Raw genomic sequence first — 72,089 nt, 5'->3', positions numbered from 1 at the left:
ATACGGCCTTGCATGATATTCTTATCGATAAACTAGGCAAATACAATTTAGATGGGGCTACTATAAGGTGGGTGTATAACTGGCTGGATAACCGTACTCAGAGAGTTGTTATTAATGGTTCCCAATCCTGCTGGAAAGGCATAACAAGTGGGGTTCTGCAGGGGTCTGTTTTGGGACCAGCTCTGTTCAATATCTTCATTAATGACTTAGATATTGGCATAGAAAGTACACTTATTAAATTTGCAGATGATACCAAACTGGGAGGGATTGCAACTGCTTTGGAGGACAGGGTCATAATTCAAAATGATCTGGACAAATTGGAGAAATGGTCTGAGGTAAACAGGATGACGTTTAACAAAGACAAATGCAAAGTGCTCCACTTAGGAAGGAACAATCAGTTTCACACATACAGAATGGGAAGAGACTGTCTAGGAAGGAGTACGACAGAAAGGGATCTAGCAGTTATAGTGGACCACAAGCTAAATATGAGTCAACAGTGTTTTGCTGTTGCAAAAAAAGCAAACATGATACTGGGATGTATTAACAGGTGTGTTGTGAGCAAGACACGAGAAGTCATTCTTCCGCTCTACTCTGCTCTGGTTAGGCCTCAGCTGGAGTATTGTGTCCAGTTCTGGACACCGCATGTCAAAAAAGATGTGGAGAAATTGGAGTGGGTCCAGAGAAGAGCAACTAGAATGATTAAAGGTCTTGAGAACATGACCTATGAAGGAAGGCTGAAAGAATTGGGTTTGTTTAGTTAAGACTGAGAGGGGACATGATAGCAGTTTTCAGATATCTAAAGGGGTGTCATAAGGAGGAGGGAGAAAACTTGGTTCACCTTAGCCTCTAAGGATAGAACAAGAAGCAATGGGCTTAAACTGCAGCAAGGGAGGTCTAGGTTGGGCATTAGGAAAAAGTTCCTAACTGTCAGGGTGGTTAAACACTGGAATAAACTGCCTAGGGAGGTTGTGGAATCTCCATCTCTGGAGATATTTAAGAGTAGGTTAGATAAATGTCTATCAGGGATGGTCTAGACAGTATTTGGTCCTGCCATGTGGGCAGGGGACTGGACTCAATGACCTCTTGAGGTCCCTTCCAGTCCTAGAATCTATGAATCTATGAATCCATTCACACCCAGCAACATGCTTGCATTTCACAAGTAACCAGATCCAAACCAGGCAGCACTGTCCTATGGACCGACCAGAGACTGCTGTGGTGATAACGATTAGTTAGAATTTCCTATTTGGAGGTGGCTGCGCATTCAGTGCTGGAGGCCAGGAGCAGTTCTTTGTCATATCTTGCAGTGAGACAGCCTGCAGTTCACTAAGATAATTGCATTTAAATGATCAGTCATTGGAGAAGAGGAAACTGAGAGTAAGACAGGACCTGAAAACATACAAATAAGCCTTGTGGGTTTGTGCTGTGTGAAGACAATGCTGTCTTTCACTAGACCTATGCCTCAACAGGGGAGCACTTACTTGTCTCAATATTCCAGCAAGTGCTCCCATTGGGGTGGTAGGTCAGTGATGGTCCATTTGGATGGTTTGAATTTGACTTCTCACAAAAAGGAAAAGTTCTTAGAGACCAAAGATACTCCTGGAGAATGAAGGAACATGACAGGTGGAATCCCATTAAAGAGCCAACTCCAGAAAGAACGTCCAAACACAGTACCACTTACTTATTTGGGTATTCAGAAAGTGCGGCTGTGTTTGACTGCTGTTCCTGGGAATGTCTGGGGAAATGGTGGCTGCCGGCCAGCCCCTCCCTGAGAAATCTTCTAAGGGAAAAAGAGGATTAATGTGTGAAAAAAACAAAAAATCCCAAGCAGACTTTTCTGCCTTGAAACCCAGCAATGTGCTTGTTCTCTCAAGAGACCAGATCCAAAGGAGGCAATGCTATCCTACAGAACGACCAAAGCGTGCAGTGGTTTGATATGGTTGGTCGGAATTTCCCCAGTGATGGTTGCTATTCAGTCAACAGTGGAGTAGAGGTGCACTTCTTTACCCTGTCTTTGAGTAGGACTACTTGTAGTTCACACTGATCATTGAATTTAAACAGTCAATGGAAAAAAGGAAAAGAGCAAGAAAACCCTCAAGAGAGAGGAAATATATGAATGAGCATCATCGTTTTGTGCTGTGCAGAGAAAACACTGGATTTTGTTTCCCTTTCCATTGTGACTCTGTGGGTTCCTCTTCTGACCATGGGGAAATGTTCTCAAAAATCAGCGATTCTTGATGGTTTGTAGCATTGGACCGAAAGCATCCCCTACAGACGCCATTGCAGGAACTATGCCCAGACAGAGCGGCACTTTCTTATTTAGCTCTTCAGAGAGTACCAGCTGTGTTTGGATATTGGTCCAGGGAATTTTTGGGGGGGCGAGGGGAGGAGAGGGGGAAATGGTGACTGTCAGCCAGCCATGTCCAGGTAAAGAGAGGAAACATGAGAGTCACTTTTTTGTGCCTTGAAAAGAAAAAGTTGAATTTTTTTTTCACTTAACTTATGCCTCAACAGGGGAGCACTTTCTCTTGTAAATATTCCAGCCAGTGCTCCTGTTGGGGTGCAAGGTCAGCGAAGCTCCATTGCGATTTTGTGGGTTCCTCTTCCAACCATTGGGAAAAGTTTTCAGAAATCGGGGACTCGCTTGGAGGTTTGAAGCATCCAATGGACAGGATCCCCTACGGACTCCAGTGCAGAAACAACGCCCAGACAGAGCAGCACTTTCTTATTTATGTCTTCAGAGAGTGCCAGCTGTGTTTGGAGATTGTTCCTGGGAATTTGGGGGGGGGAAATGGTGGCTGCCAGCCAGCCACGTCCAGGTCAGTGTTCTTGTAGAAGAAAGCATTAGCCTGTGCAAACCAAAAGGAGGAGTGCTCCAGGGGCACCCAGCAACATGTTTGCATTTCACAAGTAACCAGATCCAAACCAGGCAGCACTGTCCTATGGCATGACTAGCGAATGGTGTGGTTAAGACAGGATGGGTTAGAATTTCCTGTTTGGAGGTTGCTCCACATTCAGTGCTGGAGGCCAGGAGCAGTTCTGTCATAGCTCACAGTGAGACAGCCTGCAGCTCACTAACATAATTCAGTCATTGGAGAAGAGGAAACTGAGAGTAAGACGGAGCCTGAAAACATACAAATAAGCCTTGTGGGTTTGCGCTGTGGAGACAATGCTGTAGTTTTTCACTAGACCTAGGCCTCAACAGAGGAGCACTTACCTTTCTCAATATTCCAGCAAGTGCTCCCATTGGGGTGGTAGGTCAGTGATGGTTCATTTGGATGGTTTGAATTTGACTTCTCACAAAAAGGAAAAGTTCTCAGAGACCAAAGATACTCCTGGAGAGTGAAGGAACGCGACCGGTGGAATCCCATAAAGAGCCAACTCCATAAAGAACGTCCAAACACAGTACCACTTACTTATTTGGATATTCAGAAAGTGCGGCTGTGTTTGGCTGCTGTTCCTGGGAATGTCTGGGGAAATGGTGGGAGCCAGCCAGCCCCTCCCTGAGAAATCTTCCTCTCGGGAAAAAAAGGATTAATGTGTGCAAAATAACAAAAAAACAACCAAGCAGAGTTCTGCCTTGAAACCCAGCAATGTCCCTGTTCTCTCAAGAAACCAGATCTAAAGGAGGCAGCAATATCCTAGAGCAGTGCTTCTCAAAGTCGGGCCGTCGCTTGTTCAGGGAAAGCCCCTGCCGGGCCGGGCCGGTTTGTTTACCTGCCGCATCTGCAGGTTCGGCCAATCGTGGCTCCCACCGGCCACGGTTCGCTGCTCCAGGCCAATGGGGGCTGCGGGAAGCGGCCCGGGACAAGGGATATGCTGGCTGCCCTTCCCGCAGCCCCCATTGGCCTGGAGCAGCAAACCACAGCCAGTGGGAGCCGCGATCGGCTGAACCTGCAGATGCAGCAGGTAAACAAACCAGCCTGGACCACCAGGGGCTTTCCCTGAACAAGCGGTGGACCGGCTTTGAGAAGGACTGTCCTAGAGAACGACCAAAGAGTGCAGTGGTTTGATATGGTTGGTTGGAATTTCCCCAGTGATGGTTGCTATTCAGTCAGTACTGGAGCAGAGGTGCACTTCTTTACCCTGTCTTTGGGCAGGACTACTTGTACTTCACACTGATCATTGAATTTAAACAGTCAATGGAAAAAGGGAAAACAGCGAGAAAACCCTCAAGAGAGAGGAAATATATGAATGAGCCTCATCCTTTTGCGCTGTACAGAGAAAACACTGGATTTTTTTCACTTAACTTATGCCTCAACAGGGGAGCACTTACCCATGTCAATATTCCAGCCAGTGCTCCTGTTGAGGTGCTAAGTGAGCGAAGCTCCTTTGTGACTCTGTGGGTTCCTCTTCTGACCATGGGGAAATGTTCTCAGAAATCAGTGACTCTCGATGGCTTGTAGCATTGGACCAATAGGATCCTGTACCGACTCCATTGCAGGAACTATCCCCAGACAGAGCAGCACTTTCTTATTTAGCTCTTCAGAGAGTGCCAGCTCTGTTTGGATATTGGTCCTGGGAATTTGGGGGTGGAAATAGTGGCTGCCATCGACCCATATCCAGCTGAACATTACTCTGGGAAACAAAAACATTAACCAATGCATAACAAAGGGTGTGGGGGGGTTGCCGTGGACACCCAGCAATTTGCTTGTTCTCTCTAGAAAACAGACCCAAAGCAGGCAGCACTACTCTACAGAATGGCCAGACTTAAGTGGTGAAGACAGGATTGGTTATAATTTCCTATTTGGGGGTTGCTCTGCATTCAGCGCTGTAGGCCAGATGTAGTTTTGTGTCATATGTTAGAATGAGACAGCCTGCAGTGCACAAAGTTATTTGCATTTAAACGATCACTGATTCGAAAAGAGGAACCCAAGAGTGTACGTGTTGTGGATTTGGGGTTTGTAGGGACAATGGATTTTTTTCACTGGACCTAGCCCTCAACAGGGGAGCATTTCCCTTTCTCAATATTCCAGCATATGTTCCCATTGTGGGGATAAGTTAGTGATGGTCCATTTGGATGGTTGGGATTTGACTAGTCACCAATAGGAAAATTCTCTAACATGAGAGTCTCTTTCAGGTTTGAGGCAGAGACAACCCACGCCTGCCTATAATGGGGGGCTGAGTGATGGCAGCCAGCTTCAGCAGTGTCCCCAAATGCCCCCACAAATACATGCTACCTCTGCTTTGAGGAAGGAAAGTGGTGGAATCCAAGAAGGGGTCAACTCCATGAAGAACTTCCAAACATATTGGCACTTTCTTATTTAGGTATTGAAAAAGCCCCACCTGTGTTTGGCTGCTGTTCCTGGGAATGTCTTGGGAAATGGTGGCAGCCAATCAGCCTCTGCCTGGGAAACCTTTCTCTAGGGATAAACAGCATTAGTCTGTGGGGGGAAAAAAACCCTAAAAAAAAACCAACAAACTGGAGTTCTGCATTGAAACCCAGCAATGTGCTTGTTTGCTAAAGAAACAGATCCAAACCAGGAGGCAGTATCCTACAGGACAACCGGAGAATGCAGTGCTTTAGGTGTGATTGGTTAGAATTTGCCCAGTGGAGGTTGCCAATCATTCAACGCTAGAGTGTGGTTGCAATTCATTATCCTGCCTTAGGATAAGACGACCTGCAGTTCACACTGATCATTGGATTTAAACAGTCAATGGAAAAAAGGAAAACAGCGAGAAAACCCTCGAGAGAGGAAATATATGAATGAGCCTCATCGTTTTGTGCTGTGCAGAGAAAACACTGGATTTTTTTCACTTAACTTATGCCTCAACAGGGGAGCACTTACCCATGTCAATATTCCAGCCAGTGCTCCCGTTGGGGTGTTAAGTCAGTGAAGCTCCATTGTGACTCTGTGGGTTCCTCTTCTGACCATTGGGAAATGTTCTCAGAAACCAGTGACTCTCGATGGCTTGCAGCATTGGACCGATAGGATCCTGTACAGACTCCATTGCAGGAACTATCCCCAGACAGAGCAGCACTTTCTTATTTAGCTTTTCAGAGAGTGCCAGCTCTGTTTGGATATTGGTCCTGGGAATTTGGGGGGTGGGTGGGGAATGGTGACTGCCAGCCAGCCACGTCCAGGTGAACATTACTCTGGGAAACAAAAGAATTTCCTATTTGGAGGTTGCTCCGCAGTCAGTGCAGTTCTGTGTGTAGACATGCTCAAGAACTGGGGTGAGAGCTCTCCCAGCGCTCTATGTAAACCACCTCCAAGAGTGGTGTTGCTCCCAGTGCTCGGAGGCTGTCTACAGTGACATTTTACAGCACTGACACTAGCTGCACTCGGGGTGGGGAGGGGTGAGTTTTCACACCCCTGGTCAAGAAAGTTTCAGCGCAGTAGCTTGCCAGAGTGAGACAGCCTGCAGCTCACAATGATTATTGCATTTAAACAATCAGTGATTGAGAAGAGGAAACCCAAGAGCAAGACAGAGGCTGAAATCATACTAAGAAGCCTTGTGGATTTGTGGTGTGTGGAGACAATGATGGATTTTTTCACTAGACCTATGCCTCAACAGGGGAGCACTTACTTGTCTCAATATTCCAGCAAGTGCTCCCATTGGGGTGGTAGGTCAGTGATGGTCCATTTGGTTGGTTTGGACATTTAGGAAAAGTTCTGAGAGTCCAGAGATTCCCCTGGAAGTTGGGGTGGAATTCCAGGACTCAACTCCAGGAAGAACATCCAAACACATTGGCACTTTCTTATTTAGGTATTCAGAAAGCCCCACTTGTGTTTGGCTATAGTTCCTGGGAATGTCTCAGGAAATGGTGGGAGCCAGCCAGCCTCTACCTGTGAAACCTTTCTCTAGGGATAAACAGCATTAGTCTGTGCCAAAAACCAAACCCCAAACCCACAACCGAGAGTTCTGCATTGAAACCCAGCAATGTGCTTGTTCTCTCAAGAAACAGATCCAAACCAGGAAGCACTATCCTACAGAACGACTGGAGAGTGCAGTGGTTTGATATGGTTGGTGGGAATTTCCCCAGTGATGGTTGCTATTCAGTCAGTACTGGAGCAGAGGTGCACTTCTTTACCCTGTCTTTGGGCAGGACTACTTGTAGTTCACACTGATCATTGAATTTAAACAGTCAATGGAAAAAAGGAAAACCGTGAGAAAACCCTCAAGAGAGAGGAAATATATGAATGAGCCTCATCGTTTTGTGCTGTGCAGAGAAAACACTGGATTTTTTTCACTTAACTTATGCCTCAACAGGGAGCACTTGCCCATGTCAATATTCCAGCCAGTGCTCCCATTGGGGTGCTAAGTCAGTGAAGCTCCATTGTGACTCTGTGGGTTCCTCTTCTGACCATGGGGAAATGTTCTCAGAAATCAGTGACTCTCGATGGCTTGTAGCATTGGACCGATAGGATCCTGTACAGACTCCATTGCAGGAACTATCCCCAGACAGAGCAGCACTTTCTTATTTAGCTCTTCAGAGAGTGCCAGCTCTGTTGGATATTGGTCCTGGGAATTTGGGGGTGGAAATGGTGGCTGCCATCGACCCATATCCAGGTGAACATTACTCTGGGAAACAAAAACATTAACCAATGCAAAACAAAGGGTGGGGGGGGTTTGCCGTGGACACCCAGCAAATTGCTTGTTCTCTCTAGAAAACAGACCCAAAGCAGGCAGCACTGTTCTACAGAACAGCCAGACTTAAGTGGTGAAGACAGGATTGGTTATAATTTCCTATATGGGGGTTGCACTGCATTCAGCGCTGTAGGCCAGGTGTGGTTCTGTGTCATATGTTAGAATGAGACAGCCTGCGGTGCACAAATTTATTTGCATTTAAATGATCAGTGATCGGAGAAGAGGAACCCAAGAGTGTTTGTGTTGTGGATTTGGAGTTTGTAGGGACAATGATGGATTTTTTCACTGGACCTAGGCCTCAACTTCCCTTTCTCAATATTCCAGCGTATGCTCCCATTGTGTGGGGTAAGTTAGTGATGGTCCCTTTGGTTGGTTTGGACATTTAGGAAAAGTTCTGAGAGTCCAGAGATTCCCCTGGAAGTTGGGGTGAAATTCCAGGACTCAACTCCAGGAAGAACATCCAACCACATTGGCACTTTCTTATTAGGTATTCAGAAAGTGCAGCTGTGTTTGGCTATTGTTCCTGGGAATGTCTCAGGAAATGGTGGGAGCCAGCCAGCCTCTGCCTGTGAAACCTTTCTCTAGGGATAAACAGCATTAGTCTGTGCCAAAAACCAAACCAAACCAAACCCCAAACCAGCAAACAAGAGTTCTGCATTGAAACCCAGCAATGTGCTTGTTCTCTCAAGAAACCAGATCCAAACCAGGCAGCACTATCCTACAGAACGACCGGAGAGTGCAGTGGTTTAGATATGATTGGTTGGAATTTCCCCTATAGAGGATGCTAATCATTCAACTCAGGAGCCCAGAACAGTTCTTTATCCCGTGTTAGGGTAATACTCCCTGCTGTTCACAGTGGTCACAAGCATACAGTCAATGGGGAAGGAAAAATAGAAATAGAAAACACTCAAGAGAGAGGAACCTATGAATGAAAGTCACTGTTTTGTTGTGTGTGGAGAAAACAATGTATTTTTTCACTTAACCTATACCTCAACAGGGGGCACTTACCCTTTTCAATATTCCAGCAAGTGCTCCTGTTGGGGCAGTAGGTCAGTGATGGCCCATCTGGATGCTTTGTATTTGACTTCTCATAAATGGGAAAGGTTCTCTGAAACCAGAGAGCCTCCTGGGATGGAGTGGGGGGGAGTGAGAGAGCAAGAAAGAGAGGGAGAATGAAAATATCTTTTATTTTCAAAGGAAACACACAAAGAAAATGTTCTACACACAAATATAAAGTTAATGCCCTTCCAGTCAGGCTTAAACATACTTCTTTGGGGAAAGGTCACCTCCTGTCTTGGCTTTTTTACCCAACATAGGAAAGCAATTTGCCAGGAGAATTTTGAGTAGGAGCACTGTGAACTCAATCAATGTGCTTTGGGGCTGGTCTCTATCAACCAGATCCGAACTAGGCAGCACCTTCTTGTTCAAAACTACTGGTAAACAGATGGAGCAAAACAGATAGAGAAACAGATAGGGACAGCATGAAAGGAGGACAGGTAGAAGGCTGGATGGAGAGAAAGCCAAAGACAGAGAAAGAGATGAATGAGATGTAAGAAGAGAGATGCTGAGATCAAAGATGGGGAACAGAAGAAATAGAATTACCAGTCACAAAAAAAAAACAACAACCATGGTTCATCTAGTCTAATGTCCTGCTTACAGTGGCCAACATCAGGTAACTAGATCTGTCCTGTGGCTTCCTTTTTCCAGGAGAAGCACCTGTGTTTTTACCCAAACGATGCTGCTAAGGTTCAAAAAATCAAGAGTCAGGTCTGCAAAGCAGAGCAGGACTTACCCATCAGTGTGTGAGTCTCATTCTCCCCAGATCCAGGCTGGCTGGGAGATCTCCAGGCAAAGCATCGTCTTGTCAGGGGCTCTGGCAAAGCTGGGCCTCAGAGGCAGCACAGTCTCTCCCAGGGCTTGTGGTGTCTCCTGGCCTTGAGCCTTTCCAGCCTCTCTTATATACTGGAGCCCCAGTTCAGTGTCTCCCTCCCAAGTCCCTCCCCGCCCTTTAATCATCAGAGGGAGTCGCCCCGTGGTATTCATGGACTTGCAGGGAACAATAGCCAGGCACATCAAAGGAGCATCAGGGCTGAGCTGGTGATTAAATCAGCTGATGTTGCAAACGTCCAAGAAACCCCCCTCTTTGCACGGACACAAGTCTCACCACAGGGAGCATTATGGGTTGGGGCTGGCAAATGGTTTGCAAAGGCAGCAGAAAGAGAAGCCATGTGGACAGGAATGTGGGGTCCTGTTCTGGGCTCTGGGCACACACTTCTGGACTTTTTGACATAAACCAGACTCCAACAGGGGCTATTCCAGCTCACTGGGTTTTTAGCCTCCCCCCGCCCCCCAGCCTGGCCATTAAGTTGTAGACTCATATCCAGGCCCCAATACCATTCAACTACATTCCATCACTGCTGGTTGAGAGTCCAAAAAGCGTGATGGTGGAAGGCCATACACACCTCTGTGTGGGATTTTAGTGTCTATTCATGCAAGTGAGTCCTTAATTCCGTGTGGGAGTGTATATATTTTTGCACTATAGCATCATGTGTACCTGAGCACATTTTTTGTCTGCCTGTTGGACTGGGGTGGTTTTTTGCTTCGTTTGTTTGTCTGTTTGTGCATGCGTGTGTGTATGTGCGCTTGTGTTCATGTGTGTGTGTGTGGGTGCTCTACACTTCTGTGCAAGAGTAACTGAGTTACCTTTGATTTAAGTCTATATGATATTAGTCTCATCCGCTGGGATGTTGCTGATACAGGACTAGTGGCTTGGTTGCAAAGTCAGCAGAGAGAGAAGCCGTGTGGTTAGGAATTTGGGGTCCTGTTCTGTGCTCTGTCACTGTGTACATTGCTGTATGTTTACACATCTACCAGCCTTCAACACAAGGCCGCTCTGCTCTGTGTCTGCAATAATGTTCTCCGCCAGAAAACAGCGGCAAGAAGAGACTGACACCTCTAATATCCCAAACACTTCACGAGGGTGTCAGCCCTCCACCAGCTCCCCCATTCCATCCCTGCTGTTTAGACTGAACCCCACACTTGAAAAGGATGCATTCTGCAGGCTGAGGACTTGTCTGCACTACAAAATTTTGCTGGTACAGCTACCCAGACAAACACTCCTAATGCAGACACAGCTTGTATTGATGTAGCTAATCTGCTGGCCCAGTTTACACCAGTTATTCAAGAGATATCAGCTACAGCATCCAATTCACACTCCTGAGAGACACAGTTAGGCTGACCTGAACCCCAGCGTAGGCCACATTTAGGTGTAATGAAGAATTCTTCCATCAACCTATCTTTTCGCCTTTCCGGGAGGTGTGTTTAGTACAGTGATGGAAGAACCGTTCCATAACTGTAATAATGTCTTCACTACACCACTTCAGAATCTGCCACTGGCTGTGTGTTTGAGTCACTGTTAGCGTGTGCGTGAGAGACTGTGTTTGTCTGGGTCTGAAGGCATGTTTGTAGGCGTTTCGCTACATGTCGTGTATAGGAGAATGCGTTGCTGTGTGCTCATGTGTATGTGAGTGTCTGTTCCACACACGTAGTTCTGTTTTAGTTAGGTGACTATTTCTTAAGGAACAGAGTCCACACAGAGCAGCAATGTTGTGATGGGGTCTCTGGGGTGCAGCCTGGGCTGTGGGGCCGCTGAGCCCTCCGAACGCACCAATCTGAGCTACCTCTCGATCTGTGATGCTGATGCCAAGCTACAAACCTCTGACAGCCTCTGCACGTACACAGACATCCAGAGGCAGGGACCCACCCAACTGAGTCACACGAAAGATTTCCCAGCCACTCATGAACCATCTATAGGGAGCCAATTCCCCCCGGCTCCCCAGCTTTGCACCCCAGACCTGTATTGTCAGAAACCTGGCCAATGTTAGCTCGTTACCCAGCTTGGCACTCCGACTAAAGGGTAGTGGACATGGAACAGCCCTCGTTAACCTGAGCAGAGATTTCCCGAGCACTTCAACCAAAACACACGGCTTCAGGTAAAACAGAAAACAGATTTATTAACTACAGAATTAGCGATTTTAAGTGATTTAAGTGGTAGGCATAAAAGTCAGAGACAGTTACCTTAAAAAAATGAAAAGTAAACACACATTCTAAAGTTTAATTTTTAGTTTCAGAGGAGTTGAAGCAAACAGCTTTTCTCACTCCAACTGATGGCACAAGCAGGTGACAGTTCCTCAATACATAGGCGGAAACTACCTTCCAGTCTGGGACCACCCTTCCCCAAGTTCAAAGTCTTTTCCCTCCAGTGTTGGGGCGGGGGGAAGAGGCCAAGTGATGATGCCACTGTCTCTCTCATACTTTCTTCCAGCTGTTGAAAAGATCCTTGCTGTGACATGGGTTAATTGCCCCACATTTCATACGTGCCTCCACCCAGAAGTCTCTAGGATAGTGGATTGTGTGTAGACAAGCTATTTATGCCCGCCTGGCCATTGATGGCTACTCCTATGTTGTAACTGAAAGGCTGGCTATGGGTGTCCCTAACCTCACAACATATCTCAGTGACACATATAGCAGTACTTCATAACTTCACATACAATGGTAGTACACACAAACAGTACAACAGGTTATTATTGTTCAGCAGTTCAAGATTTTCAAATCATACCTCACAAGGCATACATTATACAAAACATGTCAAAATAATCTCACAGTGGTGAATATGGCAGTTCCAGGGTGCTACTTTGAGGTACAGAGTGTCACACCTGTATTAAGAAGAACAGGAGTACTTGTGGCACCTTAGAGACTAACAAATTTATTAGAGCATAAGCTTTCGTGGACTACAGCCCACTTCTTCGGATGCATATGACACCTGTATTAGTCAGATACTCAGACAGTCCTTGTTAGGGTCTGGTAGTGTGTGGTTTGTGGAGTTTATATGTAAATGTTTATATACACATGTGCTGTTGTTTGGGTATAGTTCTTGGGAATCTCTGGGTTTGCACCGGCAGCCTGACATCATCTTCTGATCTGCTATTGTGCAAAATCTGTGTATAGACCTGTCCTAGTCTGTATCACTCCCTTTAGGTCTTTCTTTATTCAGCACAGGAAGTAGCCATATGTTCTTCATTGCCTGGCATAGCCAGCCAGGTCAAAGGGGTATGAACCTGAACTGCTAGTTAACCTGCAATGGGGTGCTAACTCCCTCTCAACCAGCTCATTCAATCACTGGAGATTAGACTCCAATCCATGTTAGAATTAGATGCAAATTCAATTTAGAGCCTGCAATGGGGAAGAGTCCAAAATGTGATGGCACAAGGAGAAACCCATCTCAATAGCACACTGTTGAGCCACCGGATTTTCTATGTACGTAGGCTTTTCATCATCGTATCCACTCATTATACTCCACACCTGAACATAGTAATCATATGAACAACATACCCTCATATCTTGATGTCTGTACTTTGACCTATTAACCTTTTACCCCCATCTGGGGATATTGCAGATTATGTATTCCTTATGCCATCCAATCCTAAACCAAACTTCGCACCCCTTGATAATCAGTATGTTATTCCCTGATAACCAGAAACTTCTACACTTAAACTCTGTACCGTTCACTTTTTTTAAACATCATCTTAATAAGATTTCATATTGATGTGTGAAGATAAAAGCCAAATACAAGACACTTTCCGTTTTCATTGACTTAGTTTTCTAAAATAAAAGATGTTACTTAAAAGAAATACAGACAAATGCAAAAAATAACAGACCCTGTTTTTATAGACATGTTTATTCATGACAGAAACATAACTTCAATATCATCTAGAGTGTGGATTTCAAACGACAGTTCAGCAATGAAAGGTGCATATATGTGTGCGTTTAAAAAGCAATAAATGTGTATAATCTTTGCAGAAAGCTGAGAGGGGATCTGATTCTTCTCTTAAATACATCAAAGGGATAAACAGCAGGCTGAGAGAAGAGCCTGAGACCATGTCTACGCTACATAAGAACATAAGAACGGCCATACTGGGTCAGCCCAAAGGTCCATCTAGCCAGTATCCTGTCTACCGACAGTGGCCAATACCAGGTGCCTGAGAGGGAATGAACAGAATGGGTAATCATCAAGTGATCCATCCCCTGTTACCCATTCCCAGCTTCTGGCAAACAGAGGCTAGGGACACCATCCCTGCCCGTCCTGGCTAATAGCCATTTCTGGACCTATCCTCTATCAATTTATTAAGTTCTTGTTTGAAACCTGTTATAGTCTCGGCCTTCACAACATCCTCTGGCAAAGAGTTCCACAAGTTGACTGTGAGTGATGTGAAGAAATACTTCCTGTTGTTTGTTTTAAACCTGCTGCATACAAAATTACATTGACTTAACTTCCTTCCACATACAACCACTGCAGTAATTTCAACGCTTGTGTGTGTCGTCACTTTGCTCCTTGTCAGCTGTGTCCATCCTCACCAGAAGCTCATCTTTTGCTCTGTCACTGTGGGGCATTGTGGGAAGGCTCCTGAAAGCCAGTAACAGTCGACATAAGCAATGCAGTGTCTACACTAACACTATGTGTCAACCTCACTACATCAACCTTGACTCTACACCATTCACAGAGGTGGAGTATTAAATTGGTGTAGCTTGACAGTTATGTTGCTGGGAGCCAAATTTAAGTGTAGAGAATTCCATAGCTTGGTCATTATAAGCTGCCTTGCTTTGACCTAACTGTGCAGTCTAAGGAGTGTAAGGGCCTGTCTACAAAGGAAAATTGGTCAGCAGAATTAAAACAGTAATGATTATGCTGGTGTAATGCCCCACATGGACACACAATTCCTGAATAAAAGGGACTTCATTCTGGAATAATTACTTCTGCTTCTCTTTTGTTCCAGAATAGAGGGTCCACAGGGGCTGTTATGCCATAGTAGTTATATAGGGAGTAGTTCTGGACTAGGGCCCCATTGAGCCATATTATATGACTACTATAGCTATGCCAGTCATTTTCCTTATGTAGCAAACAGGCCAGTGTTTCTACATGGGGGAGTGCATGAGTCTGTGTGTGTGTTTACCTGTGTATTTGTGTATGAGCACATGGGTGTGCGTGGCTGTTTGGATATATTTCTTAGGGATCTCTGGTGTGAGGATGGCAGCCTGAATTCAGCTTCCTATCTTGTACAGGTAGAAAATCTGTGAGCAAACCAGGCCTAATCAGTATCTCTTTTCTAACTCCCTCTCCCCCCCCCCCCCGGGGACTTTAATCACCAGAGGCAGTTGCCAAATGCTCTTCATTGCTTGGAGGAGAACAATAGCTCTGTCTCTCTTCAGCCTTACCAAAGAAGTGTGAAACTGAACTGCTGATTAGTTCACTTCAATGGGGTGTTAACTCCCACTCAGTCAGCTTCTTCAATCACTGGGGGATGGATTCAAATCCATGTTAAAACCGGATGCAATTTAGAGAGTGGGATGGGGAAAAGGGTTAACACTCCAAAATGAGATGCCACAAATATAAACCCATCACAATAACACAATTTTGAAGCAAAGACTTTCCTGTCTAGAGAAGGTTTCAGGTAGAAACGTTCTTGCATGTATGATTTTCAAGGTGAAAGCCAAACACGAAATAAATCTACAGTTTTCACTGACTTATTTTATTTAAAAAATGATAAATGGTACTATTTTTACTTAAAAAGAAATACCTACAACATCCTACATGACAGTTCCTGTATTTATAGACAGATTGCTTGTTTGTGACATAAACATAACTTGAAAATGGTTATCTCCTCTGGAGATTTCCATTACTTGCATCTGAAGAAGTGAGGTTCTTACCCATGAAAGCTTATGCTCCCAATACTTCTGTTAGTCTCAAAGGTGCCACAGGACCCTCTGTTGCTTTTTACAGATTCAGACTAACACGGCTATCCCTGTGATAGTTGAAAATGGTTGTGATTTTAAATATAAGTTCAGCAATGAAAGAATCCAAATATAGGGGTGTGTGTGTTTAAAAAGTAATAACAATGTTTTAAAATCTTCCTGTTAACATCTCACCATTATCCTTACAGAAATATTAACCAGTTATTAAACCTGGGAGAAATATGACCTGATTATTAATTCTCATATGTTGTGTACATATTAATATCTCTCTATTTTTCCGATTGAAAACTGTGGCACAGAGACAGATAGTAACTTGCTCAAGTCACACAAAGAATCCATGGCACGGCTTTAATTATAACCTGGGAGTTGTGATCCCAAGTCCTATCTTCCATAACCCACACTCCCCCCAGAACCTGGAATAAAACACAGGATTTCTAACTCCCAGCCCTTCCACTCCAACTCAGAAACACTAGTCCCCACCCAGAGCCAGGGATAGAACTCAGGAGTCCTGGATCCCAGCACCCATCCATCTAACCAGTAATGCTTATTCCCTCCCAGAACCTGTGATAGAACCCATTAAGTGCTAGCTCCTAGACTCCTCTTCTCTAACCCACAAGACCACCTAGAGATAAGCAGAGAACCCAGGAGTCCTGGTTCTCAGACACCTCAATATAAGCACTGGATCTCACTACCCTCCCAGAGCTGGAATAGAACCCAGGAGTCATAATGCCTACTCCTATTTTCAGTCTCCTGGTACCACCCCAATTTCACAGCTCCAGGAACAGAATCCAAACTGAGCTGTGTTTTCTTGTTTAGCCACTCAGCAAGTGCACGTTTCTGAGTCAGTGTGTGGTTCATGGTGTTTAGCGTGTGGCCACGTTTATTTGCCTTTCTGCTCTTATGCATGATTGTGTGTCTTTTAGATCTGGCCCATGTAGGCCTCACTTGGTCTGAGTGGGGCCAGCAGTAACGAGCAAGGCAAGAGATAAGCTGTGTAAAAAGAAGTTCAAGCAATAATTAGGTGGGCAGCTATGGCAAAGTTCATGTGGAAGGAGACTTAGCAGACAGGGCGCAAACTAACAAAATACAAGGAGGGAACTAACCAAATATGTTCTGTACATGTGGCACATCAACAGACCATGATACAAACAGGACCTGGTTCTAAAATAATCTGACCTCTCATAAAGTGCATGAAATGACGTAGATTGGAAGACTCATGCACAGGGCTACATTTGTATATAAAATAACCAATATTATTTGAATTTGTGCTATACTCCTCACCCATCCGCTATACATGAGTCTGATCATATCTGTGTAAGTGTTAGTATACACCAGTAAAGAAACCTGAGTGATGAGTCTGAATTAGAGATAAGTTCTTGGGATCCACGAGGCTAAGGGCTGGAGAGAAAATCCAGCAGCCTATGCACAAAGGTCCACCTATTTAATTAAAGGTGAGATTTTAAACTAGTTTAGATCCCACACGAAAAGCTCTGGGCCCAGTTCTGTTATATATCTTCATCAATGATTGAGATAATGGCATAGAGAGTACACTTATAAAGTTTTCAGATGACACCAAACTGGGAGGGGTCCCAAGATCTTTGGAGAATAGGATTCAAATACAAATGATCTGGACAAACTGGAGAAATCATAAAAACAATGAGGAGTCCAGTGGCACCTTAAAGACTAACTCATTTATTTGGGCATAAGCTTTCCATGGTGCATCTGACGAAGGGGGCTTTTTGCCCATGAAAGCTTATGCCCAGATAAATTTGTTAGTTTTTAATGTGTCACCGGACTCCTTGTTGTTTAAGTGAATACAGACTAACATGGCTAGCCCTCTGATACTTGTCACGGAGAAATCATCTGAAGTAAATAGGATGAAATTCAATAAGGACAAATGCAAAATACTCTACTTTGGAAGGAACAATCAGTTGGACATGTACAAAATAGGAAATTACTGCCTAAGAATGAGTACTGCAGAAAAGGATCTGGGGGTCATAGTGGATCACAAGCTAAATATGAGCAAATACAGCAGAACTGTTGCAAAAAAAGCAAACATCATTCTGGGATGTATTAGCAGGACTGTTTTAAGCAAGACACGAGGCGTAATTATTCCGCTCTAGTCCGCGCTGATTAGGCCTCAACTGAAGTATTGTGTCAAATTCTTTTTCAGGAAAGATGTAGAGAAATTGGAGAAAGTCCAGAGAAGAGCAACAAAAAAGATTAAAGGTCTAGAAAACATGACCTGTGCGGGAAGATTGAAATAATTGGGTTTGTTTAGTCTCGAGAAGAGAAGACTGAGAGGGGACATGATAACAGTTTTCAAGTACCTAAAAGGTTGTTACAAGGAGGAGGGACAAAAACAATTTCTCCTTAATCTCTGATGACAGGACAAGAAGCAATGGGTTTAAATTACAGAAACGGCAGTTTAGACTGGATATTAGGGAAAATTTCCAGTCAGGGTGGTTAAGCACTGGAATAAATTGCCTAGCGAGGTTGTAGAATCTCCATCATTGGAGATTTTTAAGAGCAAGTTAAACAGACACTTCTCAGGGATAGTCTAGATCAGGGGTTCTCAAAGTGGGGATTATGACCCCTCAGGGGGCCATGAGGTTATTACATGAGTAGTCATGAGCTGTCAGCCTCCACCCCAAACCCCGCTTCACCTCCAGCATTTAATAGTGTTAAATATAAAAAAAGGTGTTTTTATTTTATAAGGGGGAGTCACACACATACACTTGTTGTATGAAAGGGGTCACCACTATAAATGTTTGAGGACCACTGGTCTAGATAATACTTAGTCCCATCTTCAGTGCAGGGAACTGGACTCAAGGTCCACTCCAGTCCCACAATTCTATAATTCTAGGGCTTGGCTACACTCGAAACTCCAAAGCGCTGCCGCGCGAGCACTCCCGTGGCAGTGCTTTGAAGTGCAAGTGTGGTCGCGGCACCAGCGCTGGGAGAGAGCTCTCCCAGTGCTGCAGGTATTCCACCTCCTTGAGGGGATTAGTTTACAGCGCTGGGAGCACTGTTTACACTCAGGGGGGTATTTTTTCACACCCCTGAGCGAGAAAGTTGCAGCAATGTAAAGCACCAGTGTAGCCAAGGCCAAAGTTTCACAGGGTGAATTTTGCTCCTGGAAAATCTGGGGGAGGGATAGCTCAGTGGTTTGAGCATTGGCCTGCTAAACCCAGGTTTGTGAGTTCAATCCTTGAGGGGGCCACTTGGGGATCTGAAGCAAAATCAGTACTTGGTCCTGCTAGTGAAGGGAGGGGGCTGGACTCAATGACCTTTCAAGGTCCCTTCCAGTTCTAGGAGATGGGATATCTCCATTTAAAAAAAAAAAAACCACTATGCAAAGAGGGCAGCCCTTTCTTATTTAGACACACGACAGTATATGTTTTATGTGTTTGTTTCAGAGTGTTTAGGTGTTTTTGGTTGGATATTGAATGTGAGTGCCTCTCTGTGTATTGTGTGTTTGGATATGAGAGCCTGTGTATTCTTTGGACATTAATTGTGTGAGCCTGTGTTTGCGGGCTGTATGTTTCTTTGATTGATCATATAAGCATGTTTTTGTTACTCTGTGGTTTTACATGTTGGAGTCCATGATTCCGTGTGTGTTTGATTGCGTATTTGTGTTCGAGGGCACAGTTGTGTGTGACTGTTTAGATATAATTTCTGGGGATCGCTGGGGTGAGGATAGCAGCCTGAATTCAGCTTCCTATCTGTACAGGTAGAAAATCTGTGAATTGTCTAACCTTTTCTGTTCTAAATTCCCTTGGGTCTTTATTCACCAGAGGCAGTTGCCAAATATTCTTCATTGCCTGGAGGGGAACAATAGCTCTGTCTCTGTCCAGCCTTATCACAGGAGTGTGAAACTGAACTTCTGATTAGTTCACATCAATGGGGTGTTAACTCCCACTCAGTCAGCTTCTTCAATCACTGAGGGATGGATTCAAATCCATTTTAGAACTGGATGCAATTTAGAGAGTGGGATGGGGAAAGGGGTTAACACTCCAAAATGAGATGCCACAAATACAAACCCATCACAATAACACAATTTTGAAGCAAAGACTTTCCTGTCTAGAGAAGGTTTCAGGTAGAAATGTTCTTGCTTATATGCTTTTCAAGGTGAAAGCCAAACACCAAATAAATCCAGTTTTCACTGACTTATTTTATTTAAAAAATGATAAATGGTACTATTTTTACTTAAAAAGTATTACAGAGAACATCCTACATGACAGGTCCTATTTTTACAGAGAGATTGCTTATTTGGGACATAAAAATAACTTGAAAATGGTTTTAAGTATCAGAGGGGTAGCCGTGATAGTCTGGATCTGTAAAAAGCAACAGAGAGTCCTGTAGCACCTTTAAGACTAACAGCTGTATTGGAGCATAAGCTTTCGTGGGTGAATGCCCACTTCGTCGGATGCACGAAAGCTTATGCTCCAATACATCTGATAGTCTTAAAGGTGCCACAGGACTCTCTGTTGCTTTTTGAAAATGGTTGTGATTTTAAATACAAATTCAGCATTGAAACAATCCAAATATAGGTGTGTGGGTATGTTTAAAAAGTAATAACAATGTTTTAAAATCTTCCTGTTGACATCTCGCCACTATCCCTACAGAAATATGAATGAGTTATCAAACCTGGCAGAAATATGACCTGATTATTAATTCTCATATGTTATGTACATTTTAACATCTCTCTTTTTTTCTGATGGAAATCTGTGGCACAGAGACAGATAGTAACTTGCTCAAGTCACACAAAGAATCAATGATATGGCTTCAATTATAACCTTGGAGTCGTGATCCCAACTCCTATCTTCTACAACTCACACTCCCCCTGGGACCAGGTTTTCTAACTCCCAGCCCTTCCACTCCAACTCATGGAACACCAGTCCCCACCCAGACCCATAAATCAGGAGTCCTGCCTCCCATCCATCTAACCAGTAGAGCCTATTCCCCTCCCAGAACCAGTGATAGAACTCATTAAGTGCTAGCTCCTAGACTCCTCTTCTCTAACCCACAAGACCACCTAGAGATAAGTAGAGAACCCAGGAGTTCTAGTTCTCAGACACCTCAATATAAGCACTGGATCCCACTTCCCTCCCAGAGCTGGGATAGAAGTCAGGAGTCATAAAGCCTGCTCCTATGTTCAGTCTCCTGGTAGCACCCCAATTACACAGCTACGGGAACAGAATCCAAACCGAGTTGTGTTTACTTCCCTAGCCACTCAGCGAATGCATGTTTCTGAGGGTACAACTACACTACAGGGGGGAGTCGATTTAAGATACGCAAATTCAGCTATGTGAATAGCGTAGCTGAATTCGGCGTATCGCAGCCGACTTACCCCATTGTGAGGACGGCGGCAAAATCGACTTCTGCGGCTTCCCGTCGGCGGCTCTTACTACCACCTCCGCTGGTGGAGTAAGAGCGCCGATTCGGGGATCGATTGTCGCGTCCCAACGGGACGCGATAAATCGATCCCCGAGAGGTCGATTTCTACCCGCCGATTCAGGCGGGTAGTATAGACCTAGCCTGAGTCAGTGTGTGGTTTATGGTGTTTAGCATGTGACCATGTTTATTTGCCTTTCTGCTTTTATGAATGATTGTGTGTCTGTGTTTCTTTTAGATCTGGCCCATGTAGGCTTCACTTGGTCTGAGTGGGGCCAGTAGTCAAGAGCAAGGCAAGAGATAAGCTGTGTAAAAACAAGTTCAAGCAATGAAGTCGGTGGGCAGCTATGGCAAAGTTCATGTGGAAGAAGACTTAGCAGACAGGGCTCAGACTACAAAATAGAGGGAGGAAACTAACCAAATATGCTCTGTACATGTGGCACATCACCTGAGCATGATACAAACAGGAACTGGTTCTAAAGTAACCTGACCACTTATAAAGTGCATAAAATAATGTAGATTGGAAGACACGTATGCAGGGTCACATTTGTATATAAAGTAACCAATATCCTTTGAATTTGTGCTATACCCCTCAACCATCCCCATTCACATGGGTCCAATCAGATCTCTATAAGTGTTAGTGTACGCCAATAAGAAACCTGAGTGATGAGTCTGAATTAGAGTTGAGTTCTTAGGATTCAAGAGGCTAAGGGCTTGAGAGAAATTCCAGGAGCCTATACACAAAGATCCACCTAAAAGGTGTGATTTTAAACTAGTTTATACCCCACAGGATGCAGCTCTGGGTCCATTTCTGTTCAATATCTTCATCAATTATTTAGATAATGGCCTACAGAGCACACTTATAAAGTTTGCAGATGATACCAAGTGATTTAGAGGATAGGATTAAAATTCAAAATGATCTGGACAAACTGGAGAAATGATTTGAAGCAAAAAGGATGAAATTCAATAAGGACAAATATAAAGTACTCCACTTAGGGAATAATCATCAGTTGCACACATACAAATTGGGAAATGACTGCCTAGGAAGGAGTACTGCGGAAAGGGATCTGGGGGTCATAGTGGATCACAAGCTAAATATGAGCAAATAGTGTAGCACTTTGCCAAAAAAGCAAACATCATTCTGGGATGTATTAGCAGGACTGTTTTAAGCAAGACACGAGAAGTAATTATTTCGCTCTACTCCTCACTGATTAGGCCTCAACTGAAGTATTGTGTCCAATTCTGGGCACCACATTTCAGGAAAGAAGTGGAGAAATTGAAGAAAGTCCAAAGAAGAGCAACAAAAATTATTAAAGGCCTAAAAAACATGACCTGTGAGGGAAGATTGAAAGAATTGGTTTTGTTTAGTCTGGAGAAGAGACGACTGACAGGGGACATGATAACAGTTTTCAAGTACCTAAAAGGTTGTTACAAGGAGAAAGGAGAAAAGTTGTTCTTCATCTCTGAGGACAGGACAAGAAGCAATGGGTTTAAATTGGAGAAAGGGCAGTTTAGACTGGACATTAGGGAAAATTTCTAGTCAGGGTGGTTAAGCACTGGAATAGATTTCCTGGCAATGTTGTAGAATCTCCATCATTGGAGATTTTTAAGAGCAGGTTAAATAGACACTTCTCAGGGATGGTCTAGATCAGGGGTTTTCAAAGTGGGGCTTATGACCCCTTGGGGGTCATGAGGTTATAACATGAGTAGTCGTGAACTGTCAGCCTCCATCCCAAACCCTGCTTCACCTCCAACATTTACTAGTGTTAAATATAAAAAAAGGTGTTTTTAATTTATAAGGGGGAGTCACACGCATACACTTGTGTGAAAGGGGTCACCACTACAAATGTTTGAGAACCACTGGTCTAGATAATACTTAGTCCCATCTTCAGTGCAGGGAACTGGACTGGATGATCACTTCAGGTCCCCTCCAGTTCTACAATTCTATAATTCTAGTTTCATAGGGTGAATTTTTCTCCAGGAACAGTATACAAACAGGGCAGCCCTTTCTTATTTAGACACTCAACAGTATATGTTGTGTATGTTTGTTTCTAAGTGTTTGGATGCTTTTGGTTGGATATTGAGTGTGTGAGTGACTCTCTGTGTACATGTATCCAACAAAGTGGGTATTCACCCACGAAAGCTCATGCTCCAATACATCTGTTAGTCTATAAGGTGCCACAGGACTCTTTGCTGCTTTTACAGATTCAGACTAACACGGTTACCCCTCTGATCTCTGTGTATTGTGTGTTTGGATATGAGAGTCTGTGTACTCTTTGGACATTAATTGTGTGAGCCTGTGTTTGTGGGCTGTGTGTTTCTTTTATTGATTATATAAGCATGTTTGTATTACTCTGTGGTTCTACATGTTGGAGTCCATGATTCTGTGTGTGTTTGACTGCATATTTGTGTTTGAGGGCACAATTGTGTGTGACTGTTTAAGTATAGTTCCTGGGGATCACTGGAGTGAGGAGGCCGGCCTGAATTCAGCATCCTATCTGTAAAGGTAGAAAATCTGTGAGTAGTCTAGCCTTCTCTGTTCTAACTTCCCTCGGGTCTTTAATCACCAGAGGCAGTTGCCAAATGTTCTTCATTAACTGCAGGGGAACAATAGCTCTGTCTCTGTCCAGCCTTATCACAGGAGTGTGAAACTGAACTTCTGATTAGTTCACATCAATGGGGTGTTAACTCCCACTCAGTCAGCTTCTTCAGTCACTGGGGGCTGGATTCAAATCCATATTAGAACTGGATGCAATTTAGAGAGTGGGATGGGGAAAGGGGTTAACACTCCAAAATGAGATGCCACAAATACAAACCCATCACAATAACAAAATTTTGAAGCAAATGCAAATATAGGTATGTGTGTATGTGTGTGTGTGTGTTTAAAAAATAATAACAATGTTTTAAAATCTTCCGGTTAACATCTCACCACTATCCCTACAGAAATATTAACCAGTTATCAAATCAGGCAGAAATATGACCTAATTATTAATTCTCATGTTGTGTACATATTAATATCCCTCTGGTTTTCCTATGGGAAACGGTGGCACGGAGATAGATAGTAACTTGCTCAAGTCACACAAAGAATGAATGGCATGGCTTCAATTATAACCTTTGAGTCGTGATCTCAAGTCCTATGTTCTCCAACCCACACTCCCCCCCAGAACCAGGAATAAAACCCAGGATTTCTAACTCCCAGCCCTTCCACTCCAACTCATGGAACACCAGTCTCCACCCAGACCCAGAAATCAGTAGTCCTGCCTCCCAGCACCCCTCCATCTAACCAGTAGAGCCAATTCCTCTCCCAGAACCAGTGATAGAACCCATGAAGTCCTAGCTCCCAGACTTCTCTGTTCTAACCCACAAGACCCTATATCCAACTCAGAGACAGGCATAGAACCCAGGAGTCATAAAGTCTGCCCTTATTTTCAGTCTCCTGGTAGCACCCCAATTACACAGCTCCAGGAACAGAATCCAAACCGAGTTGTGTTTTCTTGTATAGCCACTCAGCGAGTGCATGTTTCTGAGTCAGTGTGTGTTTCACCGTGTTTACTGTGTGACCATGTTTTATTGCCTTTCTACTTTTATGCATGGTTACTTGTAAGTGTAGCTGAGTGCTATGTGTCTTTTAGACATGGCCCATTTAGGCCTCACTTGGTCTGAGTAGGGCCAGTAGTCAAGAACAATGCAAGAGATAAGCTGTGTAAAAACAAGTTCAAGCAATAATTGGGTCAGCAGCTATGGAAAAAATTCATGTGAAAGGAGACTTAGCAGAGGAGGAAACTAACAAAATACAAGGAGGGAACTAATCAAATATGCTCTGTACATGTGGCACATCAACAGGGCATGATACAAACAGGAACTGGTTCTAAAGTAACCTGACTACTCATAAAGTGCATGAAAATATATAGTTTGGAAGACTCATGCACAGGGTCTTGTAGTGGATCACAAGCTAAATATGAGTCAACAGTCTAACACTGTTGCAAAATAAACAAACATCTTTCTGGGATGTATCATCAGGAGTGTTTAAGCAAGACATGAGAAGTAATTCTTCCATTCTACTCCATCCTAATTAGGCCTCAACTGGAATATTGTGTCCAGTTCTGAGCGCCACATTTCAGGAAAGATGTGGACAAATTGGAGAAAGTCCAGAGAAGAGCAACAAACATGATTAAAGGTCTCGAAAACATGAACTGTGAGGGAAGATTGAAATAACTGGGTTTGTTTAGTCTGGAGAAGAGGAGACTGAGCAGGAACATGTTAAATGTTTTTAAGTACATAAAAGATTATTACTAGGAGGAGGCAGGTGAATGGTTTTTATTAATCTCTGAGGAGAGGACAAGAAGCAATGGGCTTAAATTGGAGCAAGGGTGATTTAGGTTGGACATTGGGAAAAACTTCCTAACTGTGAGGGTTGTTAAACACTGGAATAAATTGTCTAGGGAAGTTGTGGAATCTCCATCACTGAAGATTTTTAAGAGCAGGTTAGACAAACACCTGTCAGGGATGGTCTAGATAATACTTAGTCCTGCCTTCACTGTGGGGAATTTGACTAGATGACTTCCTGAGATCCCTTCCAGTCCTACAATTCTGTGATTCTTCTTTCATGGGTTATATTTTGCTCCAGGAACAGTATCCAAACAGGGCATTCTCCCCACCCCCTTAGACACTAGAGAATACATGTTTGTGTCTTTGTATCTTAGTGTTTGGATGCTATAGGTTGGATATTGAGTGTGTGAGTGCCTCTCTGTGTATTGTGTGTTTGGATATGAGAGCCTGTTTTCTCTTTGGACATAGATTATGTGAGCCTGTGGGGAGATACCATGATCACCAAGGTGGTTTTCCCAGGATTATGTGAGCCTGTATTGTGGGCTGTGTGTTTCTCTGATTGTGTATATAAATAAGAGTTGTGTTACTCTGTGTTTCCACATGTAGGAATGCATGATTTTGTGTGTGTATGACTGTACATTTGTGTATGAGCACAGGGTTGCATGTGGTTATTTGGACTTAGTTCCTGGGGATCTCTGGCAGCCTGACATCAGCTTCCTACCTGTAGTGGCACAAAATATGTGAGCAAACCAGGCCTAATGAGTATCTCTTTTCTAACTCCCCCTGGTTCTTTAATCACCAGAGGCAGTTGACAAAAGCTCTTCTTTGCCTGTAGGGGAACAATAGTTCTGTCTCTATCCAGCCTCATCAAAGGAGTGTGAAACTGAATTGCTGATTAATCCACCTCAATGGGGTGTTAACTCAGTCAGCTCCTTAATCACTGAAGAATGAAATCAAATCCATGTTTGAATTTGATGCAGTTTAGAGACTGGGATGGAGATGAGGGGTTAAGACTTCAAAATGTGATTCTACAAATACAAACACATCTCAATAAGACAATTTTGAAGCCAAAGACTTTCCTGTCTAGGGAAGGTTTCAGGTAGAAACTCTCCTTTATATTTGTTTCTCAAGATGAATGCCAAATACCATGTAAACTAGCAGTTTCCACTGAATTACTTTACTAAAAATGATAAATGACACCACTTTTACTTAGAAATACAGACAACATCCTACATGACAGATTGCTTATTTAGGACATAAACATAACTTGAAAATCATTGTGATTTTATCTACAAGATTGGCAATGAAACAGTCCAAATATAGGTGTGTGTGTGTGCTTAAAAAGTAATAATGATCTCACCTCTGTCCTTACAGAACTATTAACTGATTATTAAACCTTGCAGAAATATGACCTATTATTTCTCAGATGAGGTTGCTCTGTACATATTATTATTATTACTCATTTTCTAGATGAAAATCTGTGGCCCAGAGAAGGAAAGTAACTTGCCCAAGGTCGCACAAAGAACCAGTGGCATAACTTGAATTATAACTGTGGAGTCATGATCCAAATTCCTATCCATTACACCTCAGACTCCTCCCAGAACCAGGAATAGATCCCATGATTCCTAGATCCCAGCCCTTTCATTCTAACCCATTAAACACCACTCCTCACCCAAAGCCAGGGCTAGAATTTGCAAGTCATGGCTCCCAGCCCCTCTCCATTTAACCAGTGAAGCCTATTCCCCTCCCCAAACCAGTGATAGAACCCAAGCCCTAGCTCCCAGTCCCATCTGCTCTAACCCCATCCTCTACACAAAGATAGGCATAGAACCCAGAAGTCCTGGTTCCCAGATGCCTTAGTCTAATCATTAGACCCCACTTCTCTCCCAGAGCTGGGATAGAACCCAGGAGTCATAATGCCTGCTTCTATTTTCAGTCTCCTGGTACCACCCCAATTACAAAGTTCCAGGAACAGAATCCAAACTAAGCTGTATTTTCTTGCTTAGCCACTCAGCGAGTGCATGTTTCAGTGTCAGTGTGTGGTTCATGGTGTTTTCTGTTTGAGCATATTTATTTGATTTCTGCATAGTTGTGTGTTAGTGTATCTGTGTGCTGTATGTGTGTGTATTAGATCTGGCCCTTGTAGGCCTCACTTGGTCTGAGCGGGCCCCATAGTCAAGGGACAAGGCAAGAGATAAGCTGTGTAAAAACAGGTTCAAGCAATAATTGGGTGGGCAGCTATGGCAAAGTTCATGTGGAAGGAGACTTAGTAGAGAGGGAGAAAACTAACAAAATACAAGGAGGGAACTAACCAAATATGCTCTATACATGTGGCACATCAACAGAGCATGATACAAACAGGAACTGGTTCTAAAGTAATCTGACCACTCATAAAGTGCATGAAAATATGTAGATTGGAAGACTCATGCACAGGGACACATTTGTATATAAAGTAACCAATATTATTTGAATTTGGGCTATATCCCTCAACCATCCCCTCCACATAAGTCCAATCAGATCTGTGTAAGTGTTAGTATACACCAGTAAAAAAAACCTGAGTGATGAGTCCTAATTAGAGCCGAATTCTTGGGATCCATGAGGCTAAGGGCTGGAGAGATATTCCAGTAGCCTATGCACAAAGATCCACCTATTTAATTAAAGGTGTGATTTTAAACTCGTTTAGATCCCACAGGAAGCAACTCTGGGTTCGGTTCTGTTCAATATCTTCATCAATGATTGCGATTATGGCATAGAGAGTACACTTATAAAGTTTGCAGACAATACCAACCTGGGAGGGGTCACAAGAATTCTGGAGGATAGGATTACAATTCAAAACGATCTGGACAAATTTGAGAAATAGTCTGAAGTAAATAGAATGAAATTCTATAAGGACAAATGCAAAGTGCTCCACTTAGGGAATAACGATCAGGTCCACATGTACAAAATGGGAAATGACTGCTTAGGAAGGAGTACTGTGGAACAGGATCCGGCAGTTGTCGTGGACTCATCACTCAGGTATTTTTACTGGTGTATACTAACACTTACACAGATCTGATTGGACTTATGTGGAGGGGATGGTTGAGGGATATAGCCCAAATTCAAGCTAAATATGAGTCAACCGTCTAACACTGTTGCAAAATAAACAAACATCTTTCTGGGCTGTATCATCAGGAGTGTTTAAGCAAGGCACGAGAAGTAATTCTTCCATTCTACTCCATCCTAATTAGTCCTCCACTGGAATATTGTGTCCAGTTCTGGGTGCCACATCTCAGGAAAGTGTGGACAAATTGGAGAAAGTCCAGAGAAGAGCAACAAAATTGATTAAAGGTGTAGAAAACATGAACTGTGAGGGAAGATTGAAAGAATTGGGATTGTTTAGTCTGGACAAGAGGAGACTAAGAGGGGACATGGTAAGAATTTTTAAGTACATAAAAGGTTACTACAAGGAGGAGCCAGGTAAATTGTTTTTATTAACCTCTGAGGACAGGAGAAGAAGCAATGGGCTTAAATAGCAGCCAAGGCAAGTTAGACTGTATATTAGGGAAAATGTCAGGGTGGATTAAGCACTGGAATAAATTGTCTATGGAGGTTGTGGAATCTCCATCATTCAAGATTTTTAAGAGCAGGTTGCACAAAGACCTGTCAGGGATGGTCTAGATAATACTTAGTACCATCTTGAGTACAGGAGAATGGAATTGATGACCACTGGAGGTCCCTTGCAGTCCTACAATACTATGATTCTACTTTCGCAGGCTGAATTTTACTCCATGGACAGTATCTAAACAGGGTAGCCCTCTCCTATTTAGACACTCGAGAGTACCTGTTTGTGTGTTTGTATCTGAGTGTTGGATGCTGTTGGTTGGATATTGAGTGTGTTAGTGCCTATCTGTTAGTTGTGTGACTGCATAAGAGAGCTTGTGTACTCTTTAGACATTGTGTGAGCCTGATTTTGTGGGTTGTATTTTTTTCTGATTACATAAGAACATAAGAATGACCATACTGGGTCAGACCAAAGGTCCATCTATCCCTGTCTCCCAACAGTGGTCAATGCCAGGTGCCACAGAGGTAATGAACAGAACAGGTAATCATCAAGTGATCCATCCCCTGTCGCTCATTCCCATCTTCTGGCAAACAGAGGCTAGGGACACCATCCCTGCCCATCCTGGCTAATAGCCACTGATGGACCTATCTTCCATGAATTTATTTAGTTCTTTTTTGAACCATGTTATGGTCTTTGCCTTCACAACATTCTCTGGCAAGGAGTTCCACAGATTGACTGTGCATTGTGTGAAGAAATACTTCCTTTTGTTTGTTTTAAACCTGCTGCCTATTAATTTCATTTGGTGACCGCTGATTGTGTTTCTACATGTGGTAGTGCATCCTTCTCTGTGTGTTTGACTGTGCATTTGTGTATAAGCATAGGGTTGTGTGTGGTTGTTTGGAATTAGTTCCTGGGGATCTCTGGGGTGAGGATGGCAACCTGACATCAGCTTCCTGCCTGTACTGGTACAAAATCTGTGAGTAAAACAGGCCTAATGATTGAGTGTCTGTTTTCTAACTCCCCCTGGCTGTTTAATCACTAGAGGCAGTTGCCAAATGCTCTTCTTTGCCTGGAGGAGAACAAGACCTCTGTCTCTATCCAGCCTTATCAAAGGAGTGTGAAACTGAAGTGCTGATTAATCCACCTCAATGGGGTATTAACTCCCATTCAGTCAGCTCCTTCAGTCACTGAAGGATGAAATCAAATCCATGTTAGAATTGGATGCAATTTAGAGACTGGTATGGAGATGAAGGGTTAAGACTTCAGACTGTGATTCCACAAATACAAATACATCTCAAAACAATTTTGAAGCCAACGACTTTCCTTTCTAGGGAAGCTTTCAGGTAGAAAGGTTCTTGTATATTTGTTTCCCAGCGTGAAACCATATAGATCATATAAACTAGCAGTTTTCACTGACTTTACTAAAAATTGATAAATGACACTATTTTTACATAGCAATACAGACAACATCCTACATGAGAGCTCTGTATTTATAGACAGATTGTTTATTTAGGACATGACATAACCATAAATTAAAAATCGTTGTGATTGTATATACAAGATCAGCAATGAAACAATCCAAACATAGATATGTGTGTTTAATAAGAAATAACAATCTCACCACTATCCCTACAGAACCAGGGCCGGCTCTAGGTTTTTTGCTGCCCCAACCAAAAAAAATTTGTTCCCCCCCCCTTTTTTGGGGGGGGGCTTTTACACATTTGCACTTTGCACTGTTTTTGTTTTGTATTGTTTTTGACTGTTTAAAATTTTAAAAAAATGAAAACAGAGAATTTGTAGTTAGTGAAATAAAACAATTTCCTATGAGTGTACTCATTTACTCACTGAGCCGGCCAAGGAGTGAGCTGGGCTGTGTCTGCCTGTGCAGAGCTAGGGCTGCCCCTGCGCCGGAGGCCTTGGCATAGGCAGGGCATCAGTGCCAACTCCAGACCAAGTCACGCTGCTGGTCTCACGCAGAGCAAGCTCAGGCAGCTGCGGGGTTCGGCTGCCGGGGCCCTGGCTGTCACCGCCAAGTAGCCGGAGGGACCTGGAGCTGCATGGGAGACACCGAACAGCTCTGCCTCCTGTCTCTCCTTCCCTGCGAGCATGCCTGGGGGCTTGGAGCTGCCCTCCGGAGTTGGGTGTCGCAGCCCCGTGCCGGCAGGAGCAAGCAGCGGGTGTTGGGGGCGGGAGAGGGCTGCCCAGTCCCTCCAGCCAGGCCACAATCACCTCCGCTCCCCCAGCGCCAATCCCAGTCTGAAATGGCTGTAACAGCCCTGCCCACAGTCCCACATCTTGCTATGCAGCGCGGGGAGGGGAGGAGGCTCTGAGAACAGGGCTGTGGCCTGGCTCCCACACTGGCCTAGGGCCCCCATGTCTGGAGGGGCAGCAGACCCTGGGAAGCCTGGCTTGGGGCAGCCTCAGCAACACCCCAGAGTCCCGGGTGGTCACCCCGCGGCGTGGCTGGGGACACAGCCAGCCGGGCGGGGGCACCCCTGTAGCTCTCACACGGAGCGAGCTGGGGCAGCTGCGGGCTTTGGCTGCCGGGGCCCAGGGCAGAGCAGCCGGCGGCTGGTGATCACAGGGCAGCGTGCCCAGGCCTCCCGCTCCCCGGGACCCCCACGAGCTGGCCGCAGGCTCAGCCTGCCCAGCGGCACGTGTTTGGCTCAGCCCGGGCTGCCGCTCCGCTCCCCTTCCCTCCCCGGGCAGGAGGCGGTGCAGGGGGGAGGAGGTGGAGGCAGGGACAAGCCGAGGAGGAGCCCGCAACCGGCGCTGGAGGAGCGGCCCGCCCGGCCACCATGTTCCACCACCACCCCCTGCTCTCCGCGACTGGGGCAGGGCCATGCTACCGGCTCCTGCCTGAGGGGGGCTGCCCGTGGGAGAGCGGCGGGGACACGCTCCCCACTGAGCCAGCTCCCCCTGTCCTGACTCACAGCCTTGGCGGCACCCGGTTAGAGAACAACAGGGCAGTCAGGATCCAGCCTAGGACACTGTCTCAGGACGGAGCTGGGGCCCCAGCATTATGCCGCCCCTGGTAATTTGCTGCCCCAAGCACCTGCTTGTTTTGCTGGTGCCTAGAGCCGCCCCTGTACGGAACTATTAACTGATTATTAAACTTTGCAGAAATATTACCTTTTAATTTTCAGATGAGGTTTTTCTGTACACATTATTATCCCTCTATTGTCAAGATGGAAAACTGCTGTACGGAGATGAACAATAATTTGCTCAAGATCACACAAAAAAGAACTAGCGGCATACCTTAAATTATAACCTTGGAGGTGTGATCCCAAGTACACTGTTCTCTATACCCCACTCTCCTCCCAGGAGCAGGAATAGAACCCGGGATTCCTCACTGCCAGCCCTTTCATTTTAACCCATTAAATACCACACCGCAGCCAGAGCCCTGGCTAGAAGCCCCAACTCTGAGCCCATCTCCATCTAACCAATGAAGTCTATTCACCAAATAGAGCCAGTGATAGGACCCAGACCCCTCTGCTATAAACCACAAGACCACACACAGATAGGCATAGAACCCAGGAGTCCTGGCTCCCAGACATGTCAATCTAACTACTATCAGAGGGGTAGCCGTGTTAGTCTGAATCTGTAAAAAGCAACAGAGGGTCCTGTGGCACCTTTGAGACTAACAGAAGTACTGGGAGCATAAGTTTTCGTGGGTAAGAACCTCACTTCTTCTTGCATCTGAAGAAGTGAGGTTCTTACCCACGAAAGCTTATGCTCCCAGTACTTCTGTTAGTCTCAAAGGTGCCACAGGACAATCTAACTACTAGATACTCCCTTCCCTCCCAGAGCTGGGATCCCAGGTGTCAAATTGCCTACTCCTATTTTAAGTCCCCTCATGCCACCCCAATTATACAGCTCCAGGAGCAGAATCCAACCCAGGATTTGTATTGTTCTTAGCCACTCAGCAAGTGCATGTTTCTATGTCAGTGTGTGGTTCATGGTGTTTCTATATGTGGGAGTGCATGATTCTGTGTGTGTTTGACTGTGTCTTTGTGTGACACTGTTTAGATAAAGTTCCTGGGTATCTCTGGGGTAAGGATGGCAGGCTAACATCAGCTTCCTCTCTGTACAGGTATAAAATCTATGAATAGACTAGCCTTCTCTGTTCTAACTTCCCTGGGGTCTTTAATCACCAGACGCAGTTGCCAAATGCTCTCCCTTGCCTGAAGGGGAACAATACCTCTGTCTCTATCCAGCAATATCAAAGGAGCGTGAACCTGAACTGCTGATTAATCAACTTCAATGGGGTGTTAACTCCCTCTCAGCTAGCTCTTTCAGTCCCTGAGGGATGGACTCAAATCCATGTTAGAATTGGATGCAATTTAGAGACTAGGGTGGGTAAAAGAAATCAAGATTCCAAAATGTAATGCCACAGGGACCAACCCCTCTGAACAGAACAACTCTGAGCCAAAGTCTTTCCTGTGCATGGGAGGTTTCTAGAAGTGTGTGAAGGTGAAATTCAAATGCCAAATAACCAGCAGTTTTCACTGACTTACTTTTCTAAATAATTATAAATATCACTCTTTTTACTTAAAAATAAATACAGACAACATCCCATGTGACAGATCCTGTATTTATAACTGGTTGTTATGTTTATGACATTAACTTAACTTGAAAATCCTTGTGTATTTTAAATACAAGTTCAGCAATGAAACTGTCCTAGTAAAACTGTGAGTGTGCACGTTAAAAATAATAATAATGTTATAAAATCTTGCTCTGAGCATATCACTCCATTCAGCCTACAGAAATATTACCAATTATTAAACTTTGCAGAAATCTGTCCTGACTATTAATTCCATATGAGTTGTCTGCTCTATACATATTATATTTTCCCTCTATTGTCCAGGTGGAAAATTGTGGCCCAGAGAAGGAAAGTAACTTGCCCAGGGTCATATAAAGAATGAGTGGCATACGTGGAATTAGAACCCTGAAGTCCTGTCCTATGCTCTAACCCACTAGACCCCACTCCCCTCCCAGAGCTAGGAATAGAACCCAGCCCCCAATTCTCTAACTCCCTAAGCCCCACTCCCCCACCAGAGATGGCAATAGAAACCAGTAGTGCTGACTCCCAGCCCTCCCATTTTAACCATTAGACCCCACTGTCTTCCCAGAGCCAGAACCCAGGAGTCCTGATGTCCGCACCTGTGTTCAGTCTCCTAGTACCAGCCTAATTAAACCATATTTCTGGTTCCAGAAGCACCTAACCACTTTAAATAATAAACATCTCATTCCCACACCCTTTAGACCAACGGGCACAAAATCATAGGCATTGCCAGATGGGACCAGACCCAAGGTCCATATAGCCCAGGATCTTGTCTATGAGAGGGCCCAGCCCCAGGTGGTGTAGAGGACAGTACGAGCCATCAAGTAGCAGATGGGAAATAATCCTCCTCCCCCCCAGTTAATCTCACTTTGGTCTCTAATAGAAAGATATCAGCTTCAGCCCTGAAGCAGGAGGTTTAATATCCCTACGACTGTTTGATAACTCTGGAGGCACAACTTAATGACTAAGATCCTTCAACAGTGCAGAAATGATGAGCTGGGGTAGGCCCAGTTAATGCCAGCAAACATCCCACACCCCAAGTTCCTTTCCAATCAGACCTGGGGGCAAATGCTTTCCTGACCCCAAATCTGAGTTTTGAGCACATGAGCAAGACACACCTACCCACCACTGAAAACAGAGGATTCTCCTTCCTACCCCAGAGCACGGGTCCACCCCAACTACTATCCTGTCTCCAGCTGTGTCTGCTCTCTGATGCTTTGCAGGAAGGTGAGCCCTGCACCCACCTGCTCAGATTGGGAAAAATCCTTCCTGACCCCATATGAGACCCTGAAGCATGAGATTGGATTGGTCATTATTAGGCTGGGATTTTCATTGGTAAATATTTCCATCAATAATAATGTCAATGTACAGATAAACTATGTACAGAGAAAAATTCTGCTTGAGATCTTAGCATTTGATTTAAGGCATTGAATTTGTGTATTTTGACATGTGCTGTTGACAATCTCTGTCCGAGCTGCGGGATGTTGTTGTCTGGCCCCCTGTTGTTCACCACCCCCATAATTTCCCACCACTGTCAAAATCTATAATTATGGGGGGGAAATCTTAGAAATAAACATCCATTGAAATTATACAAATTAAAAATCAAATTCTACCAAGGGTGGCCAACCTGAGCCTGAGAAGGAGTCAGAATTTACCAATGAACATTGCCAAAGAGCCACAGTAATACATCAGCTCACCAGCTCTCCCTGCCATAAGCCCCCAGTGCCTCCCGCTCTCTGGCAGCCCTGCCAATCAGCACCTCCCTCTCCCTCCCTGCACCTCCCACCCACCATGATCAACTGTTTTGCAGTGCAAGGGAGGCTCTGGGAGGGAGGAGCGAGGACACGGCAGGCTCAGGGGAAGAGGCAGGGGTCTTGGGGGAAGGGGTGGAGTGGGGTCAGGGTCAGGGCAGGGGGTTGAGCAGTGAGCACCCCCCACCACATTGGAAAGTTTGTGCCTGTAGCTCCATCCCCAGAGTCAGCGCCTGTACAAGGAGCTGCATATTAACCTCTGATCTGGAGCCACAGGCTGGCCACCCCTGAAATTCTACCAAGTCTAATCATTATCATGATACAACTACAAGTGTTAAGAGAAATGTAGCCAATTCTCTTCGCCACATGGTCCATTAAAGGAAGGGGATAAATGGGGGGAAAGGGACACAATTCACAATAGGGGGGAGGGATAGCTCAGTGGTTTGAGCATTGGCCTGCTAAACCCAGGGTTGCGAATTCAATCTTGGAGAGGGCCACTTAGGGATCTGGGCCAAAATCAGTATTTGGTCCTGCTAGTGAAGGCAGGGGGCTGGACTTGATGACCTTTCAAGATCCCTTCTAGTTCTATGAGATAGGTGTATCTCCATATATTTATTTTTGTTATTTAAGGTGTAGATGGGCCCAGTGTTGACATTCCCCTGTCCCCTAGGGCTCTCATGTTTTCAGAGAGGAATTTTTTTGCCCTATTACATGTTTCAGAGCTGCCTTCACCTCCTTGTTCCTCAGGCAGTATATGAGGGGGTTCAGCATGGGTGTGACAACATTGTAGAGCACAGAAGCCAGGGTGTCTACATACAAATTGTGTCCAGAGCTGGGCCGGTTATAATTGAACATGCAGGTGGTGTAGAACAAGGTGACCACGGCCAGGTGGGAGGCGCAGGTGGAGAAGGCCTTCCGCTGGGCCTGGGCAAAGCGGATCTGTAGGACAGCCCTGGTGATGGCCACGTAGGACACCACGATGCAGAGGAAGGGAATGGCGCCAAGCAGCACTGTCACGGCCAGCAGCACCACCTTGTTGAGGGAGGTGTCCGAGCAGGAGAGTTTCAGGAGCTGGGGGACGTCGCAGAACAGATGGGCGATGTGGTGGGAGGCACAGAAAGGCAGGACAGAGGTGAGGCCCGTGTGCAGGGCCGAGTTGAGAAGGCCGCAGGTCCAGGAGGCCACCGCCAGCTGCAGGCAAGTCTTTCTGCTCATGAGGGCGGCATAGCGCAGCGGGTGGCAAATAGCCAGGTAGCGGTCGTAGGCCATGATGGCTAGGAGGATGCACTCGACTCCCACGAAGGTGATGAGGAAGAAGAGCTGGGTAAAGCAGGCCTGGAAGGAAATGGCCTTATCCTCTTCCAGGAGGTTATTCAGCATCTGGGGCAGTGTGACAGAGATGTAGCAGATGTCTAGGAAGGATAAGTTCTGGAGGAGATAGTACATAGGGGTTTGGAGGCCAGAGTCTAGCTGAACAATGATCAGTATCATCCCATTGCCAACCAGAGCTGTGAGGTACACAGCCAGGAGTGCCACAAAGACCAATTTGTGCTGTTCTGGGAAAGTAGAGAAGCCCAGGAGCGTGAAACCCAGCTCAGCTGTCCAATTCCCCATCTCCTGCTCGGGTGCATCTGCAAGGGAAGAGGATGAATTATTAATTTAGTGCATGGCTTCAAGAAGATAAATAGATCTTCCAAAAGCGATGAGTGACTTTGGTGCCCAACTTTTGAGACACCTTTTAAAGGGCTTGAGATTACAGGCCCCCTGCCTGGAGTTGTAGCCCTTTGGCTTCAGCTTTTCTCTGCTCACCTCTCCCCCCCCCCCCGCCCCAGTGGCAGTGGGGCTTTGTCTTTACCCCACACACACCCAGGATGGCAGGGATCGGGCAGACTCAGGCTTCAGTCCCCCCTCCTGGGGTTGTGTAGTAATTTTTTTTTGTCAGATGGGGGACGTGGTGCAATGAAGTTTGAGAACCCCTGACCTAGAGGTTGCCTCCCTGACCATCTTGGCTATACACCAGGAACTTTCTGAATTTTTTTCCGAACCCATTTATTCTTTTGGCCTTCACGACATCCTCTGGCGATGAGTTCCACCTATTGACTGTGCGTAGTGTGAAGAACTACTTCCTTTTGTTTGTTTTAAACCTGCTGCCTATTAATTTCATTGGGTGACCCCGGGTTCTTGTGTTATGTGAAGGGGTAAGTAACATTCTATTCACTATCTCCACACTAGTCATGATTTTATAGACCTCCATCATATGCCCCCTTAGTTGTCTTTTTTCCAAGCTGAACAGTCCAGTCTTTTTAATCTTTCCTCCTATGGAAGCTGTTCCCAACCCCTAATCATTTTCGTTGCCCTTTTCTGTATCTTTCCAAATTCTAATATATCTTTTTAAAATGGGGAAACCAGAACTGCATTCAGTATTCAGGGTCTGGGTGTACCACGGATTTATACAGTGGCATTATGATATTTTCTGTCTTATTATCTATCCCTTTCCTAATGGTTCCTAACATTCCATTCGCTTTCCTGATGGCTGCTACACATTAAGTGGATCTTTTCAGAGAACTCTCCACACCGACTCCACAATTGACTAATAACAGCCAATTTAGATCCCCATCATTTTGTATTTATAGCTGGAATTATGTTTTCCCATGTGCGTTACTTTGCATTTAACAACACTGTACAGGGAAGTACCAGAAAACAATAAGACAATATTGACCAGCGACTTCCAGTCTTAAAGTCTATAAATTAGTTTTAAAATGTGAGTTATTTTGGTGGCTGTTTCTGGGGAGCACTTCCTGGGTGTGAAAGGCAGCCTGGGAGAAAGGACCAAAGGAGCTTTGAAAATTTTGTTTGAAAATCTCAATTGATCGGCCTCTTACAGTTGGTATGCGTACTTCCACCTTTTCATGGTCTCTGTATGTATAAATATCTTCTTGCTGTATGTTCCATTCTATGCATCCGATGAAGTGGGCTGTGGCCCACGAAAGCTTATGCTCGAATAAATTTGTGAGTCTCTAAGGTGCCACAAGTACTCCTGTTCTTTTTGCGGATACAGACTAACACGGCTGCTACTCTGAAACAACCCTTATTCTTCTTCCTGGCATTCCACTTGACGAGTCCTCTCCCTCCAAAGTGCTCTGCTCAATGCCAGATCCTCTATCTGCACCACATGCTAAGATGTATTTCTTTGTGACATCCCACCGCTTTATCACTGGGTGGACCTCTCTGTCTTTCTCCTTCAGGCTTCATCTGTCAGACTCTCTTACCCACATAGTTGCCAGGATGGAACTTTACATGATCAAACCCTCTGAGCCTACACTCCCTAATTTTTCCATTTATTGGCGTTACTTTAAGCATTCCTCACTCACCCATCGCTACGTTCGCATTCCTGTGGAGCAGACCACTTGCTCATTATTCTTCTTTGTGGCCCAAAACTCAACACCGTACATTAAAAATAGACGGAGCACCTTTTTATAGACTTTCCCTTTTAATCTCATTAGTATCTTTCCATTCCATAGTACACCACTTCTCTCTCTCTGCGTTTGAGTCAGGGCTTTACTATTCTAGTTCTAATTTCATCCTCCATCCATTCCCCGTGATACTTGAACCCAGATAATTAACTAGTGGGTAAAATAGGACTAAAGGTATCTCTACACTGCAATCACACATTCCATGATTGCAGTGTGGAAACACCCGTAGGCTCCTAAGTCACTCATATGCTTATACAGATTTTACCCTTGAGCTTAACAACATTGAAATCATCTTGAATAAAGACAGAGCAGTAAAGGAAACTTACCAAAGTGCAACACGCAGTCTTCAGGTGACTTATGATGATTGCTTTCTTCCTCTCTTTCTCTTGATAAAATAATTAAGGGCTGAAGTACCCACTCGTTTGAGAAGGGTTCTGTTTATGAATGGCCGGTTTGGGATCCGAGGGGCCTGATTTTCAGATGTACAGTGCTAGGTATCCACAAATGCGGAGCCTATGGGAGTTTAGATAATATCATAATGGGTGGTATAGAAAATCCTAAAATGGGGACCGAGGGAATGGGGCTGGGGTGTGGAGATAGATAGATAGATAGATAGATAGATAGATAGATTTACCAGTAACTCTCACAGTGTTGACAAAATGCCTATTTCCAGACAGTTTGCACAAAATAATCTGCAGTGTACAAAAGAAAACACATCTGCGCAGGACTGATTCTAATTTTGTTACATATCTAAAGTTCTTGTAAACGATGAGCTCTTTGCAACGGCTTAGGGAGCAGGATATAAACACACTGGGCACCACTGGGGTTGAATCACACAGGGCTCATTATGTTCGCAAACAAAAAACAAATGTGAGGAAAGAATTATGTTCTTTGATTGAACCCAGAGTGCCACGAGTCCCTGGTTGTGGCACAGACGGGTGCACCAGAGGCCAGAAACATTTTGATCATTATTTCAGTGTGTCTGAAAGTAACACAAATCCCAGTCAATTAAGTTGTTTGGCATTAAATTAAGTTTCTTGCCACTACAGTTGGTCAAAAAAAAAAAAACCCCAACCCTGATGAAACAGTTTTCCAAACGAAAATGATGCTTTGTCAAAATTGAACTATTTGCTGGGATTAGGGTGACCAGATGTTCCAATTTTATAGGGACAGTCCCGATTTTGGGGTCTTTTTCTTATATAGGCTTCTATTACCCCCCATTCCCTGTCCCGATTTTTCACATTTGCTGTCTGGTCACCCTAGCTGGGATTTTGACAATATTTTGGACAGAAAACTTTTGAAACAATTCAAAAGCGAAGTGGAGGATTTCCCTTTGACTTTCTCATTCGGTTTCATTTTGACTTTTCCATATTAATATAATACTATATTAATAAAATTACACTTTCAACACTATCAACATGAAGCATTTGAATAGGGTCATTTCCATGTTTCCAAATCAATTTTTTTCAGAATTTCCAGTTCGTGAACATTTCCAAATTTTGACTCTTCATCCTAATTTGTGATGAAAATATATTTTGAGATGCTGGAATTTCCCCTGGGATGGAAATTCCCTTTTCCAGGTCTCTGTGCTTGCCATACCTGGTATTTCCAGATTCAACAGAGGAACTTAAATGAACTCGTTGAGAACCCCACCACTTAGCAGGCATTATTGTGTCCCTCTTTAGGATAGATGGAGTCACACTGAAAGTTACATATTATCCTAGAGAAGAGCTGAGTGAATACTTGACTTTTTTTTTTTTCAGTTCAGCAAAACTGGTTAAAAAATTTGGTTTGGGTTGAATAAAATATTTAGTTTTTGAGCATACCTAAACACACACACACCTAAACACACACATGCATACACTCATACACACTCATGCATACACACACACACACACACACACATGCTGCACATACAGGCACATTTACCCTCCCCCCCCCCCCCAAATTTTCATGATTTTAATTTTTTTTCCCCGTTCCACAGCAGGGTACACCAACGACCTTCCAATGTCTTTTGTGAAAACGTGTGTCCCACCCTAAAACAGCTGAAAGCACAGTAGTTGGGGAACTCATCTAGCAAGCGGCAGACCCGGTGTATCCTATGGGGTCAGACTATAGGAATAAGTATTTAGTATTTAATAAAATTAGGGATCAGGAAGTAATGCAAGAAGACCAAACCTAAAAGACATTAGCTTAAGAATGTAGCATAAATTCGGCCTATTAAATTAGCAGAGGTAAAGTGACCAGCAGCAACCCAAAGACATAAAATGGCATATAGTATAGTTTCTCAATGACATAATTTTGCAGAGATTGTGCATAAAATGCTGAATGGTAATCACAGGAATGAAGCTGATATCAGTTTGAGTACATAAGAACAGCCATACTGGGTCAGACCAAAGTCCATCTAGCCTAGTATCCTTTCTTCCGACAGTGGTCAATGCCAGGTGCCCCAGAGGGAATGAACAGAACAGGTAATCATCAAGTGATCCATCCCCTGTCACCCATCCCCAGCTTCTGGCAAACAGAGGCTAGGGACACCATCGCTGACCATCCTGGCTAATAGCCATTGATGGATCTATCCTCCATGAATTTATCTAGGGTTTTTTTAACCCTGTTATAGTTTGGCCTTCACAACATCCTCTGGCAAGGAGTTCCATAGGTTAACTGAGCATTGTTTGAAAAAATACTTCTTGTTGTTTGTTTTAAACCTGCTGCCTATTAATTTCATTTGGTGGCCCCTAGTTCTTGTGTTATGAGAAGGAGTAAATAACATTTCCTTATTTACTTTCTCCACACCAGTCATGATTTTATAGACCCCTATCGTATCTCCCCTTAGTCGTCTCTTTTCTTAACTGAAAAGTCCCAGTCTTATTCATCCCTCCTCTTACAGCAGCCCCTAATCATTTTTGTTGCCCTTTTCTGAACCTTTTCCAATTCCAATGTATCTTTTTTGAGATGAGGACGACCACACCTGCACGCAGTATTCAAGATGTGGGCGCACCATGGATTTATATAAAGGCATATGTTATTTTCTGTCTTATTATCTATCCCTTTCTTATTGATTCTCAACATTCTGATGGCTTTTTTGACTGCCGCTGCACACTGAGTGGATGTTTTCAGAGAACTATCCACAATGACTCCAAGATCTCTTTCTTGAGTGGGAACAGCTAATTTAGATCCCTTCATTTTGTATGTAGAGTTGGGATTATGTTTTCCAATGTGCAGTGCTTTGCATTTATTAACATTGAATTTCATCCGCCATTTTGTTGCCCAGTCACCCAGTTTTGAGAGATCCGTTTGTAGCTCTTTGCAGTCTGCCTGGGACTTAACTATCTTGAGTAGTTTTATATCATCTGTAAATTTTGCCACCACACGGTTTACCCCTTTCCCCAGATCATTTATAAGTTTAGGATAGGGCCATTAGCACACACTTTAACCACAGAATTGCTGTGGGAACTAAGTGACATATATGCTAATGAGCTTGAGATAATTAATATACTAACCTATAAAGAGATCCTATTTTGCATACAGCCTTTTAAAAATAGATACCTCTTGTGCTTCACCGTAGGTTAACACTGTGAATACCAATAAAGTGTTTGGAACATGCAGGTGCCACCGAGTAGCCAGTCGATTGCAATGCACTCAGAGTTATGGGGAAAACTGCGCTGGTGAGTGGGGGGGGGGTGGGTCTCGCGTCCCAGGTCCCCCAGCTGAATGCCTCGGGATGGGATACGGCGGGGACTATTTCTACCATGTGCGTGGTGGCCTGTGCTGGCGCTCAGTTGTCTCGGAAGCGGCTCACGGGGCTGCTTGGGTGACATGTGACAGATCCATGGTGGGAAGCAGGTGAGAGAGCAGGAGGTGGAGATCTGCAAGCCATGAAAGCAAGTGAAGCTCGGCAGGAGGAAGATGTCTGGTCTCCCACTGAGCCCCAGCATCATCCCCGGGTGCCTCTGGGAACTTTCAGTGCTCTGGGTTCATCACCCGGCCTTGGGCTGCAGCAGTCCTAAGAGGGAGGGCGCCCTGGAGCAGCTCCTTCCCAACTCGGGGCAGCAGGAGTAGGAAGGAGACTATTCCTGCCTTGTAAAGCAGTGGTGGAGACCGGAGTCCCGGGGGGCTGGAGTGCCAGAGGAGCTGTAGGAAGGGGGCAGTCCCCGTGGGGTGCCTTTGCAGCCACTACTGTGCCATGCATGTGTCTGTGCAAACTTTGCCCTATGTGCTGGGAGCTCATGGTAGGGCCGGGGGCTGGCCATGCACAATATGCCCCTTCCAGCACCGCTGGTAGTACTGCACAGCTCACTGAGTGGCTGGTTGGGGCTCGCTTGGGAGCCAGACAGGGGTGAAAGTACAGGACTTACCAGTACTGTCAGAGTCCTGAGGGGGGGCGTGGCCTCATCCGGAAAAGGTGTGGCATCAACCGGAAGAGGCGGAACCTCTCGGGATTTAAAGGCCCTGGGCCACCGGCTGTGGCTGGGAACCCCAGAGCCTTTAGATCAACCCAGGGCTCCCAGCTGCAGAGGTGGCTGGGAGCCCCCGGGGTTCACAGACAAATTAAAGGGCCCGGGGCTCCGGCCGCCGCAGAGTTCTGGGCCCTTTAAATCCCCACCGCAGCTCCATCTGGGATTTAAAGGGCTTGGGGATCCCGCAGCTGCGGGAAGCCCTGAGCCTTGCCGGGCTAGGGCCGGGATTTAAAGGGCCCGGAGCTCCCGTGGCTGCGGGGAGCCCCAAGCCCTTTAAATCCTGGCCCCAGCCCTGCCGCCGGAGCTGCAGACAGGATTTAAAGGGCTTGGGGCTCTCCGCAGCGGCGGGGAGCTCCGAGCCCTTTTAATCCTGGCCGCGGAAGCCAGTGCGATCTGGCACGGCATTCTGGCTCTTGCCAGTACACCGTACCATACCGGACCGGCTTACTTTCACCTCTGGAGCCAGGGGTTGGGCATGCCGTGTTCAGCCTTTCCCAAGAACTTAGCAGAATTGGGCAGCTGGGCACAGAGCCCCACAGAGCACTGGAGGTGGTAGCGGGAAGAGACAGAGGCCCTGGAATTGCGTTCCGCAAGGGGGCTGGAGCCAGCAAAGAAAGCCAAGTAATGGGTGAGGAAGTAAATGGCGGGGGGAGGCTACAGAGAGTGTGGGATCCATAACAGGGCTAAGGCTGTGTGTGCCAGGCAGTGGGTGGGCAGGGGTGGCATGTTTGTAGAAATTTTGGTGGTGCCCAGAACCTACCCCTGCCCACCCCCCGACCTGCCCAAGGCTCTGGGAGGGAGTTTGGGTGAGGGAGGAGGTCTGGGGTTCAGGCCCTAGGCTGGGGCAGGGGATTGGGGTGCAGGCTTTGGGAGGGAGTTTGGGGGTGGGAGGGGTGCAGAGGGATGGGGTGCAGGGGTGAGGGTTGTGGCTGCAGATGAGGGGTTTGGAGTGTGGGAGGGGCTCAAGGCGAGAGTAGGAGTGTAGGGGGTGAGGGCTCTATCTGGGGCTGGCAATGGGGGGGTTGGGGTGTGGGAGGGGCCCAGGGTGAGAGTAGGAGTGTGGGGGGTGAGGGCTCTGGCTGGGACTGGGGATAAGGTGTTTGGGGTGCTGGAGGGGCTCAGGGCTCGGGCAGAGGGTTGAGGGTGTGGTGGGGTGTGAAAGCTCTGACTGGGGATGTGGGTTCTGGGGTGGGGCAGGGCTGGGGATGAGTTTGGGGTACAGGCAGGCTGCTCTAGCCTTTTTGCCGCCCCAAGCACGGCAGGCAGGCTGCCTTTGGCGGCATGTCTGCGGGAGGTCCGCCGGTCCCGCGGATTCGGCATATCCGCCACTGAATGCCGCCGAATCCGTGGGACCGGCGGACCTCCCACAGGCACGCCACCGAAGGAAGCCTGACTGCCGCCCTCGCAGGGACCGGCAGGGCACCCCCCGCGGCTTGCCGCCCCAGACGCGCGCTTGGAGCGCTGGTGCCTGGAGCCACCACTGCCTGGAGACCGAGCGGAGAGTGCAGTGGTTTAAGATAAGGTTGTTTGGAATTTCCCTGTGGAGGTTGCTAATCATTCAACACTGGGGTACAGGTGCAGTTTTTTATCCTGCCTTAGGGTAAGACTACGGCAGTTCACAACCATCAGTGAGTTTAAACATATAGTCAATGGAAAAGGGGGGAAAAAAGAGAGAAAACACACTAGAGAAATGAAACACAGGAATGAGAGTCCTCATTTTGTGCTGTGCAGAGAAAAAGCTGTGGTTTTTCACTTGACCTTTGCCTCAACAGGGGAGCACTTACTCTTGTCAATATTCCAGCCAGTGCTCCCATTGGGGTGGTAGGTCAGTGATGGTCCATTGCGATTCTGTGGGTTCCTCTTCTGACCATTGGGAAATGTTCTCAGAAATCAGGGACTCTCTTGGAGGTTTGAAGTATCTGATGGATAGGACCCTATAGGGACTCCACTGTAGGACCAACGCCCAGACAGAACAGCACTGATTTAGCTCATGCAGAGAGTGCCAGCTGTGTCTGGAGACTGGTCCTGGGAATTTGGCAGGGAAATTTTGGCTGCCAGCCAGGCACTTCTAGGTTAATGTTCTTCTAGAAAAAGAAAGCAATGCAAACCAAAAGAGGGGTTCACCATGGACACCCAGCAATGTGCTTCTTCTCTCAAGAAACCACATCCAAACCAGGCAGCACCCTCAGACAGAACGACTGGCACGTGCAGTGGTTTAGATATGGTAGGAATTTCCCCAGTGGAGGTTGCGAATCATTCAACACTGGGGTGCAGGTGCAGGTCTTTTTCCTGTCTTAGGGTAAGACTACATGCAGTTTACAATGATCATTCAATTTAAACATAAGAGTCAATGAAAAAGGGAAAACGAAGAGAAAACACTCGAGAGAGATAGGAAATGAGAGTCTTCGTTTTGTGCTATGTGAAGACAGCGCTGTATTTATTCATTTAACATAGGCCTCAACAGGGGAGAACTTTCCTTTCTCAATATTCCAGCAAAGTGCTCCCGTTGGGGTGGATGGTTTGGATTTGATTGTTCACCAGTAGGAAATATTTCTCAGAAACCAGAGATTCTCATGTAGGTTGGAGCAATGTGAGGGGTGGAATCCCAGAAGGAGTCAACTCCAGAAAGAACGTCCAAACACATAGGCACTTTTTTATAGAGTTACTCAGAAAGCACCATCTGTGCTTGGCTATTCTTCCTGGGAATGTCTGGGGGAAATGGTGGGAGCTGGAGAGCCCCTGCCTGGGAAATCTTCCTCTAGAGAAAAAGAGCATTAGTCTGTGCATAAAAACAGAAACCAACAAATTGGAGTTCTGCCTTGAAATCCAGCAATGTGCTTGTTCTCAAGAAACCAGATCTAAACCAGGCAGCACTATCCCACAGAAAGACCAGAGAGTGCAGTGGTTTAGATATGATTGGTGGGAATTTCTCAGTGCAGGTTGCTGATCATTCTATGCTGGAGTTCAGGTGCAGTTCTTCAACGGGTCTTTGGATAAGACTAACTGCAATTCACAATGGTCACTGAATTTAAACAAAGTCGATGGCAAAGGGAACAGTGAGAAAAAATGAGAGTCACTGTTTTGTACTGTGCAGAGACAATGTATTTTTTTCACTTAACCAATGCCTCAACAGGAGAGCACTTACCCCTGTCAATATTCCAGCAAGTGCTCCCATTGGGGTGCAAAGTCAGCCAATCTCCATTGCAGTTCCGTGGATTCTGACGATTGGGAAATGTTCATAGAAATAAGGGACTCTCCCGGAGGTTTGAGGAATCCATTTCATAAGATCCTGTAAGGACTCCACAGCCCAAACAATGCCCAAACAGAGCAGCATTTTCTTCTGTAGCTCTCCAGAGAGTGCCAGCTGTGTTTGGATATTGTTCCTGGGAATTTGAGGGAAATGGTGGTTGCCAGCCAGACACATCCTGGTGAAGATTTCTCTAGGAAAAGACAACATTAGCCTGTGCAAAACAAAAGGAGGAGTTGTCCATGGACACCCAGCAATGTGCTTGTGTTTCACAAAAACCACATCCAAACCAGGCAGCACTGTCCTGCAGAGCGAGCAGAGAGTGCTGTGGTGATGACATGGTTTTTCACTAGGATTTCCTATTTTGAGGTTGCTCCACATGCAGCACTGGAGGCCAGGTGAGTTCTTTCTCGTATTTTTGAGTAAGACAGCCTGCAGTTCACAATGATCATTGCATTTAAAGAATTAATGATTGGAGAAGAGGATATTGAGAGCGAGACAGAGCCTGAAAGTTAGTTTTGTGGATTTGCGCTGGGCGGTGGGGGGAGAAGGGAGAACACGCTGTACTTTTTCACTTGACTTATGCCTCAACAGGGGAGCACTAACCTTTCTCAATATTCCAGCAAGTGCTCCTGTTGGGGCGGTAGGGCAGTGATGGTCCATTCGGATGGATTGGATTTGACTTCTCCTGGAGGCTGGAGGAAGGTGAGGGGTGGAAACCCATAAGGAGTCTCTAAGGGTAAGAGTACCTGCAGTTCCCAATGATCATTGAACTTAAACTGTTGATGGAAAAGGAATACAGTGAGGGGAGAGTTGAGAGAGAGGAAACGTATGAGTGAGAGTCACTATTGTGCTGTGCGGAGAAAATGCTGCGTTTTATCACATGACCTAGGCCTCAACAGGGGAGCACTTACTCTTGTAAATATTCCAGCCACTGATCCTGTTGGGGTGCAAAGTCAATGAAACTCCATTGACATTCTGTGGTTCCTCTTCTGACTATAGGGAAACAGTCTGAAATCAGGGACTCTCTTGGAGGTTTGAAGCATCTGACGGACTGCACCGCAGAAACAGTGCCCAGACAGCTTCATTTTCTTCTATAGCTCTTCAGAGAGTGCCAGATGTGTTTGGATACTGTTCCTGGGATTTTTCCAAGTCAATGTACTTCTAGAACAAGAAAGCAATGCACAGCAAAGGAGGGGTTCACCATGGACACCCAGCAATGTGCTTGTTCCCTCAAGAAACCAGATCTAAACAAAGCAGTACTATGCTTAACAATGACTGGAGAGTGCAGTGGTATAAATATGATCAATGGGAATTTCCCCAGTAGCGGTTGTGAGTCACTTGATGCTGGAGGACAGGTGCACTTCTTTATCCTGTCTTAGGCCATGACTACCTGCAGTTTACAATGATCATTCAATTTAAACATGAGTCGAGGGAAAACAGAAAACAGAGAGAGAAAACACTCAAGAGATAGGAAACATAAGAATGAGAATCCTGGTTTTGTGCTCTGTGGAGAAAATCCTGTATTTACTCACTTAACATATGCCTTAACAGAAGAGCACTTTCCTTTCTTGACATTCCAGCAAGTGCTCCTGTTGGGGTGATAGGGCAGTGATGGTTCATTCAGATGGTTTGGATTTGACTACTCACCAATACCAAATATTTCTCAGAAGAAACCAGAGATTCTTGTGTAGGTTGGAGCAACCCGAGGGGTGTAATCCCAGAAGGAGTCAACTCCAGAAAGAACGTCCAAATACATTGGCACTTTCTTATAGAGTTACTCAGAAAGCCCCATCTGTGCTTGGCTATTCTTCCTGGGAATTTCTGGGGGAAGTGGCGGGAGCCAGCCAGCCGCTGCCTGGGAAATCTTCCTCTAGGGAAAACGTGCATAAGTCTGTGCAAAAAAAAAAAAAAAAAAAAAAAAAAAACACACACACACAAAAAAACTCACAAAAACAACCACCTCCCTCCCCACAAATCAGAGTTCTGCATTGAAACCCAGCAATGTGGTTGTTCTCTCAAGAAACCAGATCCAAACCAGGCAGCACTATCCGACAGAGCGACCAGAGAGTGCAGTGGTTTATCTATGATTGGTGGGAATTTCCCTTATGGAGGTTCCTAATCCTGCAACGCGGGAGTAGAGGTGCAGTTCTTTATCCTGTTTTAGACTCAGACTACCTGCAGTTCACAATCAGATAACAGAGAAGGGAAAAGAGAGAAAAAACATGAGAGAGAGAGAGAGAAATATATGAATGACTGTCATTGTTTTGTGCTGCGCAGATAAAATGCTGTATTTTTTTCACTTAACTGATCCCTGAACAGGAGAGTGCTTACCCTCATCAATATTCCAGCCAGTGCTCCTGTTGGGGTGCAAAGTCAGTGAAGCTCCATTGTGATACTGTGAATTCTTCTTCTGACCATTGGAACCAGGGACTCTCTTGGACGTTGTAAGCATCCAACGGAAAGGATCCCATATGGACTCCACTGTAAAAACAAAGTCCAACCAGAGCAGCACTTTCTTATTTAGCTCTTCAGAGAGTGCCAGCTGTGTTTGGATATTGTTCCTGGGAATTTTGGGGGGAAACTGTGGCTTCTACCCAGCCATGAACAGGTGAACATTACTCTGGGAAACAAAAGCATTAACCAATGCAAAACGAAAGGAGGAGTTCTCCATGGACACCAGCAATGTGCTTATGTTTCACAAGAAATGAGATCATAACCAGGCAGCACTGTCCCACAGAGGACCAGAGAGTGCTGGGCTGATGACATAATTAGTTAGAATTTCCTATTTTGGGACTCTCTTGGATGTTGGAAGCATTTCGTATTCTGAGGTTGTTCCGCATTCAGCGCTGGAAGCCAGGTGCAGTTCTTTGTCATATCTTAGAGTGAGACAGCCTGCAGTTCACAAGGATCATTGCATTTAAACAATCAGTGATTGGAGAAGAAGTTACTGAGAGCGAGACAGAAACTGAAAACATACAATTAAGCCTTGTGGTTTGGTGCTGTGTGGATACAATGCTGCGTTTTTTCACATGACCAATGGCTCAAAAGGGGAGCACTTACCTTTCTCACTATTCCAGCAAGTGCTCCCATTTGGGCGGTAGGTCAGTGATGGTCCATTTGGATGGTTTGGATTTGACTTCTCACCAATAGGAAGAGTTCTCGGAGATCACAGATTCTCCTGGAGGTTGGTGGAAGGCGAGGGGTGGAAATCCATGAGGAATCTCTAAGGGCAAGAGTACCTGCAGTTCCCAATGATCATTGAACTTAAACTGTCGATGGAAAAGGAATACAGTGAGGGGAGAGTTGAGAGAGAGGAAACGTATGAGTGAGAGTCACCATTGTGCTGTGTGGAGAAAATGCTGTATTTTTTCACTTGATCTATTCCTCAACAGGGGAGCACTTACTCTTGTAAATTTTCCAGCCAGTGCTCCTGTTGGGGTGCAAGTCAGTGAATCTCCATTGTGATTCTGTGGGTTCCTCTTTGGACCATAGAGAAATGTTCTCAGAGAGTGCCAGCTGTGTTTGGATATTGTTCCTTGGAATTTGGCAGGGGAAGGGTGGCTGTCAGGCGGCCACATCCAGAGACAATTCTTCTAGGAAAAGAAAGCATTAACCTGTGTGAAACAAAACATAATTTGGAGTTCACCATTGAAACCCATCAATGTGCTCATTCTCTCAAGTAACTAGATCCAAACCAGACAGCATTATCCTACAGAACAACCAGAAAGTGGTGCAGTTCAGGGAAGATGGTTAGAATTTCCTATTTTGAGGTTGTGCTGCATTTGGTGCTCTAGTTCAGGTGCAGTTCTTTGTCATATCTTTGAGTGAGACAGCCTGCAGTTCACAATGATTACTGCATTTAAATTCTCAGTGACTGGAGAATAAGAAACCTAGAGCAAGACAGGCCTGAAAACATAGAAATAGGCATTGTGGATTGATGCTGTGTGGAGAAAATTCTGTAGTTTTTTCACTTAACCTATGAGTCAACAGGGGAGCACTTACCTTTCTCAATATTACAAGTGCTCCCGTTGGGGCAGTAGGTCAGCGATGGTCCATTCATACCATAGGAAAGTTCTCAGAGACCAGAGATTCTTCTGGAGGTTGGAGGAAGGCGAGGGGTGGAATCCCTGAAGGAGTCAACTCCAGAAACAACATCCAAACACACTGGCACTTTCTTATTTAGTTATTCAGAAAGCTTAAGCTGTGTTTGGCTGGTGTTCCTGGGAATACCTGGGAAAATGGTGGCAGCCAACCAGCCTCTGCCTGGGAAATTGTCCTCTAGAGAAAACGAGCATTAGTCTGTGCCCAAAAAGAAAAACCAACAAATTGGACTTCTGCCTTGAAACCCAGCAATGTGCTTGTTCTCTCAAGTAACCAGATCTAAACCAGGCAGCACTATCCCACAGAACAACCAGAGAGTGCAGTGGTTTAGATATGATTAGTGGGAATTTTCCCAGTGGTGGTTGCTAATCATTCAAAGGTGGAGTACAGTTCAGTTCTTTATCCTGTTTTGGGGTAAGATTACCTGCATTTCACAACGGTCACTGAATTTAAACAAACAGTCAATGGAAAGGGCAACAGAGACAGAAAACTCTAGAGAGGGAGTTCAAGAGGAAAAATATGAAGTGAGCATCATCATTTTGTGCTGTGTGGAGAAACAATCAGTGATTGAGAAGAGGAAACCCAAGAGCAAGACAGAGCCTGAAATCATACTAAGAAGCCTTGTGGATTTGGGGTGTGTGGAGACAATGATGGATTTTTTCACTAGACCTATGCCTCAACAGGAGAGCACTTACTTGTCTCAATATTCCAGCAAGTGCTCCCATTGGGGTGGTAGGTCAGTGATGGTCCATTTGGTTGGTTTGGACATTTAGGAAAAGTTCTGAGAGTCCAGAGATTCCCCTGGAAGTTGGGGTGGAATTCCAGGACTCAACTCCAGGAAGAACATCCAACCACATTGGCACTTTCTTATATTCAGAAAGCCCCACTTGTGTTTGGCTATAGTTCCTGGGAATGTCTGGGGAAATGGTGGGAGCCAGCCAGCCTCTACCTGTGAAACCTTTCTCTAGGGATAAACAGCATTAGTCTGTGCCAAAAACCAAACCCAAAACCCACAAACGAGAGTTCTGCATTGAAACCCAGCAATGTGCTTGTTCTCTCAAGAAAACAGATCCAAACCAGGAAGCACTATCCTACAGAACGACCAAAGCGTGCAGTGGTTTGATATGGTTGGTTGGAATTTCCCCAGTGATGGTTGCTATTCAGTCAGTACTGGAGTAGAGGTGCACTTCTTTACCCTGTCTTTGGGCAGGACTACTTGTACTTCACACTGATCATTGAATTTAAACAGTCAATGGAAAAAAGGAAAACAGCGAAAATACCCTGAAGAGAGAGGAAATATATGAATGAGCCTCATCCTTTTGTGCTGTGCAGAGAAAACACTGGATTTTTTTTCACTTAACCAATGCCTCAGCAGAAGAGCACTTACCCTTGTCAATATTCCAGCCAGTGCTCCTGCTGGGGTGCAAAGTCAGTGAAGCTCCATTGTGACTCTGTGGGTTCCTCTTCTGACCATTGGGAAATTTCTCAGAAATAAAGAACTTTCCTGGAGCTTTGAAGAATCCATTTGATAAGATCCCGTATGGACTCCACTGCAGAAACAATGCCCAGACAGAGCAGCAGTTTCTTATTCAGCTCTCCAGAGGAGTGCCAGCTCTGTTTGGATATTGTTCCTGGGAATTTTTTGGAGGGGATGGGGGGAAATAGTGGCTTCCAGCCAGCCATATCCAGGTCACTCTTCTAGAAAAAGAAAGCATAAACCAATGCAAACCAAAGGAGGAGTTCCCCGTGGACACCCAGCAATGTGCTTGTTGTCTCAAGAAACAGATCCAAACCAAGCAGTACTATCCTTCACAATGACCAGACAGTGCAGTGCTTTACATATTGTTGGTGGGAATTTCCCAAGGGGAGTTTGCTAGTCATGTGAAGCTGGAGTACAGCTCCAGGACTTTATGCAGTCTCAGGATATGACTATCTGCAATGTACAATGATCATTGAATTAAAACAAAGAGTCATTGAAAAAGGGAAAACCAGAGAGAAAACACCCGAGAAAGAGAGGGAGCATGTGAATCAGAGTCCTTTTTTTGTGCTATGTGGAGAAAAGACTGTATATACCCACTTGACCAACGCCTCAGAGAGAAGCAATTTCTTTCTTAATATGCCAGCAAGTGCTTCCCTTGGGGCGGTAGGGCAGTGATGATTCATTCAGATGGTTTGGATTTGATGACTCACCAATGGGAACAGTTCTCAGAGACCAGAGATTCTCCTGGAGATTGAAGGAAGGTGAGGGATGGAATCCCTGAAGGAGTCAACTCCAGAAACAACGTCCAAACACACTGACACTTTCTTATTTAGTTATTCAGAAAGCTTCAGCTGTGTTTGGATATTGTTCCAGGGAAAGTCTGGGGAAATCATAGAATCATAGAATATCAGGGTTGGAAGGGACCTCAGGAGGTCATCTAGTCCAACCCCCTGCTCAAAGCAGGACCAATTCCCAACTAAATCATCCCAGCCAGGGCTTTGTCAAGCCTGACCTTAAAAACCTCTAAGGATGGAGATTCCACCACCTCCCTAGGGAACCCAGTCCAGTGCTTCACCACTCTCCTATTAGGAAATAGTGTTTCCTAATCCCAACCCAAACCTCCCCCACTGCAACTTGAGACCATTACTCCTTGTTCTGTCATCTGGTACCACTGAGAACAGTCTAGATCCATCCTCTTTGGACCCCCCTTTCTGGTGGCAGCCAACCCACCTCTGCCTGAGAAATCATCCTCTAGAGAAAAAGAGCATTAGTCTGTGCAAAAAAGCAGAAAACAGAGTTCTGCCTTGAAACCCAGCAATGTGCTTGTTCTCTCAAGAAACCAGATCCAAACCAGGCAGCACTATCCCACAGAAAGACCAGAAAGTGCAGTGGCTTAGATATGATTGGTGGGAATTTTCCCAGTGGTGGTTACTAATCTTTCAATGCTGGAAGTCAGGTACAGTTCAACTTGTCTTTGGATAAGACTACCTGCAATTCACAATCATCACTGAATTTAGACATACAGTCAATGGAAAAGGGAACAGTGAGAGAAAAAACATTAGAGAAAGAGGAAACAGATGAATGAGAGTCTCCGTTGTATGTTGTGCAGAGAAAGTGATGTATTTTTTTCACTTTACCTATGCCTCTACAGGGGAGCACTTACCTTTCTCAATATTCCAGCAAGTGCTGCTGTTGGGGCGGTAGGTCAGTGATGAACCATTTGGATACTTCTTGTGAATGGGAAAAGTTTTCTGAAACCAAAGCGCCTCCTGGAACACAGGGGAAGAGAGAGAGTGAGAGAGTGAAAAGAAAGAGAGAGAGAGAGAGAGAGAGAATGAAAATGTCTCTGATTTTGAAAGGAAACCCAAGAAGAAAATATTCTACACACAGACACAAGTATAGCACTAATGTACTTCCAGTCTGGCTTAAACATGCTTCTTTGGGAAAGGTGACCCCCTGTACTGGCTTTTCTATCAAATGTAGAAAAGCTATTTGCCAGGGCAATTTTCAGTAGAAGCCACTAAATGGAGGATCTCACCAGGAAAACGGAGCAATGTGCTTTGAAGTTTGTCTCTATCAACGAGATCCAAACTAAGCAGCACCTTCCATTTAAAAAACTATTGCCAAGAGCCCAGAACAGGACCCTACATTCCTGTCCACATGGCTTCTCTTTCTGCTGTCTTTGGAAACCATTTGCCAGCCCATAGAGCAAACACATAGAGCAAAACAGTCAGAGAAACAGACAGGGAAAGAGTGAAAGGTGGACAGGCAGAAGGCTGGATGGAGAGAAAGCAAAAGACAAAGAAAGATGAGTGAGATATCAGGAGAGAGATGCTGAGAAAAAAGATTGGGACTAGGAATTACCAGACACAAACAGATCTATGGTCCCTCTAGTCTAATTTCCTGCTTACAGTGGCCAACATCAGATAACTAAATGTGTCCTGTGGCTTCCTTTTCCCAGGAGAAGCACCTGTGTTTTTACCCAAACGATGCTGCTAAGGTTCAAAAAATCAAGTGTCAGGTCTGCAAAGCAGAGCAGGACTTACCCATCAGTGTGTGAGTCTCATTCTCCCCAGGTCCAGGCTGGCTGAGATGTCTCCAGGCAAAGCATCATTTTGTCAGGGGCTCTGACAAAGCTGGGCCTCAGAGGCAGCACGGTCTCTCCCAGGGCTTGTGGTGTCTCCTGGCCTTGAGGCTTTCCAGCCTCTCTTATATGCTGGGGCCAGTGTCTCCCTCCCAAGTCCCTCCCCACCCTTTAATCATCAAAGGAAGTCGCCACGTGGTATTCATGGACTTGCAGGGAACAATAGCCAGGCACATCAAAGGAGCATCAGGGCTGAGCTAGTGATTAAATCAGCAGATGTTGCAAACATTCAGGAAAACCCCCACTTTGCACGGACACAAGCCTCACCACAGAGAATCTTATGGGTTGGGGGCTGGCAAATGGTTTCCAAAGGCAGCAGAAAGAGAAGCCATGTGGATAGGAATGTGGGGTCCTGTTCTGGGCTCTGGGCACACACTTCTGGACTTTTTGACATAAACCAGACTCCAACAGGGGCTATTCCAGCTAATTGGGTTTTTAGCCTTCCTCTCCCCCAGCCTGGCCATGAGGCTGTAGACTCATATCCATGCTAGAACTTAATATAGGTTAGCTGCTGAGCTGGGGAATGGGGTTGAGAGTCCAAAAATGTGATAGCGGAAGGCCATACACATCTCTGTGTGGTATTTTAGTGTCTATTCATGCAAGTGTGTCCTTGATTCCATGTGCGAGTGTATATGTTTCTGCACTAGAGTATCATGCGTACCTGAGCACATTTTTTGGTGACTCTATCTGCCTGCTGGGCTGGGGTGGTTTTCTGGTGCCCTCTGTTTGTCTGTTTGGGCATGTGTGTGTATGTGCAATTGTTTTCATGTTTGTGTTGGCATGCTGCATTCCATGCGTCTATAGGCCATGTTGCACCAATTTATGATGGTGCAAGAGTAATTGAGATACATTTGATTTAAGCCTATATGACATTAGCCTCATCCGCTGGGATGTTCCTGATACAGGACTAGTGGCTTGGTTGCAAAGGCAGCAGAGAGAGAAGCCGTGTGGTTAGGAATTTGGGGTCCTGTTCTGTGCTCTGTGTATAGATTGCTGAACGTTTACAGATCTACCAGCCTTCAACACAAGGCTGCTCTGCTCTGCATCTGCAATAATGTTCTCCACCGGAAAACAGCAGCGGTAAGAGCACTGACCCCTCCAACACCCCAAACACTTCAGTGGGGTGTCAACTCCCCACCAGCTCCCCCATTCCATCCCTGCTGGCTTGGACTGAACCCCACACTCGAAAAGGACGCATTTTACAGACTGAGGACTTGTCTGCACTAGGAAATGTTGCTGGTACAGCTACCCAGACAAGCACTCCTAATGCAGACACAGCTTGTAATGGTATCATAGTTATTCTGCTGGCCCAGTTTACTCGAGAGATATCAGCTACAACGACCAATTCACACCCCTGAGAGGCACAGTTTGGCTGACCTGAGCCCCAGTGTAGCCAACACTAGGTCTAAGGAAGAGTTCTTTCATTGACTGAATTTATCGCCTCTCCAGGAGGTGTATTTACAACAGTGACAGAAGAACCGCTCCATTACTGTAATAATGTCTACACTACATTATCTCAGACACACAGCAAACCATAACACCAGGCCTCGGAGTGGCCCCATGTTTAAGGCTGGTTTAGCTGTAAATGGATAGGACTGGTATAAATGCATCTACTCTACAGCTTATACTGACGGAGCTATCTCTATAAAAGAAGGACAGCCCTCTCCGATGTAGCCATGCCAGTGTATGGTTTAGACCAGTCCTTTAATGGAGAAGGGGGATAAGAGTCCAAAATGGAATGGGCATAAGGACAAAACCATCTCAGAAGCAGAATTTTGGGCTAAAGCCCATAATGGGAATAAGTTTGAGTGGCAGAAGGTCTTGTTGTCAAGGCTGCAAATTTGTAAGTGTGGAGAAGCCCTTTTTGTGTGTATATGTGTGTGTGTGTGTTTGTTTGTCTGTTTGTGTTTCTGTCCATGTGATTGTGTCTGTGAATCTGCCCATGACTGTGTGTTTGAGTCACTGTTAGCGTGTCCAGGAGAGACTGTGTTTGGGTACGAAGGCAGGTTTGTAGGCGTTTCACTACATGTTGTGTATAGGAGCGTGCGTTGCTGTGTGTTTATGTGTACGTGAGTGTCTGTACCTTACCGGTAGTTCTGCTTTAGTTAGGTGAATATTTCTCAAGGAACGGAGCCCAAACCAAGCATCACTGTTGTGACGGGGTTCCCGGGGTGCAGTGATGATGCCACTGTCTCTCTTTTATACTTTCCTCCAGCTCACTGGAAAGATCTTTCCTGTGACGTGGGTTACTCTGTCCCCATGGCTTATGTGCCTCCACCCAGAAGTCTCTGGGATAGTGGATTGGGTGTGTGTTGATGAGCTATTAATGCCCATGTGGATATTGATGGCTATTGCTTTGTTGTAACTGAAAGGCTGGTTGTGGCTGTTCCCAGCCTCAGAACATATTTCAGTAACACATATAATAATACTTAATAACTTTACAAACAGTGAGAGCACATACAACAGGTTATTATTGTTCAACAGATCAAGACGTCAAATGAGACCTCACAAGGCATGCATTGTGCAAAACATATCATAATCATATCACAGTGGCGAATATGGAGGTTCCAGGGTGCTACTTTGAGGTACAGAGTTTCACACCTGTATTATTTAGACACTAAGACTGTCCTTATTAGGATCTGTGAGTGTGTGGTTTGTGGAGTTTGTGTGTGAATGTTTATATGAATGTGTGTGTGTACGCACGCGCATGTATGTTGTTGTTTGGGTATAGTTCTTGGGAATCTCTGGGTTTGCACTGGCAGACTGCCATTACCTTCTGATTTGCAATTGTACAAAATCTATGTGTAGACCTGTTCTGGTCAGTATCTCTCCCTTTAGGTCTTTATTCAGCAGAGGAAATAGCCACATGCTCTTCATTGCTTGGCATAGCCAGCCAGGTCAAAGGAGTGTGAAACTGAACTGCTAGTTAACCTACAATGGGGTGCTAACTCCATCTCAACCAGCTCATTCAATCACTGGGGATTAGACTCCAATCCATGTTAGAACTGGATGCAAATTCAATTTAGATCCTGCAATGGGGAAGAGTCCAAAATGTGATGGCATGAGGAGAAACCCATCTCAACAGCAAAGTGTTGAGCCACAGGATTTTCTGTGTATGTAGATTTCATACTGATGTGTGAAGATGAAAGCCAAATGCCAAATGCACTTGCAGTTTTCATTGACTTAGTTTTCTACCAAACTATAATAAAAGTTGTTAATTAAAAAGAAATACAGACAAATGCAAAATGAGAGTTCAGCAATGAAAGGATGCATATATAAATGTGTTTAAAAAGCAATAACGTTTTATAAACTTTGCAGAAAGCTGAGAGAGGATCTGATTCTTCTCTGAAAATACATCAAAGGGATAAACACCAGGCTGGGAGAAGAGCTCTTTTCAAACACTCCAAAGGGACTGAGGCCATGTCTACATTACATAAGAACGGCCATACTGGATCAGACCAAAGGTCCCTCTAGCCCATTAAACTGTCTTCCGACACTGGCCAATGCCAGGTGCCTCAGAGGGAATGAACAAAACAGGTAATCATCAAGTAATCCATCCCCTGTCACCCATTCCCAGATTCTGGCAAACACAGTCTAGGGACATCATCTCTGCCCATCCTGTCTAAAAGCCATGGATGGACCTATCCTCCATGAATTTATCTAGTTCTTTTTGAACCCTGTTATAGTCTTGGCCTTCACAACATCCTCTGGCAAAGAGTTCCACAGGTTAACTGTGCATTGCGTGAATATTTCCTTTTGTTTGTTTTAAACCAGCTGCCTACAAAATTAAGTCAACCTAACTTGCATCAGCATACAACCACTGCAGTAATTACATCGCTTTTGTGTGTCAACACTTTGCTCCTTGTGTCAGTGGTGTAAGTCATCACCAGAAGCTCCTGTATCCATTGCACTGTCAGTGTGGGGAAGACTCTTGAAAGCCAGTAATAGTCAACATAAGCAATGCAGTGTCTACACCAACACTATGTGTCAACCTCACTACATCAACCTTGACTCGACGCCGCTCATGGAGGTGCAGTTATTAAATCAGTGTAGCTGGGCAATTACGTCAGTGGCAGCAAAATTTAAGTGTAGACAATTCCATAGCTAGGTCAATGTAAGCTGCCTTGCATTGACCTAACTCTGCAGTCTAAGGAGTGTAAGTGCCTATCTATGGGTACATCTACACTACAGCGGGGAGTCGATTTAAGATACGCAAATTCAGCTACGTGAATAGCGTAGCTGAATTCGACGTATTACAGCCGACTTACCCCGTTGTGAGGACGGCGGCAAAATCGACTTCTGCCGCTTTTTGTCGGCGGCGCTTACTACCACCTCCGCTGGTGGAGTTAGAGCGCCGATTCGGGGATCGATTGTCGCGTCCCGACGGGACGCGATAAATCGATCCCCGAGAGGTCGATTTCTACCCGCCGATTCAGGCGGGTAGTATAGACCAGGCCTATGAAGGAAAATCGGCCAGCAAAACTAAAGTGGAATAATTATTATGCTGGTGTAACTCCGCACGTGGACACACTATTCCTGACTAAAAAAAGAACTTCATTCTGGAATAATCACTCTGGAACTTCACTTTTGTTCCCGCATAGAGGGTCCACGTGGGCTGTTATACCATCATAGCTATATGGGGAGTAATTCTTGACCTACTCCCCATTGAGCCATAACAGTATTGCTGAAGCTCTGCCAGTTAATTTCCTTATCTAGCAAGCATGCCTGTGTTTCTACATGTGGAAGTACATGAGTCTCTCTGCGTGTTTGACTGTGTATTTGTGTATGAGAGTATGGCTGTGTGTGGTCGTTTATATATAGTTCCTGGAGCATTCTGGGATGAGGATGGCAGCCTGACATCAGCTTCCTACTTGTACTGGTACAAATCTCAGAGAAGTGAGGTTCTTACCCACGAAAGCTTATGCTCCCAGGACTTCTGTTAGTCTCAAAGGTGCCACAGGACTCTCTGTTGCTTGATACAAATCTGTGAGCAAAGCAGGCCTAATGAGTGTCTCTTTTCTAACTCCCCGTGGCTCTTTAATCACCAGAGGCAGTTGCCAAATGCTCTTCATTAACTGCAGGGGAACAATAGCTCTGTCTCTATCCAGCCTCATCAAAGGAGTGTGAAACTGAACTGCTGATTAATCCACCTCAATGGGGTGTTAACTCCCATACAGTCAGCTCCTTCAATCACTGGGGGATGGAATCAAACCCATGTTAGAATTGGCTGCAATTTAGAGACAGGGATGGGGAAAAGGGGTTAAGATTCCAAAATGTGATGCCACAAATACAAACCCATCTCAATAACACAATTTTGAAGCAGATTTTCCTGTCTAGGGAAGATTTCAGGTAGAAACGTTCTTGCATATGTTTTTTCAAGGTGAAAGTCAAACACCAAATAAACCAGCAGTTTTCACTGACTTACTAGACTAAAAAACGACAAAGGACATTATTTTTACTTAAAAAGAAATACAAACAACATCCTACATGACAGATCCTGTATTTACAGACAGGTTGCTTATTTGTGACATAAACATAACTTGAAAATCGTTGTGATTTTAAAAACAAGTTCAGCAATGAAATGATCCAAGTGTGTGTGTGTGTGTGTGTGTGTGTGTGTGTGTGTGTGTGTGTGTGTTTAAAAAGTAAAAACAATGTCACCACTATCCCTACAGAAATATTAATTGATTTTCAAACCTGGCAGAAATATGACCTGGCTATTAATTCTTATATGAGGTTGCTCTGTACATATTATTATCCCTCTATTTTCCATATGGAAAACTGTGGCACAAAGAATTATAGCTTGAATTATAACCTTGGAGACATGATCCCAAATCCTATCCTCTACACTCCATTCTCCTCCCAGAGCCAGGAATAGATCCCAGGATTCCTAACTCCCGGCCCTTTCAGTCTAACCCCTCCATCTAACCAGTACAGCCTACTCCCCTCCCACAACCAGTGATAGAATCCAAGCCCTAGAGCCCCCTCTGCTCTAACCCTCAGGACCCCACCTCGAGATAAGCATAGAACCCAGGAGTCCTGGCTCCCAGCCACCTCAATCTAACCACTAGACCCCACTCCCCTCCCAGAGCTGGGATAGAACCTAGGAGTCCTAATGCCTGCTCCTATTTTCAGTCTCCTGGTACCACCTTAATTACAAAAATCCAGGAACAGAATCCAAACCGAGCTGTGTTTTCTTGTTTAGCCACTCAGCGAGTGCCTGTTTCTGTGTCACTGTGTGGTTCATGGTGTTTAGTGTGTGAGCACGTTAATTTGCTTTTCTGCATGGTTGTGTTTTGGTTAGGGTGACCAGATAGAAAGTGTGAAAAATCGGGATGGGGTGGAGGGTAATAGGTACGTATATAAGAAAAAGCCCCCAATATCGGGACTGTCCCTATAAAATTGGGACATCTGGTCACTCTAGTGTTGGTGTATGTGAGTGCTGTGTGTCTTTTGTAGGCCTCAATTGGTCTGAGTGGGTCCAGCAGTAAAGGAAAAGGCAAGTGATAAGCTATGTAAAAACAAGTTCAAGCAATAATTGGGTCAGCAGCTATGGCTAAAATCATGTGGAAGGAGACTTAGCAGACAGGGAGGAAACTAACAAAATACAAAGAGGGAACATGTGGCACATCAATAGAGCATGATACAAACAGGAACTGGGTCTAAAATAACCTGAGCACTCCTAAAGGGCATGAAATGATATGGACAGGTAGACACATGCACAGGGTCACATTTGTTGATAAAGTAACCAATATTCTTTGAATTTGAGCTAAACCCCTCACCATCCGCTACACATGAGTCTGATCGGTTCTGTCTTAGTGTTAGTATTCGCCAGTAAAAAAAACTTGAGTGATGAGTCCGAATTAGGACTGAGTTCTTGGGATCCACAAGGCTAAGGGCTTGAGAGAAATTCTAACAGTCTATACACAAAATTCCACCTATTTAATTACAGATGTGATTTAAACTAGTTTAGATCCCACAGGGATCAGCTCTCGGTCTGGTACTGTTCAGTATCTTCATCTATGATTTAGATAATGGCCTAGAGCAGCGGTTCTCAAACTTCAGCAAACCGAGGACACCCATTTTCATTTAAAATTTTAAGGGGACCACCAAGCTCCCCTGCTCAGCCCCAGGCCCCACATCTTCTCACCCCCTGCTCACTCTATCCCCACTCCCTCCCTCCCTCACTCTCCCTCACTCACTTTCACCAGGCTGGGGCAGGGGGTTGGAGTGCAGAAGGGGGTGCGGGCTCTGGGAGGGATTTTGGATGTGTAGGGAGGTGTGGGGTACAGGTTCTGGAAGGGAGTTTGGGTGCAGAAGGGGGAGTGGGGTGCAGGCTCTGGAAGGGAGTTTGGTTGCAGGGTGTGGGCTTTGGGCTGGGGCAGAGGGTTGGGGTCCATGAGGGGGTGCGGGAGGGATCTTGGGTGCAGGAGGGGGTGCGGGGTCTGGGAGTTTTTGGATGATACCAAGCTGGAAGGGGTTTCAAGAGCTTTGGAGAATAGGAATCGAATTCAAAATGATCTGGACAAACTTGAGAAATTGTCTGAAGTAAATAGGATGAAATAGAATAAGGACAAATGCAAAGTATTCCATTTAGGAAAGAACAATCTGTTCCACACGTACCAAATGGGAGATGATCACCTAGGAAGACACCTGGGAGTCATATTGGATCACAAACTAAATATGCGTCAAAAAGTGGACATAATTCTGGGCTGCATTAGCAGGAATGTTGTAAGCAAGACACGAGAAGTACTTCTTCAGCTCTGCTTCATGCTGATAATGTCTCAACTGGAGTATTGTGTCCAGTTCTGGGCCCCACATTTCAGAAAAGATGTGGATAAATTGGAAAAAGTCCAGAGAAGAGCAACAAAAATGTTTAAAGGTGTAGAAAACATGATCAATGAGGGAAGATTGAAAAAAATGGTTTGATTAGTCTGGAGAAGAGAAGACTGAAGGGGAACGTGATAACAGCTTTCAAGTACAACAAAATATGTTAGAAAGAGGAAGGAGAAAAAAACATTCTCCATAAATTTTGAGGATAGGGGAAGAAGCAATGGGCTTAAATTGCACCAAGGGAGGTTTAGGTGGGTCACTAGGAAAAACTTCTAACTGTAAGGATTGTTAAGCACTGGAATAAATTGCCTATTGAGGTTGTGGAATCTCCATCGTTGGAGATTTTTAAGAGCAGGTTAGAGAAACACCTGGAGTGTCAGGTATGATCTAGATAATACTTAGTCCTGCCAGGAGTGCAGGGGACTGGACTAGATGACCTTGTGAGGTCCCTTCCAGTCCTGTGATTCTATTATTCTAGTTTCACGGGGTGAATTTTGCTCCAGGGACAGTATATAAACAGAGAAGCCCTTTCTTATTAAGACACACAAGAGTGCATGTTTGTGTGTTTGTATCTGAGTGTTTGAATACTGTTGGCTGGACATTGAGTGTGTCAGTGTCTCTCTGTTTTTTGTGTGTTTGTATATGAGTAGAGCTCATGTACTCTTTGGACATTAAAAAGCAACAGAGGGTCCTGTGGCACCTTTGAGACTAACAGAAGTATTGGGAGCATAAGCTTTCGTGGGTAAGAACCTCACTTCTTCAGATGCAAGACTTGCAAAGGTGCCACAGGACCCTCTGTTGCTTTTTACAGATTCAGACTAACACGGCTACCCCTCTGATCTTTGGACATTAATTGTGTAAGCCTGTGTTTCATAGATTCATAGATTCTAGGACTGGAAGGGACCTCAAGAGGTCATCGAGTCCAGTCCCCTGCCCACATGGCAGGACCAAATACTGTCTAGACCATCCCTGATAGACATTTATCTAACCTACTCTTAAATATCTCCAGAGATGGAGATTCCACAACCTGTTTGTGGGCTGTGTGTTTCTTTGATTTTGTATATATGTGAGTTTGTTTTACTCTGTGTTTCTACATGTGGGAATGCATGATTCTGTGTGTGTTTGACTGCATTTTCATATATGAGTGCATGGCTGTGTGTGGTTGTTTGGATAAAGTTCCTGGGGATCTCTGGGGTGAGGATGGCAGCCTGACTTCAGCTTCCTATCTGTACACATAAAAAATTGTGAGCAGACTAGCCTTCTCTGTTCTAATTCCCCTGGGGTCTTTAATCACCAGAGGCAGTTGCCAAAAGCTCTTTATTGCCAGGAGGGGAACAATAGCTCTGTCTCTATCCAGCCATATCAAAGGAGTGTGAAACTGAACTGTTGATTAATCCTCTTCAATGGGGTGTTAACTCCCGCTCAGTCAACAACTTCAGTCACTGGGGCATGGATTCAAATCCAAGTTAGAATTGGATGCAATTTAGAGACTGGGGTGGGTAAAAGAGGTTAAAATTCCAAAATTTGATGACACAGGGATGAGCCCATCTGAACAGCACAGTTCTGAGCCAAAGTCTTTCCTGTGTATGGGAGGTTTCACGTAGAAATATTCTTGAATATGTGGGAATGAAGGTGTTTTCCAAATGTCAAATAACCAGCAGTTTTCACTGACTTTCTAAATAATGATAAATGATACTATTTTTACTTAAAAAGAAATACAAGCAACATCCCATGTGACAGATCTTGTATTTCTAACAGGTTGTATATTTATGACATAAATATAATTTGAAAATCTTGTGGATTTTAAATACAAGTTCAGCAATGAAACTAGCCTAATAAAATGGTGTGTGTGTGTGTGTGTGTGTGTGTGTGTGTGTGTGTGTGTAACAGTGTTTTAAAATCTTGCTCTGACTACGGAAATATTACCAATTATTAAACTTTGCATAAATCTAACCTATTAATTCCATATGAGTTTGCTCTGTATATATTATTATCCCTCTATTTTCCAGATGGAAAACTGTGGCCCAGAGAAGGAAAGTATCTTGCCCAGGGTCATACAAAGAATGAATGGCATAACTGGAATTAGGACCCTGGCGTCCTGATACCTAGTCCTATGCTCTAACCCACTAGCCCCCACTCCCCTCCCAGAGTTAGAACCCAGGAGTCCTGACTCCCAGCCCCCAATTCTCTAACTCACTAAGTCCCACTCCCCCACCACAGATGGCAATAAAACCCAGTAGTGCTGACTCCCAGCCCTCCCACTTTCACCATTAGACCCCACTGTCCTCCCAGAGCCAGGGATAGAACCCAGGAGGCCTGATGCCTGTTCCTGTGTTCGGTCTCCTAGTACCAGCCTAATTAAACTCCATCTTTTTGGTTTCTGAAGCCCCTAACCACTTTCAGTAACAAAGAGTTCACTCCCACACCCTTTAGACCAACAGGCACAAGATCATAGGCATTGCCAGACTGGACCAGACCCAAAGTACAATACCCCAGGATCCTGTCTATGACAGGGACCAGCCCCTGGTGCTGCAAAGAGAGGTGTAGGAGCCATCTATTAGCAGATGGAGGATAATCTGCCTCTCACATTAGGTCGCAGTTTGGACTCTAATAGAAAGAGATCAGCTTCAGTCCTGAAGTTATTGTCTGTCCCGCTGCTGATCACCACTCACATAATTTCCCGCCACTGTGAACATTTAAATAAATAAATATTGATTTAAAAAGCAGCTTCCGTCGAAATTATACAAATTAAAAATCAAATTCTACCAAGTCTAGTCATTATCGTGATACAACTACAAGCGTTAAGGGAAATGTAGGCAATTCTCTTCTCCACAAGGTCCATTAAGGAAGGGGATGAAGTGGGGAAAGGGACATGGTTCAAGGTTTGGATGGGCCCAGTGTTGACATTCCCCTGTCCCTTAGGACTTTCGCATTTTCAAAGAGGAATTTTTTTGCCCTATTGCATCTTTCAGAGCTGCCGTTACCTCCTTGTTCCTCAGGCAGTATATGAGGGGGTTCAGCATGGGCGTGACAACATTGTAGAGAACGGAAGCCAGGGTGTCTACATACAAGGGATGTCCGGAGCTGGGCCGGTTATAATTGAACATGCACGTGGTGTAGAACAAGGTGACCACGGCCAGGTGGGAGGTGCAGGTGGAGAAGGCCTTCCGCTGGGCCTGGGCTTTATAGACTTCCCTTTTAATCTCATTCATATCTTCCTCTCACATAGTACACCACATATCGCTCTCCAGTTAAGCCATCCCTTTATTATCCTAACTCTAATTTAGTCCCTGCATGTCCCTAGATTCTGGAACCCAGATAATTAACAAGTTGTTAAAACAGGACTAAAGGTATCTATATATTGTAATCACACATCCCGTGAATGCAGTGTGGAAATATCTGTAGGCTCCTAAGTTGTGTACTTGCTCATAAATATTTTACTCTTGAGGTTTGAGGAAGAAGAGGGTTGGAATCCCAGAAGGAGTCAACTCCAGAAAAAAGCAACAGAGGGTCCTGTGGCACCTTTAAGACTAACAGAAGTATTGGGAGCATAAGCTTTCGTGGGTAAGAACCTCACTTCTTCAGATGCAAGAACTCCAGAAAGAATGTCCAAATGCATTGGCACTTTCTTATGTAGTTATTGAGAAAGCTCTCGCTGTGTTTGGCTGTTGTTCCTGGGAATGTCTCGGAAAATGGGGGCAGGCAGCCACCCTCTGCCTGGAAAATCTTCCTCTAGGGAAAAAGAGCATTAGTCTGTGCAAAAAAAACAAAAACAAAAAGCAAGAAATAGGAGTTCTGCATTGAAACCCAGCAATGTGCTTGTTCTCAAGAAACCAGATCCGAACCAGGCAGCACTATCCTACAGAACGACCAGAGAGTGCAGTGGTTTAGATATGATTGGTGGGAATTTCCCTAATGGAGGTGGCTAATCATTCAACTCTGGAGTACCGGTGCAGTTCTATAAATTGCCTTAGGGTAAGACAACCTGCCGTTCGCCATGATCAGAGAATTTAAACAGTCGATGGAAAAGGGAAAACAGAGAGAAAACACTCGAGAGAGAGGAGAGCTGTGAATGAGAGTCATCGTTTTGAGCTGTGCGGAGAAAACACTGTATTTTTTTCACTTAACTTAGGCCTCAACATGGGGCACTTACCCTCATCAATATTCCAGCCAGTACTTCTGTTGGGGTGCAAAGTCAGTGAAGCTCCATTATGATTCTATAGGTTCCTCGTTTGACCATTTAGCTCTTCAGAAAGTGCCAGCTGTGTTTGATATTGTTCCTGGGAATTTTGGACAGAAATGGTGGGTGCCAGCCAGCCACGTCCAGGAGATGATTTCTCTAGGAAAAGACAACATTAGTCCGTGCAAAACAAAAGGAAGAGTTTTCCATGGAACCCCCAGCCACGTGCTTGTGTTTCACAAGAAACCAGATCCAAACAAGGCAGCACTGTCCTACAGAATGACCAGAGAGTGCTGTGGTTAAGACAGGACAGGTTAGAATTTCCTATTTGGAGGTTGTTCTGCATTCAGTGCTGGAGGCCAGGTGCAGTTCTTTGTCATATCTTGGAATGAGCCAGCCTGCAGCTCACAATAATAATTGCATTTATTCGATCAGTAACTGGAGAAGAGGAAAATGAGTGCGAGAAACAGCCTGAAAACATACAAATGAGCCTTGTGGATTTGTGCTGTGTGGAGACAATGCTGTAATTTTTCACTTGAACTATCTCTCACCAGGAGAGCACTTACCTTTCTCAATATTCCAGCAAGTGGTCTCGTTGGGGTGCTGGGTCAGTGATGGTCCTTTCGGATGGTTTGGATATGACCTCACGTGAAAAGGAAAAGTTCTCAGAAAGCACAGTCCCCTGAAGATCCGTGCCTCCCGATAGTGGGGGAGCTCCGTGAGGGCACCAAGCCTCAGCAGTGTTACTAAGCATGCAAAGTCCATGTGAGCATTCTTAGTGCAAGCCAAACAGCAAATTTGGGAGGGCATATGTCCCAGCAATCCCCCCCCCCCCCCCCCGCCAAAAAAAACCGTGATCTCTACTTTGAGGAATGCGAGGAGTGGAATCCCATAAGGAGTCAGCTCCAGAAAGAACATCCAAACACTATGGAACTTTCTTATACAGTTATTCAAAAAGCTTCAGCTGTCTTCAGGTATTCATCCTGGGAATGTCTGGTGAAATGCTCGGAGACCAACAGCCCCTGCCTGGGAAATCTTCCCGTAGGGAAAAAGAGCATTAGTCTGTGCAAAACAAATAAAAAACCAACAAATCGGAGTTCTGCCTTGAAACCTAGTAATGTGCTTGTTCTCTCAAGAAACCAGACCCAAACCTTCCTACAGAACAACCATAGAGTGCAGTGGTTTAGATATGATTGGTGTTAATTTCCCCAGTGGAGGTTGCTAACCATTCAATACTGGAGTACAGAGGCAGTTCTTTATCCTCTCTTAGGGTAAGATTACCTGCAGTTCTCAATGATCATTGTATTTAAACACAGAGTCGATGAAAAAGGGAAAACTGACAGAGAAAACACTTGAGAAAGAGAGGAAACGTATGAATGAGTGTCATCGTTTTGTGCTATGTGGGAAAATTTGACCAATGCCTCCACAGGAGAGCACTTACCTTTCTCAGTATTCCAGCAAGCGGTAGGTCAGTGAAGTTGCATTCAGAAGATTTGGATTTGACTTCTCATGAATAGGAAACATTTCTCAGAAACCAGAAAGTCTCTTGGAGAATGGGGGAATGCGAGGGATGGAATCCCAGAAGGAGTGAACTCCAGAAGAAATATCCTAATGCATTGGCACTTTCTTATTTATACAGGAATATCCTGGTGTCTTTGGCCATTGTTCCTGGGAATATCTGGGGGAAAGGTGGCATGCAACCAATCCCTGCCTGGGAAATCTTCCTCTAGAATACTAGCATTAATCTGTGCAAAAAAAAAACCCCTCAAAAAACAAAAGTAGGAGTTTTGCATTGAAACCCTGCAATGCGCTTCTTCTCTCAAGAAACCAGATCCAAACCAGACTGCAACTCCTGCAGAATGACCCCAGAGTGCAGTCTTTTCAATATGACTAGTTGGAATTTCCCAAGTGGAGGTTGCTAACCATGCAATGCTGGAGTACAGGTGCACTTCTTTATCCTCTCTTAGGGTAAGACAACCTGCAGTTCAAAATGAGCTTTGAATTCATACATATAGTCGACGTAAAAGGGAAAACAGAGAGCGAAAACTTGAGAGAGAGGAACGAGATCAGTGAGCATCGTCCTTTGTGCTGTGCGGAGACACTACTGGACTTTTTTTTACTTGATCGATGCCTCAGCAGGAGAGCATGTATCTCTCTCAATATTCCAGTAAGTGTGGTGGTAGGTCAACGAAGGTCCATTTGGATGGTTTGGGTTTGCCTGCTCACCACTAGGAAATGTTTCTCAAAACCCAGAGTCTCTTGGAGTTTGGAGGAAGGCGAGGGGTGGAACCCCTGAAGGAGTCAACTCCAGAAAGAACATCCAAACACAGTGGCACTTTCTTATATAGTTATTTGGAAAGCTCCAACTGTGTTTGGCTGTTGTTCCTGGGAATGGCTGGGGGAATGGTGGCACACAGCCAATCCCTCCCTGGGAAACAAGATTTTTAATGTGTGCAAAAAAAACAAAAAACAACCAAGTGGAGTTCTGCCTTGAAACCCAGCAATGTGCTTGTTCTCTCAAGAAACCAGGCAGCACCTTCTTACAGAACGACTGGAGAGTGCAGTGGTTTGGAGACGATTGGTTGGAATTTCCCCAGTGGAGGTTGTGAATCATTCCATGGTGGAGTACAGGTGCAGTTCTTAATCCAGTTCACAATGTTCATTGAGGTTAAACAGAGAGTGATTGAAAAAGAGAAGGGAGGTGGTGGATAGTACTGTCCTGCCTGCCTACATCTGCCATGTGCGTGATGGCCTCTACTGGCACTCCGCTGCCTCGGAAGCGGCCCGCTGCGCTGCTCGGATGGCATGTGGCAGATCCAGTGGGGACGCAGGTGAGAGAGCAGGAGGTGGAGATCTGCAGGCAAGGAAAGCAAGTGCAGTTTGGCAGGAGGGAACTGTCTGGTCTCCTGTCGAGCCCCAGCACCATCCCTGAATGCCCCTGGGGATCTTTCAGTGCCCTGGGTTCATCACCCGGCCTTGGGCTGCGCCAGCCCCAAGAGGGAGGGTGGCCAAGCAGCCCATTCCCAGCCCAGGAGAGCTGGTAAACACTGGGGGAAGGGTAGGAGGGGGGATACTGGAGTTCTGGGAAGCTGTGGGAAGGGGGCAGTCCCCGTGGAGTGCCTTTGCAGCCACTGTACCTGGTACTCTGCAAGCAGCTTGGCCCACGGCGCCCCGCATGGGCCTGTGCAAACTTCACCCGGCGCACTGGGTGCTCACGGCAGAGCCGCGGGCTGGCTATGCCTAGTGTATCCCTGCTGGCACTACTGGTAGCACTGCAGAGCTCACTTGGGGGCTGGGTGGGGCTCAGCTGGGAGCCAGGGGTTGGGAACGCCATGTTCGGCCTTTCCAAGAAGTTGGCAGAGGTGGGCAGCTCGGGGTGAGCGGGGCACAGGGCCCCGCAGAGTGCGGGAGGTGGGAGGGAGCACTGCAGAGGCTCCAGGACTGCACTCTGCTGCAGGCTGATAGCAATGATCCTGGGGAGGCTGCACGGCGCGCCAAGCGATGAGTGAGGAAGTAAACGGAAGAGAGGCCACAGAGATTGCAGGGTCTGCGCTAGGGCTAAGGCTGCGTGTGCAAGGCAGCAGGTGCGAGGGGGTGATTGTGCTGCATAATAAGTATTTTGGGGAGAAAATACTTGTGTGTTTTCTACTTGAGATATTTACTGGGTCAGGCCTGGCCATCAATGTTTACAGATAGGTCCTGGTCCAAAAAAGATTGAGACCCACTGGTCTAACCTGTTCTTAATAACCTCCAGAGACAGAGATTGCACAACCTCCCTAGGTAATTTGTCTCAGTGCTTAACTACCCTGACAGGAAGTTTTTCCTAAAGTTCAACCAAAACCTCTGTTGCTGCCATTCAAGCCCATTGCTTTGTGTCCTGTCCTCAGAGGTTAAGGAGACATACTCCTAGGGGAATTCTGCGCTATTGCACATGTGCATAATTAATGAGCTGTGCATATTTTTCATTTTTTTTCATAGAAAAATACTGCTGCCAAAATGTTGCTGCAGTTCCTCCTTTTGACCACCAGGGGGCGCTGTGGCACAAGAACAGCAGCCCCTCCCAGCAGAAAATAATGTCTGCAGTTCCACCATTTGCCCACCAGAGGGCACTGTGTCGACAGGGCAAAGCAGCAACTCCCCACCAGCTAGGAAAGAGACTGCAGAACCTTCTTGGCTGCACCTGTCAGGCAAGGTCAGGAGACAGGGGCTATGGGGAGACAGACAGTGTGGGGTGGGGGTCATACAGGGGCTCATAAGGGCTAGTGGGGAGGACAGATTGGGGCAGGGGCTGAATGGGAGTGGAGGCACAGGGCCACAGGTGGGAGGGAGGTGCAGGACCAAATGGTGATGGGGGAGAAGTGCAGAGCTACATAGGGACAGGGGAGTGGCTGGGTGGGGACACAGAGCCACATGGGGATTTGGGAGGGGGTACAGGGACACATAGGGATGGGGAGTGGCTGGGTGGGGGCACAGAGCCACATGGGGATTCGGGAGGGGGTACAGGGACACATAGGGACAGGAGTGGCTGGGTAGGGGCACAGAGACACATGGGGATGGGGAAGGGGTGCAAGACCACATGGGGATGGGGGGAGTGGGCACATGGGGATAGGGGCAGATGTGCCTAACTGAATGGGAGAGGCTAGGAGTTAGCCAAGGTCTACATGGGGACGCTCTCTAGCAATCCCTCCCCACCCACCCCCAAAAAAACTGTTTCATACTTTTCCCACCCACACCCAACAACCCTCCAAGTTCACACCCAAGCCCCTTCCCAGCAATTAACTTCCCTCTCCCTCAGCTCCTCCATTACCCTTGACTCCCCCAAGCCTTTGCACTGCTTCTGAGGGGTGTGGGAAATATTGGTCTGTACTGTAGGTTAAATGAATTATAACTCAGAATTCTGTATTAATATGCCTAGGAAAGAATCTATTTGTCAAAAAACATTTCCTGAATCTTTTTTTTTTTGTCTGTATTGTTACAGACATACTTGCAGACAGATATTTTGAAATAAATGACCAAAAATAATTTAAACTGCTGTGATTACATTGTGTTATTTTTGACAAATAAAATATGCAGAATTTTAAAATATTGTGCACAGAATTTTTAATTTTCAGTTGCAGAATTTTTGGTGCAGAATTCCCCCAGGAGTACAGAGAACAGTTTATCACCCTTTTCTTTAAAAACACATTTTATGTACTTGAAGACTGCTACCGTGTTCTCCCTCAGTCTTCTCTTCTACAGACTAAACAAACCCAGTTTGTTCAATCTTTCCTCTTAGGTCATGTTTTCTAGACCTTGAATCATTTTTGTTGCTCTTCTCTGGACTTTCTCCAATTTGTCCACAACTTTCCTGAAATGTGGCTCCCAGAACTGGACACAAATCCCCAGCTGAGGCCTTATCAGTGCTGAATGGAGCAGAAGAATTACTTCTTGTGTCTTGCTCACAACACTTCTGCTAATAAATCCCAGAATGATGGGTTTTTTTTGGCAACAGTGTAACATCATTGGCTCATATTTCGTTTGTGATGCACTCTAACCCCCAGATCTTTTCCCACAGTACTCCTTCCTAGGCCGTCATTTCCGAGTTTGTATGAGTGCAAACTGATTGTTCCTTCCCAAGTGGAGTATTTTGCATTTGTCCTTATTGAATTTCATCCTATTTACTTATGACCATTTCTCCAGTTTCTCCA

The 72,089-nt window shown here is 45.3% G+C and overlaps 1 protein-coding gene across 1 annotated transcript; it reads right to left on the bottom strand.

Moving 5' to 3' along the window:
• Positions 1-35,656: 35,656 nt before the first annotated feature.
• Positions 35,657-65,434, bottom strand: LOC128826327 (olfactory receptor 5V1-like). Its single transcript, XM_054009575.1, has 3 exons — positions 65,207-65,434; positions 53,409-53,514; positions 35,657-36,612 (listed from the first exon to the last, which is right to left on the bottom strand). Exons 1-3 carry the CDS (start codon positions 65,432-65,434, stop codon positions 35,657-35,659), a joined length of 1,290 nt encoding a protein of 429 aa, XP_053865550.1.
• Positions 65,435-72,089: the final 6,655 nt, after the last annotated feature.

The sequence above is a fragment of the Malaclemys terrapin genome, chromosome 20, assembly GCF_027887155.1.
Source record: "Malaclemys terrapin pileata isolate rMalTer1 chromosome 20, rMalTer1.hap1, whole genome shotgun sequence".
NCBI classification, from domain to species: Eukaryota; Metazoa; Chordata; order Testudines; family Emydidae; genus Malaclemys; species Malaclemys terrapin.
This window is presented reverse-complemented; position numbering and strand designations above follow the sequence as displayed.

What these genes read in the sequence shown, in the direction of transcription:
- LOC128826327 (XM_054009575.1), bottom strand. Translation starts at nt 65,434, where the DNA reads ATGAATGAGATTAAAAGGGAAGTCTATAAAGCCCAGGCCCAGCGGAAG. An exon ending in ACTGCCTGAGGAACAAGGAG is followed by an intron (nt 53,515 to 65,206) that starts GTAACGGCAGCT and finishes CCTGTGTTCCAG; the next exon opens with GAGGCGCTTTGGTTTCAGAA. An exon ending in TTGCTGGAATATTGAGAAAG is followed by an intron (nt 36,613 to 53,408) that starts GTAAGTGCTCCC and finishes CTTCCCTTGCAG; the next exon opens with ATGCACCCGAGCAGGAGATG.